The sequence below is a fragment of the Dicentrarchus labrax genome, unplaced genomic scaffold, assembly GCF_905237075.1.
Source record: "Dicentrarchus labrax unplaced genomic scaffold, dlabrax2021, whole genome shotgun sequence".
Taxonomy (NCBI): Eukaryota; Metazoa; Chordata; class Actinopteri; family Moronidae; genus Dicentrarchus; species Dicentrarchus labrax.
Genome location: NW_026136703.1, coordinates 19,645,348 through 19,698,795, shown reverse-complemented (window position 1 = coordinate 19,698,795; position 53,448 = coordinate 19,645,348). Strand labels below are relative to the sequence as shown.

The 53,448-nt window shown below is 40.1% G+C and overlaps 4 protein-coding genes across 8 annotated transcripts; 1 reads left to right on the top strand and 3 right to left on the bottom strand.

The window, feature by feature from the left end:
* Nucleotides 1-392: 392 nt before the first annotated feature.
* Nucleotides 393-15,056, bottom strand: asxl2 (ASXL transcriptional regulator 2). Of its 5 annotated transcripts, XM_051389357.1 has the most exons (13): nucleotides 13,938-14,669; nucleotides 13,643-13,726; nucleotides 13,387-13,469; nucleotides 12,160-12,268; nucleotides 11,697-11,838; nucleotides 10,196-10,314; nucleotides 9,047-9,164; nucleotides 8,658-8,726; nucleotides 7,726-7,886; nucleotides 7,304-7,400; nucleotides 7,079-7,184; nucleotides 5,426-6,170; nucleotides 393-4,952 (listed from the first exon to the last, which is right to left on the bottom strand). In XM_051389357.1, exons 3-13 carry the CDS (start codon nucleotides 13,440-13,442, stop codon nucleotides 3,114-3,116), a joined length of 3,561 nt encoding a protein of 1,186 aa, XP_051245317.1. In that variant the 5' UTR covers nucleotides 13,443-13,469; nucleotides 13,643-13,726; nucleotides 13,938-14,669; the 3' UTR covers nucleotides 393-3,113. The 5 variants fall into 5 exon arrangements, with proteins under 5 accessions (XP_051245317.1, XP_051245299.1, XP_051245308.1 ...); XM_051389339.1 differs by lacking the exons at nucleotides 13,643-13,726; nucleotides 13,938-14,669 and adding an exon at nucleotides 14,882-15,056; XM_051389348.1 differs by having other exon boundaries at nucleotides 13,643-14,669.
* A 148-nt stretch (nucleotides 15,057-15,204) lies between these two features.
* On the bottom strand, nucleotides 15,205-21,823 carry LOC127357197 (kinesin-like protein KIF3B). Its single transcript, XM_051389433.1, has 8 exons — nucleotides 20,095-21,823; nucleotides 19,886-19,987; nucleotides 19,548-19,670; nucleotides 19,103-19,221; nucleotides 18,199-18,312; nucleotides 17,186-17,300; nucleotides 16,608-16,786; nucleotides 15,205-15,998 (listed from the first exon to the last, which is right to left on the bottom strand). Exons 1-8 carry the CDS (start codon nucleotides 21,499-21,501, stop codon nucleotides 15,860-15,862), a joined length of 2,298 nt encoding a protein of 765 aa, XP_051245393.1. The 5' UTR covers nucleotides 21,502-21,823; the 3' UTR covers nucleotides 15,205-15,859.
* Nucleotides 21,824-21,979: 156 nt separating this feature from the next.
* Nucleotides 21,980-31,675, bottom strand: hadhab (hydroxyacyl-CoA dehydrogenase trifunctional multienzyme complex subunit alpha b). Its single transcript, XM_051389434.1, has 20 exons — nucleotides 31,510-31,675; nucleotides 30,757-30,798; nucleotides 30,568-30,638; nucleotides 30,347-30,480; nucleotides 29,969-30,107; nucleotides 29,767-29,886; nucleotides 28,680-28,782; nucleotides 28,473-28,595; nucleotides 28,246-28,364; nucleotides 27,858-27,914; nucleotides 27,658-27,767; nucleotides 26,179-26,313; nucleotides 25,822-25,993; nucleotides 25,576-25,662; nucleotides 25,359-25,499; nucleotides 24,830-24,898; nucleotides 24,459-24,654; nucleotides 24,231-24,345; nucleotides 23,848-23,993; nucleotides 21,980-22,895 (listed from the first exon to the last, which is right to left on the bottom strand). The coding sequence occupies exons 1-20, from the start codon at nucleotides 31,574-31,576 to the stop codon at nucleotides 22,750-22,752; spliced, it is 2,292 nt and encodes a 763-aa protein (XP_051245394.1). The 5' UTR covers nucleotides 31,577-31,675; the 3' UTR covers nucleotides 21,980-22,749.
* A 2,006-nt stretch (nucleotides 31,676-33,681) lies between these two features.
* On the top strand, nucleotides 33,682-53,097 carry rps6ka5 (ribosomal protein S6 kinase, polypeptide 5). Its single transcript, XM_051389432.1, has 17 exons — nucleotides 33,682-34,010; nucleotides 37,406-37,477; nucleotides 37,671-37,889; nucleotides 38,076-38,191; nucleotides 38,300-38,401; nucleotides 39,173-39,256; nucleotides 39,415-39,518; nucleotides 39,616-39,766; nucleotides 39,969-40,130; nucleotides 41,489-41,614; nucleotides 43,071-43,204; nucleotides 44,690-44,783; nucleotides 45,715-45,885; nucleotides 46,213-46,404; nucleotides 48,067-48,226; nucleotides 48,699-48,862; nucleotides 49,575-53,097. The coding sequence occupies exons 1-17, from the start codon at nucleotides 33,830-33,832 to the stop codon at nucleotides 49,866-49,868; spliced, it is 2,526 nt and encodes an 841-aa protein (XP_051245392.1). The 5' UTR covers nucleotides 33,682-33,829; the 3' UTR covers nucleotides 49,869-53,097.
* The last annotated feature ends 351 nt before the right edge of the window (nucleotides 53,098-53,448 follow it).

Below are 53,448 nucleotides of genomic sequence, written 5' to 3'. Positions count from 1 at the left end.
TGCCAAAAAGGCACCTTGGGAGTCATTAAATTCTCCCCAAAAGTTTTTATGTAGACCAGCTTGTACTTTTGAGTTTATACTTTATCAAAGAAACAGATATTCAAACCCACTTTTGTTAATTTTACTTTTACTAATAATTCAACCTGGAGAGTTTTTAGTGAATCTGCGTTTCAACTGTGAGTCATTAAATATTGGAGTTTTACTTGCATAACCAGAGGCAAACTGATATTAGAACAACCCTGCTTCCTGCTTCTTATCCAGTTTGCAATTCATGCTTTCTGCTGTTAAATCTGAAAGCTTTAAGCCAAATCCGAGACACAATCATAGCGACGAGCAATCAGAATTTCCCCTCTGTGTGTGAGATAAGCACCAGTAAACACAAACAAAATCACTTCTCTTTTCATTATTTATTCATAATAGTCTATAACTTTTGATAAAATACACTTTGTTTACAAGTGCTGATTACTATATTACATTCACCCGGAGTTTAAATGGAGACAAAATGACACAGACATATTAAACAAATTCACCTAGTGATAAACGTGACATTTTAAAATGGTGGGGATTGCCCATGACACTTTCCCCTGCACAGTCAATACTATATGAACTGCTATTCTGAATGCACACACAACAGGTAACTTCAATGACAGTGGGGACTGCTGCCTGACTCAGGTTTCAGTCCTTATTAACAAAGATTTCAGCTGCCTTTTGGGATGATTGAATGTTTTTGTTAATTGTTTTGCAGTGCAGTCTAGTCCCCGACTCTACATGAGTAAATACAGCATCCTAACATCACATTCAACCAAATAAGAACTAAATATTTATTGGGGATAAATCAAATTTGTGTTAACAGAATCAAATACTGGTACGCCAGTTTTAGTGAAATGACTATACTAGGTTAGTGGAAACCGCTCCTGACTCTACAATCTTAAAACCAATTTTCCACAAGACACAACCCCCATTTAATAACAAATACATTTAAAAATGGACTTTGATTAATCCACTGATCTAAAAACGGTGCTTTAAAAACATTTCCTTTTCTTTTCATAAGGTAATGACACAAATGTAGACAGCTAACAGGATACATGTATTAGACAACATCTCTATGGAAAAATATAGACCAATAGATCCATTGAAAAAACCTGGGCCATACAGAATATTGATACCTGGGCAATTTGAATTATAAAAAGTCTGTATGGTGGTCTGTCCAGTCTAGACAAAATCATAGGAAAAAACGGACAGCCAATATATTATTATAGTAAATACCCTGTTGATTTTCAAAAACAATTAGCAAATAGATTTTTTTTTATATTAAAATATATTAATTAAAATATATTACTTTGATTAACTAGTCAGACATTAAAAACAAGTTCTGATTATTTTGTTTTCTTTAAGGTGACTTTGGCATATTACCTTGGAAATAATTGCTATAAAACAGGCCTACTTTGCACTTCCAGGAGATTTCAAAATATAGTTGATGCGTCTTAATTTGCAATCAGCATGAACACCCAAAGAACCTGCTGAGGTAACTCTTCACACTGGCCTTTTTTTTTTTGCATGTTAATATGTGGTAAAATAACTATTTTTACTGTGTTAACATCATCATAACGCAGCTACAACACAGTGTTCACATCACAAATGTGCTGGCCCATCCCTGAACATCACACATATACATTATTGTACATTATATAAACATGATACAGTATTATTTTGTGCTCACAATACTTCATACCACATTTAAATGGTGGATAACGCTCTCAATCCTCTGGAAAAAAGGCCATTTAAAAGTGAAGTGTTACGCCCGCCTGTTAATCAGTGTCATATTGTACCTCCAAATCATTTTGTAAAACTGAAGCATACTATGCTGAATCATTCTGAGATAAAGCATTTAGCGTTTTAGCATAACTTACTGTTCTTCTCTGTTTTTCTTTCCACAGTAAAAATAATTAAGTAATAAACAGCTGGATATGCTGAAGCAAGGTGTGCCACATGAATAAAATAAAATACATTTCTACATCTAGGCATATACCGTAAATGAGCATAATATTTACAGTGAAAAAACAAAATTATCTTCATTTTCTCCCCTTGCCTTGAGTGTTTTTTTTACCGTTTGCCACTGCTGATGTATCTATACAGACATACAAGCATGAGAAAATCCACCTCACGGGACACAATATCTACAAACTGGCTTTTCGGGGAGAAAATGCAGGTTCACACAGTAGGAAGTGACTCTAGACCTTGACCTGGAATGGAAAAGATCTCAATTTGTCAAAAGCAACATATAGGCATTTTTTTTATATATATAAATGAATCTTTCTCCATATATTTTGAATGTAAGTGCTGTACACAGTTACTACCATATATCCAGGTGGTTTCAAGTGCTTCGCTCTGTAACTGCTAGTCAAAAAATGATGTGATGTGCAATCAGTATCATTCAAAATTCCTTTTGTATTCTCTTTCTAAAACTATACATGCTCTTTCTAGTTCTTGAATCTGAGTGTGCTCAGTAATAAATGTACAGTTTTTATATAAAATAGTTACTGTAAGTTGCACTTCCCTGCCATGCGTGCATAAATGCCAAATAGGAGGTACTCTACAACCAATGATTATCATTAGCGCCCTTTTTTTTTTTGCCGTTAACCATAACTGATTAGGCCCAATAATAAAAAGTGTCAGTCTAAAACACAACAACAGTCATTATGTTCTACAAAAATAACAACATTCATTTTCCCTCCTTTTTTAAAAACTACACACACACACATATATATATTTAAAAAAATATATCAAACTAATCCTAGGCGAGTGCAAACATTGCCAGATTTTATATTTGTCACACATCTGACAGACTACTGATTGGATTGAAAACTGATTGACATTTCTACCAAAAAATTGCACAAAACAACGTTCCATAGATGTTGGTGAAACAAAGACCATCCAGTGTAAATCCTTGCCTTTCCAACAGCGACCACATGCTGGTTGTTTTGTCTGGAGCACCGCTAATGTGCTTCTCCCGAGCGCTCTGATTCTGTACTGATTCTGTATGACCTGGCTCTGCTTTGTGCCCCGCTTCAATGCAAATCAAACCATATCCTCTAATTATTATTAATTTCATATCATCGTACAACTAAACATGACACACAGAGTTTCGAGGGGCCGATGCAGTCGTCATGGCAGAAGGCGCCACATCCTTTGCACATGATCATAGCCTTCAGTCGGCAGTAGCATTTAGACTGGACGTCCTCCATGTTGGGGCCCTCGATGAACGTCTGTTCAGGTGAGGGCTCGCCCTGGTTGCCGTGTTCTAACGAGTGACCGGCGGGTATGGTGGTGACAGTCACTGAGAAAGACATGACGCTCCCGTGGACGCCGCCGCTGTCAGCCTCCGATGAGACAGTGGAAGAGCCGGTGCCTGCAGTGCTGTGGTTCAAAGTGTGAGGTACAGACATGCTGATAGTGCCACCGTAGCACGATGCTGCCACGGGTTCCTGATTATCGAGTGTTCTCTGGGGTTGAAAGGCAGACGGCCGCTGGTGACTGGGGTCCACTTGGGTAAGATATGGCTCGGAGTTTCCTTGATTACTATTGCAGAGTTCGAGGTGCCTTCGGTGTGACTGTAAAAAAGGGCTGGTGTCTTTGGCTGTCGCGCTGATGCTGTTGTTATCGGCACCAGCTACACTATCCTCTGATCCAGGCTCAGTCTTTACATTGGACCAATGTTGAACGCTTCCTGCTTCATCAGACTTGGTTATTGAGTATACCTGCTGCTCTGTCTTAACCCCAGAAACAGGAGAGAAGACTTTCCTGACTGGTTCTTCTTCCTTAGCCACCTCCTCTCCTTCTGTGCTTTCCCTTTTTAAATTGGACACAGAAGTGTTTGGGATGGCAGACTGGTGCAGTCTCCTGCTCTCTGGTCCTCTGCCGTATGTGGACACATTCAGCAGGTAATGTCCTGTCATGGCAGGCCTGGGCATCCTCTTACGACCAAGAAATCCAACAGAAATCCTGGATTGGTCCTGACGCTCTTCTGCATGCACCAGCTGATGGACCTTATACTGGGGTTGCTGAGGTCCCATACCGCCGTAAGGTTGGCTCTGCTGCACTTTCCTCTGCATAAGAGCCTGTAGGATCTGCTCCTGAGTCTCCTTATCAGGAAGTTCTCTGTGATGTCTTGCGTATTCTGAGAAAACTCCTGCTCGTCCTGCTGTATTGAACTGGTGGGACATCTGCTTATCAACCCTATGCTCAGCAGAGTGTGACGTCTTCCCCTTGCTACCAGAGGGTAAGTTTGACATCTTCACTTCCACCTTGGATAGCGGTTTTGGGAGGATCTGCTCCAATGGAACCTCTTTGCCCTGCAGAAGCTGAGTGACCAGTGGGTTGTTTGCAGGGATACAGGAGATGGTCCTGGTTGATGATCCAGCTGGTGATGGGCTTTCTTGTACCTTCAAAGCGTGCACAGATGAAGGAGTGGGTTGCATTGATGTGTTTGAACTCTTTTGAGCGCTATGGAGTCCTGCACTGACAATACCAGCAGAGGGAGCTTTGTGTTTGTCGTCAGTTATGCTAGAGAAAAATGTTTGTGACCGATTTGGGCTTAGCTGACCAAAAGAGTCCAATGGGCGAGAAGGAGGTGTAGTGGTCTGACCGCTGCTGCTGTCGGAGGCTGGTAACCTGGTTGATGCTTGTGGGGAAGTTGGGCTGGGGCTGGGCGATGGCTGTGTCTGCTCACCACTGCCTCCCCCTGGCCCTGGGCCTGGCACCGATCCCTTTGAAGCAGATGATACTGCGGCAGCTGCTGCTCGCTGCGCTCTGGCAAGCTGGGCTTTGGCTTTGATGTCAGCCAAAGTGCGAGCACCAGTGCGGCCTGGGCTGCTAAGCGGGGCTGGGAGGGGAGTCCTAGGTGAGACTTGGCTAGGTGACAGTGGAACGGGAAGAATTCGTGACACTGAGATCTGCAAAGTGACAAAACAGAGATTTATTTTAAGATATGCATATATATGTAGATGAAAAACATCTATGATACAAGTAAAACATTGTTCACAACTTAGCAAAATACACTACTTCTGTGTCATGTTGTCGCCTCCTCATTGCTACAAAACCCTCAAAAATACTGCTGAAAGTAGCTAATTTACGGATTTACTAGTGAAGATACAGTTTGGAACATACTGAGCATGAAGATCAATGGCAGAAAAATGCAGGAGGGATTTGAGAAATATCAGTGGACATTTTGATCATTTTGGACAATTTTTTCTCATTGCCATTGGAATCTACTCTACTATTAATTCAAGCTGACTACAGCTGCCACCCCTCTGCAAAGAAGCAAGCAACACACTTGTTAGAACCACCTTTAAAGCTTACAAGTGGTGAGTTTTTGATATTCAGTGATAGACAGATCAGAGAAGAGGTTTTACAAACATTTCCCTACCTTGAGAGGAGGAACCCTCTGATTTGTTGTTGGAGATGGTGTAGGAGGGCTGGATGTGGATGATGCTGGAGGAGATACGGAGGAGACTGAAGACACAGAGGAGATTGAGGACATACGGGGCCTTTTCTCTGGTGTCAATTCACCCTCTATCTCACTGACAGATTTCCTTTTCACCGGCTCCAAGGGGCCAGTGGGTTCAGAGATGACCTGTTCACTCTCCTCAGCAGGCTTAAGCACAGATGCTGGCTGATCTTCTTTTAACTCTGAACTAGCCTTTGGTGGATGGCTCTTCTTCACTGGCGGCGGGGGAAGCTCTGTTTTCTCCTCCTTCACTTCCTCTTTATGCTCCTTTTCAGGCAGCGTTCCTACGACGGCCCGTTCGGTCAGTCTCACAACCTCAGGTGTTGTCGCTGCAGGTGTTGTCGCTGCAGGTGTTGGAGCAGACTGCGCTATTGTGTTCAGCTTACGATCCTCAGCGTACTGTGAGCGCCGTGTCTTCATGGGCTCTGTGGTGAAGATGAGCTCTCTCTGAGCAGTCGGTGCCTTCAGAGGCTCCTGTGTTGGCTTCATGTTTTTCACAGCAGTGGCTGCAGCATCAGTCTGGCTGCTGTCCTCGGTGCCCTTGGGATCCTCCGGTGCTTGAGCGGCAGGTCCTGTCTGATGAGTCGGGGGCTGGGGCCTGGCAGACTCCTGATTCAGATCAGCTTTTGTCAGCTCTTTGGATTCCTCAAAGCTGAGCCCAGAACTATACAGGGGAAGAGAGAGAAGAGGAAGGCAGAAAGACAGACAAAGAAATAAATCCATAAATCAATAGCTTTCTTAAAAAGGAAGAGATTTATAAAGGTACTGTTACACACAAAGTTGAACTTTGAACAAAATTTTCCCTGTTAGTATTGTTTGATATATCACAGAAAAAAACATTATGGTGTAGTTTTTGTTTACTTTTTTAAGTCATATTCCCTACATTTCTGTGTACAAAGTTATGTATTTTTTACAACATAAAACATTTTCTACACCCTAGAAGCCTTATAAAGTATGACATATTGCAACAACAAAAAATTGGTAATCATCCATTCAGTCTTTTTGCAAGTCACCCAGCGAGACCCCTTCGATTGGCATCTTGATACACAATCAATGAGCCTCCAAATTAGATACATTTTTAAGCAGCTAACAGGTCGATTCAATTTGATTTAGCCTTGTCTCGAAGCAATCCAATACAATGTTATGAATAGCGTGAACAATTCCACTCTATTTCTACTAATAACATACTTATATGTTTCCAAGAAGAAATCTTACCAGGTATTCATCTACTCCTGTAATGTGAGAGGGAGAGGAGGGTGGTGCTTAGATCCCATTTGGAATCTCATTCAACTCTACATAATCCTTTCAAACACTCCACCGTTTAATAACAATGCATTTCTGAAATTAGATATTCAATCTTGTTAATGATGTGGAGAAACAAAAATTCTTAGAAAAAGTAAGACTGCCATTCTACTGTTTGTATTGTAGGTACTACAGGAGAGGCCTTTTAATTTGAAAGGAACTGTCTTTTGGCATTTGGAAAGAATGAAAAATATGCCAACTTCTGTAAACCTGGATGGGGTTAATGAATAAAGAAACAATAAAAGTTTTCAATCACAAAAAAGAACCTACTTTTCACCATAATAGTTTTCAAAGAAAGCCTCCTTCCAGTGCTCGACTTTCTTTTCCTTCTCAATTTCTTGGCGCATTCGTAACTGCAACTCAGGAGTGAACTCTCCTGTAAAGGAAAAAGTTACGTAATACAAAAAGGGAAAGGTTACATTATACTTGGTGACACAATCATTTTAAGTTTGAATGTTATTGAAGTTATTATCATTTGGGAACGACTGCACTGACCCTCGGCCAGCCTTTCCTTCCAAGACTGTGCTGCTGAAGTGAAGAACTCATTGTTTAAGGCAGAACTAGTGACCTTCAGCAGGCCGTCCATGCAGGCCTGGGGAGAGTAGGCACAATATTATGACTAACATCATCACAATCACAGTCACTGCATCAGTATGTTGACTTACGCTTCCCATATGTGATGTACAGTTAAACATGTAGAATCAGTGAATACAGAAAGCTGTACAGGAGTTAGCTGTGTGTGAAATGTATATCCATGTGCAGAGAGGGTTTCTACATTTAAAAAACATTTCCAAACTATTTTGTGACAGAGAGTGACAGGAAAGATGAGAAATTGCATGCAATAATATTACACACATCACATTTAGTGCTAAATAATGCAACAGAAGCATAAAAAGTATGTATAATCTTAGCGCCACCTGCCGGTCAACTTCAGGCAGAAGTTTGAGCAGCCTCTGTTGGCAATCTGGGGGCAGAACAGAGAAGGTATGCTTGTTGATGATTGCCCGCAGATTGGTGTTAACCAAAATGGAGTCTGGTGTTTCCACATCTATTTTACACTTGGTACGTTTCAGCTGCCCTGCAACACAAAACAGGAAACAGATGTAAGCCAAGACGGATCCAGCAATGCAGAAACATGACAATCTTGCAACTGGCTTCTTGAGTAATTTACTCCGACTTATCATTTCACTTGTTCCTCAGCTTCTTGAAATAATGCAGTTTACTTGATGTAGGATCAAGTGAGCAGGCAAGTTTGCACCTAACTGTCAGATTATTGAAAAGTATTTTAACGGTTGTTCTACATTTTCTTATTGTCAACAAAATCCAAAACAATGCATGCATCCCTCTGTCAATACTTTCCGACTTCTCTACCTGTCTATGGCATAAATCACCAAACACACTGGTTCCTACTGAAAACTCAAACCTTTGAAAAAACATTAGTGTAAAAAAACACAACAGTTTCATTTTTAAAAAGGCAAAATAAATAGGGCATTTGTTGGTGACTATTTCATGCTGATTCATATATTTTCAGTGGACTAGTAAGTATTTACGGCACCAGGACAGTGTAGCTGACTCAAAATAAACTACAGTGTCTTTGTTGATTTTAATGAAAGAACATGTCATCCAGTGCAACAGGGTGGTTTGTAATTGTTTTGGTTTTTGGACAACTACGGAGGTCTATGGCAAAGACGAATAAGCTTTACTAGCCTTTGGCAACACAGATAAATGCACTAAGTCATTATTGGTTTTGGTCTTTTCATGGGATTTGTTGACAGTAAATAACATGCCCTGCCCTTGTCTTTAAGATTTCCAAACTGCTGCTTTACATTTAGGTAGATGTCTGACTTACCTGCACTCAGGCGGCCTGACCTCTGGGAAACCTTCCTTGGGACGACTGGGTGGCATAACTCTGTTTGGACTGAGGGAAAGGAGTAGAAGGAAAAGCTCAGAGAAATTGCAGGCAAGAGATCTAACGTTTCCACACTGCTGATGCCAATTATATATGAGTCATGGTTGGATGACGATAATACTATGCCTATTGTTCTACTACATCAATATCAGTCATTCATATTCAAAACTGTTTGTAATATAAAGCAATGAACATTAGTAAAATGTCCAAACTGACTGCATATCACACCTGATTCCTGTGAGCTGGATCTACATCTATCACACAAGCCCAGTGGGCAACTATTCATTTCATTGGATATTGTATTTGACAACATAATAGCTGCCACCTACCAGTCTTTGTAGTAATGTCAGCCATATCTTTGATGGTTTTCAGAAGCAGTCTGGGACTGGAGGTGGTTGGCATTCCCCCCTGTCTGCGCTGGTTTCTCTGTTGCTGCTGCTTCAAGGCCTGAAAACAAGCAAAACAAGGAAGCAACAAACAGCCAGGAGTATGAGAAATAGAGAGCGTGAATCTGTCTAACACTCTGTTTCCCTGCAACTACCCCCCCCAGGGCCACTTGCCTTGTTGAATAACAGCTAAATAACAGTGCAGCAATGAAACATAGGTTGCATAACACAAGCATAAATCATCTATTTGTTGTAAATCTGTCGAAGAAGTCTGATCACCTCATAAACACAATGTTTAAAGAAGCAATCCAAGACATTCCACAGAGTGCCTTTTTGTTGTTTTAGCTGATTTAAATAAAAAGAAAATCACAAAAGAAATGTACACCATAGGTCTCTCGAGCACTAATATTTTGGCCAAATCGCCATCTTTTAGTGTTGCCTACGCCCTATAAATGAATAGAAATTGGTCTTACAAAGCTGAAATTTCCACACCAGCACAGATGGAGTGAATTACAATCTGTGCAATCAAGTGAAATCTAATTAAATGGAACACAAAAGGCACAAAGCAGCCAATAGGAAAATGTTGAACGGGTGGATTATGAGGACATTAATACTGTAAAACCAGCTATAGGCATTTTTCCCTGACGCCTCATTGTTTTAAAATAATCAGCACAAGATGTTAAACAGACAGGGAATGTGTTTACTGAAAACAGTCAAAAAGTTTAGATAAATGTGGTGAAATCTGGATTCATGGATCATGGATTAGCTTTGATATATGACACAATAATAAATTCAAACATCCAACAGATTGACGGACAGTTAACTCACATTCTGATCAGTACGGTTTTTGGATTTAAGAGAAGGAGTCCTAGTTTAAAAACTCTACACTCCATGAAATCATTACAATGCTTAACATGAATGTATATGTGTGAGTTGCAGAGTGGCCTGACGGGGGATTTACATGAGTGTATGTGAGTACGAGGGTGTGGCAGGAACTCATGTAACATCTGAGACGGGTGTTTTCACAAACAGTCAATGTAGTAAATAATCCGATAAACAATTAAAAATAGAAAACACAGAACCAAAAAGTACCTGTTTCAAAGCTTTCTTGCTGTGTTTCTGCGAGGGAGAGATGAGTTTACTGGTGGGGACAGAAGGCGACGAGCATCGAGGCTGCGGGGAGGACGGCTGTGACTGCAGCTTGGAGGGAACTACGAAATACAAAAGCACGAAACAGATGTTACTAAATACACTTCCTGAGGGTGTTGTACAGACTTTATCACATCACGCTTTTGTTTTGATGAAACTGAAACCGAGAGTGTGCACAAAGGAGCAGATTACGTTACCTTGCTAAACTATCAAATTACATAAAAAAAAGGGCCAACCACTCAACAGGAAGATTATTCACAACAATCTTTCTACTGGATATTTCTGACAAGAGCACCTTTTCTACATACCATAGCAGCTCCACTTGTTTCTTTTTCGATTCCACTTAATTTGCATTTGACTTTGTGGTTCTTTGTATTGATTAGTTCAAAAATATAACGATATCAGAGTCCTCCTACTCAGATGTGAACGAAGGTTATTTGCTTGGCAGTTTCTAACTTGTGCATAATGAGGAAGTGGTCACGGGTCATACTGAGAAAATACCGTTTCCTGTTTTAACAGTCACTTATAATATTCAAGTGGCAGAGAGAAATAACGAGAGTCAGTAAGAGCACAGCCTGAGGAAAACAAAATAATTGGCAATGGAAGGAAAGCTTATTCTCCGAAGCTGCTCTGCAATCAAGCACAATCAGGTGTGCAATTCACAATAAAGCAATGATTTGACCTCACAGACGCACAAAAAAAGCAAAAACTGCTATGATGTGACTGCCACGCTCAGCACGCAGCTTCCCTGCTGACAAATAAGACATTACGGACACAGCGTGTTCGTTTTAAAAATAAAACCCACCTTTCGCTATCATCATGTCTGATGCTCAGTGTATTCCAAGAATCATTTTGTGATGAGATGGTTTATTATTATTATAAAATTTATGTTTTGTCGTGAAAACACTCCCAGTGTGCCTCTTCAAATGCTACTTCAGCTGGTTTCCTGTGTTTCCGCATCGACTTTTAACAACGCCTGAGAAGGGGCGTTAACTCTCAGAGTCATAACAGAGCAATGTAACCAACCAGCGAAAATCAACTAATGAGCAGACCTGCAGTCCTTACTTATTGTGTTATTCTTTATTGATGGATGACAGGGGATCTTTCTCTTCCATTGATTCTGCCAGAATGATTGTTGAACAGCAGCAACAATTGTGCAACAAGAAAGAAACCCTTACTCCTTAATACAGAGCTTACAAATAAAGCACAGAAAAATTTTTAGGGGTATTTATCAGCTATAAAGTAATGAGTTCAGTTTAATGTCCAGCAAATGTTTAAATTAAATAATGTACTATAATCATGGTATTATAAATGTTGTTTGATGATTCCTGAATGACCCAAAAAAGCTTTTGGTGACGTCTGTAAACCCTACTTAAAGAACTGACTTCATGGATGCAGTGATGTACACACTGTTAATAGTGAGCCTGTATAAGGTGCACAATACCTCTTCGCATCCATCTTCCTCTCCTTTCCTCTTGAGTGATGGTACTGCTGTTGTTTTCTGTGCTTTGGGAGTCCGAAAGATTGTCACTGCTCTCCTCAGAGTCCTCCTCAGACAGCTCCTTCACCACGTCTGAGATGTCCTTCTACAGAATAGAGTACATAGAGTGTATTACACCTTTGTGTTATAGATACAGAAAAAGAAGAGTCAAGCAGAAATTCAAAAACATCTTTTGGTGTACGCACTCACACCCTCCTCAACCAGAGCATTCATCATTTCTTGAGTATGAACATATCTATCTTTGGTTAGCGTGTCATGATGCCAACCAAGATTTATGCTTTCTTCCTAAAACAAACTGACAAATGGTTGCAATTACAACAATAAATCACTGTGAATGATCTTTTTCTCAATTCATTTCACGATTTTTGGCCTTACAGGGCACAGTAGTGAAAGCTTGTGTCCTAACCTTCAATGTGTAGACCCCCATTCTGCCTGGAACTTTATAGAAGATCCCCTCCTCACCACGGGAGTTTGTGTGCAGCATTGCATTAAGACATGCCAACGGCGAGGTTCCGCTGGATCATGAGAGAAAAACGCAAATTACACATCCGTTCCCCAATAAATCAGACAGCTGGGAGAAAAACGCAAGACGGGTAAATGCTGGTCTGATATCTGGGGAGGAACTGACATCATGCATCAAGAGAACATGTGTGAGTTCAGGGCAGATTCACACACTATAGCTGTGAGGCAATTTACTGAATATTTAATACAGAATCAGTTGCATAAAACTGGTTCAAGACTAATCTAAACATCGTGAGGAACTGATATTCTCGGAAAAAAATGGTCTGACATAACTATGTCTGTTGCATAAAAATCTGTTCTAGTTAAGTCAAACATTTCCAGAACTAACTTGAGTTAATTAGGAGTGCATAATAATGCCTCAGCAGTCACGCCAGAGATGTATCCAGAGGTATAGTGAGGAAAAAAAAATATTTTTATCAACTTACATTTGTGTTATACAGTGCAACAGATAGTATATAATATAATAAAATGCATTGAGATTAGGGGGAAAAAGCAACATCTGTTATTTATTGGGAAAATTGCACTAGTCAGGCTTACAAATGTTACGGGCTAAAATCTGCCAGATAATTTATGTCATTAAACTTACACCCCCACTAAATTCTTTGGCTCGTGTGCAGCTGTGTTGAACTTCTAGTCAAAGCACTGTCATTAGCGTCCATGCTATATTTTGTTAGAACATCAAGAAATGTACCACACTGGAAAACAGAATCATGTTTTTAATGCAACAGGTTGCTATAGCGAGCCTAGGTGAGGTATGAGCGAGACTAACGCTGTGTCTTTATGCAACTGAACCTAGGACATGTTATTGTTAATAACATGCAAAAGGAAAAACCAAAAATAGTGGCATTACAGTGAGTTTGTTAAGATAAGGGTTTGGGGTTGGGGGCTAGCTTTTTCTTACCTTCTGGATGAGAACAGTGACAATGAAACAAAAAGAAATGAACAACAATTATTAATTTAATAAAATAATTGTTACTATGTGAACAAGAGAAAGGAAAGTACACGATATGGGCTATCAATAACAGAGGGAGAAAGTGTTTTCTCATGAACATGTCTCCTATCTGTACGACATTGACTCTCGTAAGGCTGTCGATGCCACAAAAACATTTACCTTATTTCCTTAAGCCTTTCTCTTTGGATCACCTGCAAGATCTCTTTATGGCTCATGGGCGTATTGGGGTATTTCTCCAAAACCTACAATAATAAAACATCAAAATGCATTATAAGATGAGTCAGATATTCAAGTGAAGAGCGGTTGTCACGAAACATGTGGTCTCAAGGCTACTTTAGGCTGAGATTTCACATTGCTGAAGCTTTTTCTAACTCTTGACTTTGACTGTGTGATAAAAACAATCAGGACCACAAACCTTTCACAAACATTGTGGCTTTTTGCCTAAAACAGATCCGGATCTTCTGCTATGATGTTGGTCCACGCACGTCTACATGTCATACTGATGATAAATACCAAGTGGTTAACTACTGAAAGGACTCATTTTCACATACGGCTGTCATCCTTTTGGAAACACTCCCATCTGCTATTACATGAACTGGGAATGCAGCAAGATCACAACAGCACTTTTGTACAAAACAAACATCTCACAGCAACGTTACAGAAACTTCATGTGGAGAGCAAACAATGTTGCTTTTGATTGTTGCTCCCACCTTGTACATTTCTGTGACAATATCCCGCAGTGCTGTAAGTTAGTATGTTTGGTATCTCAGTGAACCAGGACTTCATGGGTGTTTACAAACTCACGGTGTTACATTTTAAGATCTTTACACGGACAAACTATTCATTTTAAATAAGTCAGTGAAGCTAAAGCACCGCTGAGCAGTAGATGCACACATACAAGCAACGCTGTGACACTTTATTAATGAAACAGTTGTCGGGGAGTTTTTCTATATTTTGTAGCCATTAGCATGCTACGCTACACGGCTAGCTGCAATGCTAGCAACATGCAGTACTGTACTCTTGATGATATCTCGCCGAAAACGCTGCCACGCAAATACAATATAATAACCTGGTCACGTTAAGGTAACGTAGGGGCAGTGAGCTTTAATGCGGACACAACACGCTTCACACACACTGGGTTTTATTTGCAACTGATTTCAGACAAAACTTGTTGACGAACTGAGTTTTAGCGCTAGCGGGAGTTAGCGTGCTAGCCTTGGCTTAGCCGCGCTGATCGCTTCATGCTTTCACTTCACTCGACTTCAAATCGTGACAGACGTTGTCACCCGTGTGTTGTCCCGGGACACAGCACACCGGAGGGTTAATGGACGACGTGTGTGTGTGTGTGTGTGTGTGTGCACAGGGTCGACGCTAATTTCGCTCGGCGGCGACAAGAGGAGCGAAAGCTACGCGGCTAATGACAGCAGGTCTCCCTCTCTCTCTCTCTCTCTCTCTTTCTGTCTCCCTCTCTCTCTCTCTCTCTCTCTCCCCCACAGTATGTCTTAACCGTCAACACAGGCCTTGCGCGGTGTACGCAACATTTCGTCTCCACCAGCAGCAGCAGGTCATGAACTCATAAACACAGTTGTACAAGTGGGAGCGTTCAAGGAAAACAACCACAACAAAACGGCAGATTAAAAAGCACCCTGAGTACCGTTCTGGCGGCTTCCGCCCACGTCCTCCCCTTCTTTTTCTTCTGTCTCTCCCTCATCGTTGATGTCTGGTTGCAGAGTAGTGTTGGCTGTGTCTGTTTCAGTTGAAATGTTGCTTTAGTTACCGCGTAAGATCCACTCCGTCTGCCATGTTGGACTTACTGTAAAGAGTCATGTGACTCCGAAGGAAACGTCATCTTACTGTATGTAGCTGTCAGTGTAAAAGTCTTTCAAGTTTTTAACCCCCCCCCACACACATACACACACATATATATATATATATATATATTTATGTAGCTGTAGTCAGACAGTAGGCAGCTCAAGATCATTTCAATGTTTTGTTTATTTTCATGTGTAAGCAAATGGACTTTGCACGATTTCCCACAACTATGAAAAAATAAGGCAGCTAATCAAGAGGGCATTGCAAGCTTGTCTTCACATTATTATTATTTTTTGGCTCACAATTACATTAGCCATAAACTGAAGCAACAATTCATCAAGCATACAGGTTTAAACCAGGGTGCCCCCCCCCCCTATTTTGGAGGCCCTTAGTCCCTAACCCACCATCACAAAATCACCATTTTAACAGGCTTTCAACTTTTAGAAAATAGGTGATTAAATTGCTGTTAAAAAAATAAAATGAATTCAATTAAAAAAAAAAAAAAAAGGATCCTCCAAATAATCTACTACATTGTCAAACCTGGTTTGATTATGAGAATACGTTTTGGCTGTGCTATTTATTGAGACTTGACGTTAAAGCCACGAGAAACTACATGTGTTTTGTTTTTTTTAGGCAACAGTAGGCAGAAAAATGACATTTGTCTTTCCGGTTAAGCTGAATACATGCTTACTAAAGTTCTACTTTCTCATAAAAGGTGTGAAATCAATTTAAAATCAAGGCATACGATCTCCCTCCTCTCTCTCTCATTTCCTCCCCCACGTCTCCTTTTGTGCCCTGTGCGTTGTTGTGTCGACACATATCAGGGGCTTGTCTGAACCGGACCATAGGCAGCAGAAGATGGTCTTTGTCTCTGAGACGGAGAGAAGCTCTGAGATTCTGACATCAGAGTGGTGGATGATGAGGATGATGTGACAGATGCTGCTTGTGGTGCTTGATACCTGTAGACCATTAAAAAATATATATATATTATTTAAGTTACAATATGTTCCATTTTTACTGTCCAATATCACAGAATTACCAATATATCTACAGGATTTAATGGGGTCGATCAATAGCAATACATATAATTGATAGTATTTCATCAAGTGATGAGACTTGTGGCATTTAAAAGTTTATACGAGTGGATTTACATGTAAAAAAATATATATATATTTTGGGAAAAACTTGTCAGCAGAAATGTAAAGTACATGTGGATTGTAGTTAAAGGGAGAAACATGCAAAGACATGTCTTGTATAGCGCTTTAAAATACTTTCTGCATTGTGATTAAGGCTGCACGATATGGTAAAAACATTATATTGTGTTTAATATCGTATATTTGATTGACGATTATGTGGGAATGATTAAAATCTTAGTGACTTCATTATAATACTGTTTTTGCTCTTTATCAAACCAAACTCTTGCAATTTGCATATTGCACTTGGCCATATTGCAATTTCGATAATATTTCGATGAATTGCGCAGCCCTAAGTGTGATGCATTTTACAAAATTAAGAAACAAACATTGAATTAACGCTTCTACGTCGGCCTTTATCAGCTGTTCTCTCACCAGGATTGGGATTTCCTGACCCGTGACGATGCACCGGTCCTCTCTCTGATGGGGACGTGTGCCAGGAGGTCCCGCATCAGCCTGGGAGAAAACGCTCTCTCCATGTGAGCGCCATTAAGGTTCAAGGTGAACATGGTAGGTGGAGACATGTCTAACTCCAACAGCATTACATTCTCAGCCTGTAAAAACAGAAACAAAAAAATCAATTTGTAGTTATAATGTTATTATGTAGCATGATGACATATGTTAATGCATGTTTAGTAAGAACCTTCCCTGTTCTCTAAATGGATCATCTGTTATGTTGCTTCTTCCACCTGTTTCAAATTAAAATCCTTCTACTGAGTCAGATACATAATCCATTTACTTTCATTGCTATTGTGAAACAGTATTGATGGTTCACTGGCGTTAGATGCAACTGTTTATGCTGTGAATGGTTTCCATGACTACAACCATCTTCACATCCTCAAGCAAAGTAGGAGGCTGTGAACATGGAAATAGGCTGCGTAAGACCACTATTTGACACCTATTCCTGAGCTGTACTTCTGGCCAACTGTTCCTGTGAATGTCCGACCACTGACCTGGTATCTACACGGGGCCCCAGTTGCCGTGGCAACAGCCATCTGTGCATATTGGCTGATTGGCCTCTTGTATCCCACGGCTGAGAGAGGCCTTCTCTTGACCTGAGTGGGTGCACTGGGATAAAGACATGGGAAAAGAAGGATTAAGATTCAGTTTAATACATTCGGTTTAGCAGTTAAGACGCGAGCTTCTGGAACCTCAAGTGCCCCATATATGGTCATCTGATCGACCCCCACCAGACAAATCTGCCCTGTTATCTCCCCTGTGCCATCTTCCACTCAGCTTTCCAAACTGTCTCAGCAGGACAAATACCAATGGTGCTTGGTTCTCCTTTATATAAAGATATCTGTTTCTTGGAAAGGAAGAATGCATAAATTATCTATATCATGTCAGGTTCAGATTGCTATACAGTCCCTCTGTGTTCAATTAAAAAGGTTCTGACTGTGGCGACACCTAGTGGTTGTACCAGAATAGACACTAGGGGCTGACTAAGGCAAACATTTAGGCCAGTAGAGCAATCTCCAACACGCTATAATCACAATTATTAACAAAAGTAAACTGTATCATCAACCTATAACTTTTTTTGAAGGTCATTTGTGTTTAAAATACTGTAGTAGTAGTAGTAGCCTACCTAATACAGTTATACTTCTGTTACTGATTTCCTACATTTCCCAGAATGCTGACTGCCCTTAGAGAAGGAATGTGCAAGTTCATTCAGGTGTAATATATGGTGGTCAAAAGACCCAAAATAGGAGTGGAAGAGTTAATGATTTGCCAGCTTTAAACTTGTCATCTTAGTTAAAAATGTACACAACATATACCTTACTGCTGCATTGCATTATGGTCTAATTAGGTAATGCACTGGCATGTCAGCTGCTTTGGTGACAGATTTCACCCAGTAGTATATCTGTTTACTGACTGTTACTATTTTACAATTTGTTTTGGAGGGTTTTTCTTTCTCTACTGTACCAATTACGGTAGCTTTTGTCAGCAATGAAATGAATCCACTGACCTCTCTGGAAGGACCGGTTGGAGTCTCCATTGATCCTCCTCACTGTCAAAGTGCAGCCTGTTCATGATCTTATTCTTTTCCTCTGGAGGTATAAAATTCTCAATCAAGAGATATCTGAAATATGAAATGTGTCAGTATGTGTCAGCAGGAAGCATTTCACCTACAATCAAATAAATAAACTTCTCTGCGGAGCACAATACACTTTTTGCCCTTTTGATATTATTATACAGAAATAAAGGTACTCCAATATTCCAGTACCAGCTCAGATATTTTGACAATGTCATCCCTTTGCCAACTAAACAAACTGCTTACAAAGCAGCAAAAAGCCTGTTTTCACTGCCCAGTTTACATCCTGACTGACCCCTCTCTAATATCCAGATGGATCTGGAAAAACATCTGATTAAGAACAAAATGCTCTCATTGATTTATCTCTTGACATCATATAGATACGCAGTCTGAGAGCTTCAAGACATGTGAAGTGAAGTGCGTTATTTGCGTATTTTTAATCCTAACATAAAGGAGCATAATTTCAAACTGCGTTATATCCTTTAAGTTTTAGATTTTGATTTGCACAATGAGAATAGTGCCATATTTCACAATAACACAGCAGTTTGCACTAAATGAATATCTCCAATCAGTTTCAAATGTATTATAAACATTTATGCAAATACTCAACACAGCTTTTACTGCATTTCATCAATTAGAAAATTCTAGTAGTAGTAGGAGTCCTGCCATGACAAAACAATGTATTTAGTTAACTCTTCATTCTAAACAGACAACAACAAACATGTGTTTTATGCGTGGCACTGATAGAAAACCATGGTGGAGGTGAGCAACCAAAGACAAATGACATTGCACACAAACTGTATACAGTATGTTCACATTCACTAACGCGGCTACTCACTTGTACTTGAGCTCTCTGGTGAGTTCATTCTGTGTCTGTTCAAGCTCCTGTCTGGTTGTGACGTGTTCAGAAATGACATCTCTCATCTCAGCCTTCACCAACTGTAGTTTGGAATACAACTGAAGAGAGCAGAAACATATCAATTACTGGTGTCACTACAGCTGTACTAGACAAGGTGTTTGTATAAAGTACCCACCAAGGAAAAGCCTTTAATTGGCCCAATTTGCTAACCAAACAAAACAGAGAAACTTAATTATCCCTAAACACCAGGAAGTAAGAGATCTGTCCAGACAAAAAAAAAAAAAACCCAGACTCATCAGTGTTACCTCCCCTAGTGACGTCTCTCTTGAAAAAATAATTATTAATGGCAAATGAGATTTAATTATGATTGCTTGCTTTCGTGATAGTGGCATAATGGGACACATCAGCAGATGAGTCACCTTACCCTCTTCAGCTTCTTTGTCTTAAGTTCCACCTCCTGCTGCAGGGAGGAGAAGGTGTCCCTCATCTCCAAGGTCTCCTCATCCTGCAGCATCATCTGCTGCTGGATCTCTCTCTCCCGCCTTATCTGCCAACCACACCGAACATTAAGCTCCATTAAAGATGAATACAAACAGTACACCCTTAAAAATAAAGGGTTTCAGAACGTGTGTGAGTTCAGACAACCCACAATTATACTTCTATTACCACGGATGGTAAAGTAACACAAAAGTATGTTTTATAAGGAGTAATGCTGGGAAACAAACATCAAAAAGCATGAATTTCATTGTTTTTTTAACATACCTGTTCTGCAATTTCCTGCCTCTTCAGCTCCAGCATTTTCTGCTGTTCATTGGTGTGATCAATTATAGTCTTCCCTCCAACCAACAGTTTGCTCTCCATAGCCTGCGAACAAAGACATACAATTAATTATTTATGTAAATTTCTTTTGTGTCTCATTTACCAGACACTGTACTCTATAATAACAAGGCACGTTGGCCCTTCACAAGTACCTTGTATTTCTCAATGATCTTCTCCAAAGCATCTTGATCCCACTGCATGTCCTCTACGCTTTTTCTGTTTTCACTCAGGTGCTTTAACTTCTCACTGCCTCCCTGGCAGGTCAGAATCTTGGGGATCTCACTTCCCTCTTTCATGTAATGTTTCACCTCTTGTTCCTCCTCGAAAGCCTTCCACATATCTGCATCCTTCTCTCTGAACATCTCCTCCTCCATGCCGACCATACTTTTACTGAGTCTTTTGCTGTTCCTTCTCATCCTCCTCCTCTCCTTTGCGAGCATCCCTCGCTCCTCCAGCTGCGCTTTCAAGCGTGCAATCTCCTGCTGAAACTCCCTCAGCAGGGCATCTTTGGGGTCCTCATTAATCCGAGGTTTGTTCTTTATGTTCTTGGCCCTGCTGGCGTACCTCAGCGTGGCCAGGGATTCATCAAAGTTCTTGTGCGATGGCCCCACCGTTGCAATCATGACAGTCTTTGCATTGCCACCCAGCGAGTCCTGGAGCAGGCGGGTCAGTTTGGAGTCCCTGTACGGGATGTGGGTGCTCTTCCCATCCACAAGAGCTGAAATTACATTCCCCAGTGCCGAGAGGGACAGGTTGATCTTGGCTGCCTCCTTCAGTCGCCTCCCTTTAGCGCCTGTCTTGCTCTGGCGCTCGCTGCCAGCCAGGTCAACCATGTTCAGCTTCCCAACGCGGATGTGGTCCTCGCCATCTGGCCCTACTTCACTACACTCCACGGTTATGAGAAAGATGGCATGAGACCGAGAGCTGCGTTCATTCATGTTGGTGAAGCCCACAGACCTGGATTGGTTTCCTATGTTCATCACATGTTCAATCTCATTGGCGTTCTTTGTGACCACTGAAGACAGGTCTTTCACATAAATACCAAAGTCGGGACTCTCTTTAAGCTCCAGTTTCTTGTTGTTGTCTTTGCACAGCAGATCTCTGATTTCCTCCTGGTAGATCTCAAGGTACGATGACCTCACCAAGTATTTCTGATTCTGAGTCCTGGATATTTGTGTAAAAATGTGCTGAAATGAATTTGGTATAACCCCTCTCATGTCTGGGTCGTTTGTAACCCCTTCCATGGTGTGTGTTTTACCTGTCCCAGTTTGGCCGTAGGCAAATATGGTCCCGTTGAAGCCCTGGAGCACAGACTCCACCAGAGGTCTGACTGCATCGTCATAAATGTCGCTCTGTTTTGAATCCCAGCCATACACAGAATCAAACGTGAATACTTTCATTGGATCATCAGGTGGTGCCTTCGGGTTCCTGATGGTGATCTGCCCCAGTTTGTCATCAATCCCCAAAATGTTTTCACACCCAGCTGTCACCTCTCTCCTGCTGAATGGCCGGCAGCGGACCACCACCCTGATCGCCTCGCAATGTTTGGTTTTGGACATTTTTTTTTTTTTTTTGGTAAAAGATTAAAAACACCACGTTAAAAAAAAAGCCATAATCTCGGGCGGGGTACGCAGTTTTTCCCCCCTTTCTCCGTGCAGGTGCAGCAGCTTCTGTATGGTGATAAAGCGGTCAGACAAGACAGACACACCTCATGTGCGCAGCTTCCATCATCCCAGTGAACGCAGCGTCTCCTCCGCCCTGAGCATCTTTCAGAAAAGGAAGCGATGTCACAAGATATTAAAGGATGCTGCCGGAGAAAAACACACAGCCAGCCCAGCCCAGCCCACACAGCCACCCCGCGGTACACACCCTGCTCTGCGGACAATGGAAATAAGACATGTGACCTGCGCAAAGAACTGGATTGGACCAAATCTTCTCATGGTACACGGCTATGGTCTAATTCTGTAAGAGTGATAAATTACCTTCCAGCCAGTACTTGAACGCACCTTGAGGGAGCAAAACACACACAAAAAAAGGTTTTGATTCAATAACAAAATTTTATTCAGGCTTCACATTTACACCATTGCTCAAACCAGGCCCCACAGTCTTTAATGTACAAAAGAAAAAAAGAAAAGACACAGTGGTAGACATTCATCAGTAATGAAGAATTCATTTGCCAGCTGGAAAATACTTAAATTGTTCTGTCTCTACAGTATCTTTACATCCGCAATGAGTGAATAATTAGCCTCCATCTACCCTTCAATCTATACATTATCAGGTAAATCAATAATGTTAAAGTACAAAAAAACCCAACATCCATTTCTGCTGACCTCATGCACGCAGTTGCTAGGTTATTAGGTGCACCTAGTTATTCAACATTTCTATTTTTCTTTTATTTATGTATTATTTACGTACCAATTTACTGTATGGAAGTGGTATTTCCCTTATGGTTTGTGATGCCTAGCAATAATTTGTTTATCTTATTTTCGTACTATTGTGATTGTATAACATATGTGAAATCAATAGAAATATTTGAATAATTAGGTACACCTCGCTAAAACTAATTCCGTCTAATATAAAAGTTCTCCAATGAGGTTTTGACATAAACTGCATATTATAATCTTTATGAAAGTAGATCACCAATACTGTTGTATTAGACAGCATTAGTTTTAGCACTGTGCACCAAATAAACTGTCAACTGAGCGCATTTTCAGTAGGTTTGCCCTCACTCATGATATAAATGTTAGGCACATTCTTGCGGTAGGCTGGAGTTCTGTTATAAGCTACTGGCACACATGGTGGGTCGGTCACTTGTGAAATTTCTTGCTAGAATCTTTTGCATGATCCAGTAGGAGCTGGCATGGTGTGAACTGATTCCCGTAGACGGCTTCAAACCGCCTCATCTTCTCCACCAGCTTGTCTGCACCGAGGGTGTCCACGAAACGGAAAGGTCCTGAAAGCGGCAAGATATTATGTTAGAAATATTATCATAGGGATAGGTGTTAAATGGATAATATGGATATTGTTCTTGTTGCACTTGTTTTTATTCCTTTATGAAGAGCTATTCTGTAAACACCAGAGGGGTGTTTCATAAAGCCAGATTACAAGTTAAACCAGGTTTGTTTCAGTAAATCAGGCTTACTTTTGATAAGTTACCATGGAAACGTATTCTTCCAGACTAGCCTGTGAGGTTAGTTTTCAGGCTAAGCTTCAGCTCAGGATTAACTGGTGTTACAATAAATCTGGTAGACTGAAACAGCATTTACTGCTGCTCTGTGAACATTAATGTCAAATTTAACACATTGTTGACATAAAAGTTACACTTATAGAGCTCCTTTTTTCAGTCTAAAGTATCTTCACAGTATTTCAGTCAAGGTATGTATTTTATGCACTACAAAAAAGCTAATAAGTAATATAGTAAGAACTTAATTTGTTCAGTTTAAAAGTAACTTTTTTTTCACCCTATGGAGGCTCTTATGTCACATGTACAAACCAAGTAACATAATTCAATTGATATTGGTCAACTTTCATTTTTAGATAAAAATGAAAGTTGACCAATATCAATAATTATTTATAAATTTTATAAATCTAAATGCTAAAATATAAATGATCTGTCTGATGTCATACAGGGTACTTACGGGGTAGATATTTTTTAAGGTAATCTTTTACCACATATGATGCAAAGAAAATTTACATTTTGCACACAGGACCCACACAACTTGTGTAAAAACTTATTTTTGGCTTTCTTAAATGCAATGGTTTTGTTCATTTTCATCTTAAAATTCTGTGTTACTACAATTCCTGATGTGAAACATAGATCAATTCAGGGTGATTTGGCTCTTTTCACTGATACAGCCTCCGAGCACAAGCGGCTCAGATGGCGATGACTAAGGTTGAACTCTGACCTCCAAGGCAGGGAGGGAATCCCAGGCCAAACACAGCCCCAATGTCTCCTTCCAAAGGACCGTTCAAAATGCCCTCTTGCAAACACAGCACAGCCTCATTGACGAATCTGGAAACTAGTCTGTACTGCACATCGGAGTCTGATGAGCTGCAAAAAGATTCATACATGAGTATTTCATTAGTGAAACAAATTAATATTAGTAAAATCTCATGTAATATCAAGACTCCAAAGGTTATTTTTGTCTACAATTAAAGAAAATTAATTCCAGTTCTTTAAGTAATAAATAGCACAATTTGTCCATATCAACAGCATGTAATGTAGTAATTTAGAAAAGACAAGATGCATAGAGTTTGCTGCTTCTGCAATTACCCGACATCGACTTACACGGCAGGATTTGGTGTCATCTTGTATTTCTCAAGGATTTCGCCAATCTCTGGGTTGACCTCTTTAACCTTAAGCCCTGGCTGGTAGACGTAGCAACCCTTTCCTGATTTGCGACCTGGAGAATAATAATAATAATAATAATAATTTATAAAAGGATCAATACATTTTAATAAAGCATATAGGCATAAATTAAAGCTGGACACAATGTTGGTCTCGGTCAACAGGTACCCTTGAATCCCAGGTCCACCATGGTCTTCAGGACCTCCACATTTCCTCCACCAAAGCGGGAGCCGAAAGCCTTGCCAAGGTCCTCTGCGACGTGAGCGGCGACGTCAATTCCAACTTCATCAGCCAGTGTCGCTGCACCCACAGGGAACCCAAAGCCTGTGGTGAGTGCATCTAACTTCTTGGGGTCAGTTCCTTCCTGTAAGTCCAAATGGATAATTTAATAATACTTATAACAGCTCTGCTGGAATAATGAATAGGTTTTGTTCAAGTGAGTTGTCCATTTTAGGTCCTAAATCCTCCACTGACCACTACAGTACATGAATACTGTATGAGTTCATAGCTGCATTTCCTACTGAAGTAATACTGCTAACCTGAAGTACTCGTACTGCTTCAGCCAACATGGGAGCCAGACACCTTGTTGTATAGAATCCAGGTCCATCCTGCAAAGAAATGTGTGTAATATTTCACTGAAGAGTAATAATGTTCTAATTATTAACATCCATCATCATCAGAATAAAAACAAAAACTCCTTAATCTGGCTCACACAGCTACACACAAACAAAAATGTAGAAGTAGCAAACGAATACACACAGTTAAAGAAAAATAAATATATTAAGAGAGTTAAGAGCAGGTTGACTCTTGTGATATGACAAACATATCAGAAAAATTAACCATTGAACATACATCAGCATGATAAGAACTACTTAAAATGACAAAAATAAGGGAAAATGTATTTGACGTGTGCTTTGACTTTTTAGTGTGTCCCATCAGATGACATGTAGGGGGCGAGGTTTATGAGCTACGCACCTTGTGAGGTTTTGTCATGTTAGTCGTCCATCTTTATATACACTCACTGGTCAGTAACCACACAGGGAAAGAGGAAACAAACATGACGCTCACCCCAACGACTATGATGACTTTGCCTTGCTTCAGGCCAACTGCCACAGCAGAGGCTGTAGTGTCCTTTGACGTCTGTTCAGTGGTTATAATCTCAAGGAGCTGCATCTTGTCCACTGGAGAGAAGTAATGCATTCCAATCACCTGAGGATACAGAGAAAATATTCAGCCACATTTTCTTTACAAGCACTTTTAAACTGCAAGGCACCCAAGTACAAACCTTGTCTGGTCTCTTGCTGGCAGCAGCAATATCCTTGATGGGCAGAGCAGATGTGTTGCTGGCAAATATGCAGTGAGGGGAAACCACCTGCAGACAAATGTTTGTTAGATCGTAGCTCAAAGTCACAACATTATTGTCCCAGATTTAGTCCAACAAATGTTAAAACCATGGACTGATATTTACAACAAAGAAAGTACATTCTCTTTGTAATAAAGGCATACTGAGACTCTTTTGAGTTACACTTACAGCCTCCACCTCCTTAATGACTGCATGCTTGATGTTAATGTCTTCAAACACAGCTTCAATAACCATGTCGGCATTTTCAAATCCACTGTAATCCAACTGCCCTGTCAAGTTGGAAAGTATGGAGTCTCTCTGAAATGACGTGATGTTCTTCTTTTTGGTCTTGTCGTTGAGCCTAATTAAAAATAAAGAATGAAATGATTAATCACCAAGCTTTCAGGTTCCAATAGCTGATTTGTAAGTTTAATGTTATTCTTTCTTTTGACTGGAACTGTATCAGCCAAAGGATACTAATTAAATAGTTAACAATACTCCATGACCAAAACAACTAAAATTTAAATTCCTGATATAACAACACACCCTTTGTAAACCTGCTGTTCTCCCCTGCTCAGTCCAGTCAGAGTGGTGTCCTTCAGGACTGTGTGCACACCTTTGTCCACAGTGACCTGGGCGATACCTGCTCCCATCAGACCTGCTCCCAAGATGGCAAGAGTCCTAGTGGTAAACAAAGGTAAAGATAGTAAATGATAGGAGGATTAATTTAAGACTGTAATACGAGAGATATAGATGATGTGCATCGGTGTGTGAGTGTGTATGAATTTTCCGTTTGTGATGCCCTTTGTCATCACTGTATGAATGTCTGTGAAAGGGTAAATGTGGCAAAGTGCTTTGAGTGGTTGGAAGACTAGAGAGGCGCTATACAAGTACAGACCATTAACCATCAGTGTAAATGTGTCAACAAAAGTATCAGACCCGGCTTTGTCGTTAGTGGCAACCAGGTATTTAACCCTGTAACGCATATATATATATATATATATATATATATATATATATATATATATATATATATATATATATATATATATATATATATATATATACACACACACATTTGCCTGTAAAGTAACAAATTTCTGTTCGTAAATTCTGTATCAGATTACAGATCAAAACTAGGGCTCCATGATTAATTGAAATATTATCAACATTGCAACATGGCCAAATGCAGTATCCAAATTTATAAAAAAAAAAAAAAAAAAAAATATATATATATATATATATATTATATAAAAAGGTAAAATAAGAGCGTTATAATGAATTACTGTAGTTCTGATGAGATGCCAAAATCCAAAGCCAAATCCTGTTCTCCAGATTTAAGAGAACACGTTTGCTTGGTACAGACCCCAAAGAATTTCACATCATCATGGTTTTGGTATTGGGATGCAAAACTAATCATGAATCATATCGTAATATCTGTCAAAGTAATTGCAATATGATGTATTTACCACATTGTGCAGCCCTAGATATAACAAATATATTGTTACTTGCGTTACATAAGTTCTTAAATTATCTGCATAATGGGTGGATAGAAAATGTTTATGCACATTTGTGATTTTAAGTTGGGGTCAGAGATGGAGATCCTGAACCATTTCCCTACAATATCCATGAAGTCTGTAGAGAGGTTCTTCAGCCTCGGCAGTCTAGTGCTGACCCGGAGGAGGAACAGGCTGTCGATTTGAGAGAGTCTTCCTCACGAGGAATAATCACTGCTTTATTATTAGACTCGTCAAACAAGCTGAACTAGTCTACTATAAAGCCATTTGGTGAGTGAGTTTGTTTGAGGTTGATATAATAATATAATGAGTGTAATTAATTACTTTCTACAGGGTACCAATGCGTAACATTACTTTTTCGAGTAATGACCACAACACTGACCATGACTCTACAAACTGGTCTGAAATGTCAAATTCTGGTTGAATACATGTTAACACACACACACACACCCACACACACACACACACAACCACACACACACAGAATGTGAAAGTGATAAACACTTACTTCACTTCTCTTTGAGGAGTTCCAAAGCGGTTCTTCTTGCATGCAACTTGACCATGATAGAGACCGATCAGGGCTGCAGACTCTGGGGTTTTTGCCAACTGACCAAAATTCTGTGACAAACGAAATTAAAAATTGTTCACTTGCACAATGAGCTATTATAAATACTGCAACTGCCACGGATGGAGACCAACAAACCTTACCTGAGACTCAGCTAAGTATCCTGCAGTGGGGCCTTGTTCTACTCCAGTCTTCACACACTGAGAAGGGGAAGGATAAAAATGTCAAGTCATGTTAAATATGAGACCAAATTTCGCAATGATTAACAAAGCAGAGAAGACAAGAGAGACCGATAGACTACTGTCCAACCACTTATTCATATTTAATAAGCTGTGGCCAGTTAATGTTTGGTATTTTAATTGACAAATGAATTAAACATTACTTGATTATAAAAAGTTTTCCCCCACTAAATAGATACAGATGCACACTGGTTGGACTCTTAAATCAGGCTAATTTCTGACAATACCATCCAGATTCTTAAAATAGCCATAGTAAATAAATACATTGTTGTTAAAGAGAGTTTTTACTTACTTCAATGATTTTCAGGGGTGCTGGATAAAGTCCCTTGCTCTGCTTCATAACTTTACCATGGACAGTTTTGTAAATTTGATTCCGTACGAGCTCAAAGCTCATAATGTAGTCTTGAATTTCTATGGAGAAAGAACATTAACTCTTTAATGCAGTATTTTTTATTCATGATGAAACAAACTTAAGTAAATACAAAGAGTCAAATGTGCAGGAAATGCAGCACAACTTACTCTGCATTGTGCCTTTCTCTTTGCGGAGAGGGATCTTCTTATTGACGATCCCTTTGGCATATTCGATGGCAACTTCCTCCAGGTAGTCTATTGTTCTTTCTTCTGGACTCTTCAGGCCAGGTCCTACAATATGAGCAGAAGAACTTTAAACTACCCCTTTGAAGAAATTCAACATTTTATTATCATATGTGAGTTGCAATATCTAACCTAGAGGGTCAACAAGTTGGTCGACAAGCCCCATCTTCTTGGCTTTATCTGCTCGGATATTTCTTCCTGTGAGCATCATGTCAAAGGCACTGGGTAAACCAACCTAAAGGTAAAAAAAGAAAACATATGTGAACTGATATATGATCAAATTGAGAGTGTGTTTGTGTACAGAGCATAAAAAGAAAAAAAATCTTTCACATTATGAACAGTAGTTAACAAATCGTAGTTAGTTCTGCACTTGGAATGACATTAGACATGAAGGGCTGGGGGAAGTAATCGGTTTGCAGGGTCTCAAAGGTGCACGTAAACATCTTAAACCAATTATGAGCATTAACCAGATTATTTTGCATGACAGCCTAGCCATTTTAAGTATTGACCTGATGTAAGATACAATGTTATAAACATTATAGGAAACTTTTACATACTATGGTCGCCATCATCCTGCGTTATGTGTGGTTTTTGTGCCATCACAAAGGCGAATCAATGGCACAAGTCTATAAATCTTTGTCTAAACTAACTTAACAGGAGCATTTTACAGTCTAAAGTGAAAGCTAACAGTCTCATTTAAAAGCTTTAATTCTGAACCAGAGCCCACCGGTGACTGAGCTTCCCAATTCCATAGCAGTCGGCTAGTTAGCGCAGCAAGTTTACACTTAAATGTTTGTTTGCTTAAACAAACAGTTCACAAGTTCCACCTTCAACAAATACTATGGTTAAATCTTTAGTGAGACATACGTTTGCTGAGGAAAAAACGATGTGGTTTGAAACACGACGTTATGTTTAAGGGTTACATTCTTTGGAGCTAACAGCTAGTCTAACAAGCTAATTACCCACATTGTCCTTAGCAAATCCGGTGCTTTCTATATCATTCACCGCGCTGGTTTTATTTATGTTTTTTAAATAGTAGACAGGTGATAATTTCAAGTATTTACCTGATGTAAGATACAATGTTATAAACATTAAAGGTAGCTTTAACATACTTTGATCTCCATCATCCTGCGTTATATGTATGTTTTTTGTGTTTAAAGTCCAGCAGTTCAAACAGTGACATCAATGGAAATTTAGAGAATATAATTCCAGTACCAACCATTTTGGGGAGTCTCTGAGTACCACCAGCTCCAGGTAGAAGACCCAGCATTACTTCAGGAGTACCAAGAACAGTTTTCTTGCTCTTTGTTGCAATTCTGTACTGGCAGGCGATGGCAAACTAAAATGCAAAAAGAGCCCATTAGATAACACATCCTAGTCAAATACAGTCGAACATAGTTGCTGTAATAATCTTTGTTTACCTCTAAGCCTCCTCCTAAGCAAGAGCCATTGATAGCAGCAACAATGGGCTTGGGAGATTTTTCAATCTTTTCGAACATCTTTTGCCCCTCCTGAGAAAGTTTGGTGACCTCTTCTGCATTGTTGCAGGCCTGGATCATACTGTAACAGATGTACAGTTTATCAAAAGAACTCCAGGTAATTTGACAATTCGTTCAAATAATATAAAAGACAGTAAAGCTGGGGATGCATAACGCTCATTTGTGTTATATTCCAGCAACTTACAACAAACCTTTTATTTCAACACCACACATAAGAAGACAAAATACACTTTGTAATAATACAGAAGAAGTTACACACACATATTTGATCGCCTGTGGGATTTTAGAGATTTCTCTTACTTAATATCAGCTCCTGCAATGAAGCATCCCGGCTTTGAGGAGATGAGAACAGCACTTTGAACAGCGTTGTTTGCCCACACTTCATTCATGACTTCTGCCATCTCTGTTTGCATCTGGACTGACAGCGTGTTCACCTGGGAGACGAAATGACCGTTAGCTTCACGTCACATCTGCATAATTCATAGTCGAAAACTGTCAGATTAATGTCAGCGAGCTCACACCTTGGAGGTTGGGTCGTTGATCCGCACAACAGCAACATCGCCCTTGACTTCATAGTTCACATGGGTTCGGGCTAAAAATAGAGAAGGAAAGATGAACAGTGAGAGAATAATTGTGTCACTGCCGGACAGGCTGGCCTATATTTGACCCACACACCAAAAAAAAAAAATGTTCAGTGATTTTGATATTACCCAGCATTGCAGGAGCTACTGAGAAAGTGCGGAAAGTACTGCCTGTAAGAAGAAAAAAAAGACAGTAAGCAATTTATTATTATTATTATAACATATTATATAAGACACCAAACGTGCTGCACATTATCTAAATGCTTCACCATTACAGTCCATATTAACTCACATTGAGCCCTGCCTCATATAACACACACATGAAGTGTATATGAGTCGTTCACATAATATATTGCTTTGACCTCAGACAGTGCTGTGTGATCCAGTGGAGACTGACCCTTCACCTAGATTCTCCGCCTACCGTTCAGACAGCAGCCATCACAAAGACGAAGCAATGGCACAAGTCTGTCAAAATCCTCGTCTAAACTAACTTAACAGGAGCATTTTACAGTCCAAAGTGAGCGCTAACAGTCTCATTTAAACACTTTAATTCTGAACCGGAGTCCCACCGGTGACTGAGCTTCCCTGATTCCGTAGCTGCGAGCTAGTTAGCGCAGCACGTTTACACTTAAAAGTTTGTCAGCTTAAACAAACAGTTCACAAGTTCCACCTTCAACAAGTACTATGGTTCAATCTTTAGTGGGATATATGTTTTGTGAGAAATTAAAACGATTTGAAATGGTTACATTCTTCGGAGATAACAGTTGGTCTAACAAGCTAATTACCGACACAGTCCTTAGCAAAGCCGGTGTTTTCTGTTTCATTCACCTGGTTTTACTTTGTTGTTTTTTTTAAAAATATTAACGGTATGTTAGTCTCTACCTGTGAAGAGAGCGTATCTCCTTGATGTAAATTTGGAGAGAACACCAAGGGCTCGAACACCAGCCATCTTGGGAGCGGAGGTCAGTCAGAGCAACGCTGAGAAGTGAAGCTAGCTACCGCGCTGTCAAAAGTACAATCATTGGTGGTTGAGCGGAAAGCAGAAGATTGGCGACTTTGTGTGCCACTTCCTGAAGCCCCCGATCAATCGGACGCGAAGCTGATTGGCTTTCGTCGAAGATGCCCGCACGCCATTGGCTGACTGTGAGGAACTCGCCGCTGATTGGACGTTCCAGGACTACAAACCGCCTCTCGACGCGACTCATCACTTTTCAGTCAAACATCTGAAGGCTGGAATCTGGAACTCTTGTTTTACATTCATGTTGCTGATTTTTTTAAAAATATTTTCCGGACAAATATGAGATAATATAGTCATTACAAATGTACTGCAAACCTGCAATGTAAAATATATAATCACTAAATAGAAGCAATAGCAACATGCTGCCACAAGGCGGAAGCAGAAATCAATTTACTTCAACATAGGCTATTTACATTTGGTAAGTTAAGGTGAAACAATGCTTTTCATCCTTTTTTCTAACTGATTCTTACATTAAGAACTAAGAATTACATGTGAAATTATTGTAATTACAATAGTTAATATAGTAATTATTAATTGTATGAGCAATACATTATTTTATTTCATATATTTATTCAAATTAGTGTTTCTATAATTATGTTTACCTCTGGGTGTGTTTAATTATTGTTTGCTGTGCGTTATATTCTTGAACATTTAACAAAAATGCACAACAAAAATGTTTTGTATATTTGTTGTTAGGTTTTTTTATATATATATAAAATGTGTCTTCTGTTTTAGTTATTCTCGAAACTAAATATTAACTCTGCAACTACACTGTTTGTTTGGATTCTGGGCAATTTCCTTTACATATCGAGCAAAAGGTAAATACAAGCAGACTGAAACTGTTTGCACCTGAGTGAAAGTCTCCCTCTTGTATCCTGTATTGATCACAGCACTAAGGTGACACCCGGTGTACAAATAGGTGAACTACATTAACATCGACTTCTCTTTGGGTCAAAATGGCTCCTACTCATACACAAGTTGCACTGTGGCTGATTTAATGCTAAGTATTAATGAAGTTTACTCCAGGTTTTAGGATGGACAAGGATGGGATAATTATAGATTGACGATAAAGCCCCAGTCCTCTTATCCATGTAGCCATTCATCACCAGAATCACTTTGCATTATTTTGCATGTTCTCTAATAGCAGGTCAAACAGTATGACTCCCTGCAAAATGAGCAGTGATCAGTGTCAAATAAACAGAGGATGAAGAAGAAAATAACAAAATCCACTTACACCTTTATCTCTGGTTCCTTAGATATTTTTACCTCAACTAACAGGAACTGATCTTTTTCGAGATATGCTGTCTGTCTTGCCCAATACCTAAACCACTACTTTCACAAAACAAGATGTTTTCAATTGCTGTTGGAAAATGTAATGACATTTTATAAAAGCCATTACATTTTATTATAGACGTGCTCCCAGGTTAAAGGTATGTCCCCTTAACTGAATAATGCTGGCATGGTGGTGGAGGAAGTACTGAGATCATTAACTTAAGTGAAAGTAGCAAGTTTGGTATTAGTGTTATGTTATTGTATTATTATTACTAAATTACCTAAACTAACACATGTATCATATTTTATGAGATGATTATATGTTATGTTGTTCTTCAAACTATAAACAACTATGGTTTTTCAAATTAATGTGGAATAAAAAAGTGCAGTATGTATATTCTTTTTATTTATGAGTAGAATAATAAAGTCACGTAAAATAGAAATACACAAGTAAAGCCTCTCAAAGTTGTAGCCTACTTGAGAAAAGCACTACTTATTTTCTGAAATAAATAAAACATTCTGCTACATGTACTATTTCTGATCTGAACTTCAAATAATCTTTTAATGCGCAGTCGATTGCACTTTAATGTTTACACTTCTGACCTTTGACATTCGTGTATACGAGGCGCATTTGAAGGCAGCATCTGTCTTTTCGAGAGGGCGGGACCGTGTGTCGCTAACACGAAAACAGCCAATCAGAGATCAGATACCCACATAGCAACACCAATCAGCGACGAGGGACTGTCTGGTTGCGAAGGTAGTGGTAGTGTTGGTGTGCTGGCTGGAGGAAGCAAGTGTTTCCTTCGGGCTCGCTGTCGCTGTTACGCTTAGTAGCAACGGTCTGCCCATACAGTAACGTTATATCTGTTAAGTTAGGCGTCCTGACTATCATGTGTTTAATTCTCCTGCTCAATGATCCAGTTTCTGCATGTTAATGCGGCAAAACGAGCGTGCGAGGTGAACGTAACCTCGTCTGAAAAAAAAAAAAAAAAAAAAAAACATAATTGGAACAAGAAATTTACGATGCCATCCCCGATGGAGGGATCTTCCAGAGAAGGTGACCTCTTTACTGTGAAACATGAGCTTAAAAATGGTAAGTGAAGCTGCGAACTGGTTGAACTTTTTCTTCTAAATGTCTGTTTTATCCGCTGTGTGTATCTTTAGGAGACACGTGTCCCGGAGAAATGTTAGCTGGCTAGCTTGGGAAGAAGCAACTGTCAGTGTCAGTGGGTATTTGTAGTGAGCGCTAACATCAGCGGAACCCTTATTCAAGTCTTTAAATATATATATATATAAAAAAGGAAGGTTAACTAACGTTGCTGAGTGCCTTTATTACCTGTAACGTTAAGGTTTATACGCAAACTAACGTTACCTAACCAAACGTTAGCTAAACTGCTACTTAATAACCGCGGTCAACGCTGGTAATAACATTAGCCAGAAGCTAGTTATTAACGTGTAACAAGGCGACATCAGAGCTCAGCAGACCATCGACGGGAGAGATTTTGAGCAAGTTTGTGTCACTGTCGCCGCCTTAACTTAATCGTTAATTACTAAATCAAATAATTAGTTTGTTTTTTTCCCCCCCTTGTTGTTGTTGCCCTGGATTTGTTAGCGGTCACAGCTAACTTATCTGTAGCCAGCGGAGGGCAGACACCGCTGCAGTGCTGTCACATCACAAGAGCTTGGTTCTTGTCTTGCACGGTGTAGAGGGGTGTGTTAGGCACTGTTGGTTGGTGGAACAGTGGTTTTAAGAGGTAGCATTACTTCCTCTCCTTGCTTAGTGAACAACATCATCATCTTTTTTGCTGCAACAATTGCACTGAAATGACAGTTATAAAGTTATAAAGTAGTGTTGACATACAGTTATATTTACTGTTACGATTCCCAAATGTTTATGATTGAGACTTCAGTGAAGGCGGTTGTTTTGAGTAGAGAGTGGGCACGTCTCCTGATGTTAGTGTAGAGGGGCTGCTGAGTGAAGTTGAACACGGCCTCAGCTACAACTGGTTTATAATGACACAGTGCACTGTTCAGGCTGCAACATGACTATGCTGCACCCCCCCCTATTTACTGCCCTGCCCTAAATATCCAGTCAGTCTAGTTGTCAGTGGCACGTTTTTTTTTTTGGTTTTGTTTCTGGCATTAATTTTCACACAGCAGGTTAACCGCTGTATCAGCAAAAACTTCAGACCACTGCAGAAGCATTTGACTCAGAGGAGACAATAAAGCAAAATGACAAGATAGACCTACTTACCGACTCCATCCGGTCCAGGCCAGACTTTTTTTATTTTACATATTTTTGCAAGTACATTCTTTTCAAGCAGTGTGGTGCAAAATCAATCCATAAATGATCACTGTCTTTCTGTCATAAAGGTCCGGTGTGTAACATTTAGGAGGATCTGTAAGCAGAAAAGGAATTTAACATTAAAGTACATTTTCATTAGTGTACCTATACATCTATAAAATAAGAATCTTTATGTATTTGTTAGATGTTAGATAGCCCATAACGGACAAACCAAACACTGGCTGTAGACGGGGTGTTTCACTGGTTTTGCAGCCTTTGTCTTACGCCCTTGGAAAGCTGAGCTGTATTCAAACGGTTGCAATCTGCAACTTAACTGCTAGATGCCACTAAATCCTACAGCTTCCTGCAAAATAACAAGGATTTTTGCATTAAAGAATTGTAAAAAAATATACTACAGTGGACGTAATTGTTATAGTTATACGTTAGTATAATTAGTGGTAATTAGATGTTGGGTTTTTAAGATTGATCACTTAGGAAACAAACCCAAATACACAATTTAAGAAAAGTGTTTTATTTTGAACGACATGGGCATTTCCCTCCTGTAAGCTGAAGAGGTTCCGCTTGTCTCGCAGCAGGGCATCATCTGGTTGGACTCCTCTATCAGTCTATTAATAAACACTGAAATCAAACTTGGCCTTGGCAGGGTGAGCTTGACAAGGGTGTTATGTAACCTGAACCTCTGACCTCAAATTTGAAGCCAATGTTGTTGTTTGGAAATGACACGGTATACACTCGACCCAGAATGCCTAATAGTTGCAGCATTTCATATCGCGTGTAACAGGAGAAGCAGCGGAAAAGATTCAATCAGCCGTTTTAATTGCTCAGTAGCCTATTTTAAGAGTGTGAGACAGAAGGAATGTGTTCACTACAATGGACATGCATGTCTAAGAGCGTCCTATGCTCAGTCAGCTGTACTGGGACACTGATTTAGAAAGACATGAAGAGTCACTGACAGTGTTCTGAATTCACTGAAGATCTTTTATGCAAGATAATGACCTTTTGCTGGCTAATGTAGCAAGCTCACTTGCAGATTATGTTATACCATTGAGTGAGAGTAAGTCAGTTTTTTTTCTTTTGCACAAAACTGTTGTCATTAGGTCTTTATTTACATGAGGGAAGTTGATTAGGCTTGTGTTATGTCTGTAATATTTGCACATTTTTACAAGTTAACAAATTCACCATTGCAAGTGCTACCACTCTACTGCTGTTGTGCTATGTGTTTATTAAACCACCACGCAGATTTTCTCAACTGGTCCAGTGTTTTAAATCGCTGATCCTCCAAGTTAGAGCCCACTTCTCCAACCTTTTAGACTTCATTATTCATAATTCATTTTTATAACTTGGGCACCAGTTACAAAACTGGTATAGAGGACTGTGAGGTGATGTAGTGGGCCTTCCGATGTCCATGCGAGAGCCTCAGCTTTTGGCAACTACGGTTAAAAACAGCTGGTCAGTTTCAAATGTATTTACAATTTGGCTGTATCAACAGTATCAAATAGATATTAAGAATGCCTTCACTTATTTTGACAAGAGGCGGGTCATTTGATGGCTGAAATGTTAGCTCGTTAACTTGCTGGCTGATTAAGCATCTTTTTACCTTTTTACCATTTAGGAAGAAACAGCTACACTATAGAGAAGGGCCAGGATTAAAGGAGATCTAAGGACGAGTAAAATTGTTTTTAAATCAACCAGAGCCTTTTCTTTACTACAGTCCACAACTTGTACCTATTAATATCTTTAATATCTTAGTATTCTACTTTTATTGGTAAATGTCTTGTACTGTAGGTCATGCTAATTCTTCAGTGAGTCGTCTCCAGTAACGTGCTACCAATCATGGTAGGTGGGAGATTTATAATGCAACTGCAAACAGCAATTTCTGTAGCAAACAGTCAGTGCAGTGAATATAAATGGGAATTTTCCTGTCTTCCAGATAAGCCTCAGTGGAAAAATACCTCATGTGGAAAATATTTTCTGTTTTTGTTAAGGTCTAGCTTAATTAATATTGTGAAAATATACTTTCATGCACAATTTCTGAGGAAGGAATGCACCTTAAGGGAATACATGTACTGGTCTCCTGTTATTTTACTTTGGTATTTTATCATTAAAGCCACATTTGTTTTGTTATATGAAATGAGTGGTTTATCTGATTCTCTTGTAATATTTTATTTCTACTCTGACTTCAGCCAACCTGACGGGCCATGTAGAGAGGGTGGGCATTGAAAACTTTGAGCTATTAAAGGTGCTGGGCACAGGAGGTGAGTAAAACTTAATACCTTTATTCTCTGTGTGTTGAACAGAACATGACATTTAAATGATAGTTTGCATGCCAGTCTGGCATCTGATATAGTGTGTTTTTGAAATGATAAGCATGCCATACCGGTTATTTTTGTTTAAGCCTTTGCCCTGCACTGAACTTTGCTCTCTTCCTTTGTTTATTTTAACCACCAGCATACGGCAAGGTGTTCCTGGTGAGGAAAGTGAGTGGTCATGATGCGGGAAAGCTGTATGCCATGAAGGTTCTGAAAAAGGCCACTATTGTACAAAAGGCAAAGACTGCTGAACACACACGGACGGAGCGGCAAGTGCTGGAGCACATCCGCCAGTCTCCATTCCTCGTAACACTTCACTACGCTTTCCAGACGGATACCAAACTGCACCTCATTCTCGGTTAGAATATTTAATATGAAACATATGTTTATATAAGCAAAAGAAAAGGTTAATCATTGTCTTTAACCCAGGGAAAGATTTTTGAATTAGAAACTTAAAAGAAGTATTTTCCCTTCCCTGTAGAAAAACCAACCAGCTTATATTATTTTGGATGAAACGTGACATGCATGATATCTTCCATTATAGATTATGTAAATGGTGGGGAGCTCTTCACACATTTGGTGCAAAGGGTGCGATTTAAGGAGCAAGAAGTAGCCTTGTACAGTGGAGAGATTGTGTTGGCACTAGAACATCTACACAAGGTAACCATCAGATTCAACATAATCAAGGCCTCTTGTCTGTTCAGAAGTCAGCTATTGCTGCTTACATGCTGTATGTTTAACTTGCCACTTGTCGTTTACTTGTCGCAGCTTGGGATCGTCTACCGGGACCTGAAACTTGAGAATATTCTTCTGGATTCAAGTGGTCATATAGTTCTCACAGACTTTGGCCTCAGTAAAGAATTTGATCAGGTACAGTATGTCTTAACAATATGTGTTACAACCTCTCAGTCCTCCTCAGAAAGGAGTGCAAAAGCTGATGGAAGCCTTGAAATTAGGCTTCCATCAGCTCTTACACTCCTTCTGAAACTGACCTATCTTTCTGTTCTCATAATAGATTTAGAAAGAACCAAAAAAGGCATTTTGCTTTTTCCTTAAAGGCCCTCAAAAAACAATTTTCTCTTTAGCTTTTTCTCTTTCAGCAAAGGGGTCCTACTTGAACACACAATTTTCTCTCAAAATAAAAACAGTATTGGTTCTTTCACGTGAGAGAAATCATCCTATGAGCTCTTGGTTTGAAGTGGACAGGCTTAGTTGAGAAAAAGGTGATGTCACCTACCTCCATACAGATCATCAGTTGTGGTGCTTTTTGCTTATGTTGCCAGGCCACTGTCAGTCAGATCTGAACAAACCTCACCCACACAGTCTCGATGAAGCAGTTAAACTCTTAAAAATGAATAATGCCTAGAGATTGGTGTCCTTTTGCTTTTGATGAGACTAACAAAATGAGGACCCGCTTGAAGAAACTGCTTTATCGGGCTAACAGAGGTTAAAAGGTCCACAGAACCTTTAAATATTACAGAGAAACTTTTAAGATTCCTCAGGTGCTTTAATCATTCTCTTTCAGTCCTGGCCACTTGCAGGCATTTTAAAACACAGAGAAGACTAGGATCCTCTGCATTTTGTGTTGTATTTGGAAATTTAAAATGTGTCAATTGATGATTTTGTGTATTTTAAAAACAGATGGAAAGGGCATTTTCTGTTTGTGGCACCATTGAATATATGGCTCCAGAAATTGTGGAAGGCGGAGAGTCTGGACATGACAAGGTAATTTATAGTTTTTATCTTTTATGCTGTCTCCTGTTCGATCAAATCAAGCAGCCCAGACTCTCGCCCCGTATTTCTGAATGTGTGTGCTCTCTACTGAGATTTGTCTTTTAGTCTGTTAAGCCAAAGTCATGAGTGGGTGCTTTCATGCATTCCAGGCAGTGGACTGGTGGAGCCTTGGCGTGCTGATGTACGAGCTTCTGACTGGCGGATCACCCTTCACCGTTGATGGAGATGAGAACTCACACACAGACATTGCCAAGTATGGATTTCTCCCTGATCGTCAGCCACAGTTTTTCAGCTATCCTTCAGTTATAATCTCTCTACAGCACTGACCATATCTGTCTTACACATCACAGGAGGATTTCAAAAAAGGACCCTCCTTTCCCCAAAGACATGGGACCACTGGCCAAAGATGTCATCCAGCGACTCCTCATCAAAGATCCAAAGAAGAGATTGGGTTCGGGGCCTAGTGGAGCAGAGAATGTAAAAAAACAGCCGTTTTACCAGGTGGATCTCATTGCCTGTCTCAACTATTTCACAATATTTAGAAAAACTAAATAGCAGGATGGGCTGTTACTATACATAATGGGGCTGCTTTGAGTGAATAGCATTTAGGAAAACTGAGTGTCTGTATAAGCTGTGTTAATAAGGATGGGGATTAACCAAAATGTTTGTCTTTTTTTTTTTTTTTTTTTTAAACTCACTTTAGAAAATTAACTGGGAGGACCTGGCAGCTAAGAAGGTTCCTGCCCCATTTAAGCCAGTGATTCGGGATGAGCTGGATGTCAGCAACTTTGCTGAAGAGTTCACAGAGATGGACCCCACCTACTCTCCTGCAGCCCTTCCTCAGAACTGTGACCGCATCTTCCAGGTGGGAGGGTGTTAAGGAATGTTAGACAACCAGACTATTTTTTGTTGTGACTCATGGTTTTGTTGTTTAGAGACAGGAACATTTCTTTGTGCGCCTTGCAGGTCATTGCGCAGGACAACATTTATATTTGCATCTGCTTTGTGCTGATGTTTGTCTGGGCTTTAGTTGCAGGCAGTGTGAAATGTTGACACGGATGAAAAATCGCATTATACATTATCCGTTTTTTGTCTGTGACTATATTTGACATACTCCACAGCAATTGAAGTAATCAAGTGAAGTTTTGAATGTCCTCAAAAGGTTGCTGTAAGTCAACATGAGTCTGTCTGTGTGCACTGGTATTCAAATTGACTAAAGGGTCTTTTATTGAAGTAATTGCTGCCATATGCAGCTCTTATTGAAGTAACAGATGTGAATGACTATTTTTGATGTAGCTTTGAACCATAATATGGCCCACAACTCCGTGCCAGCTGATGGCTGTCTGATGTATTGCATGAAATTTCAACTCTGATTGCCTTCTGGATCCTTGAGCTTGGTAGATCAATAGATCCATTAACGGGCTTCTCTCATGGAATAAAAGGTTACACTTTGAGAGCATCACCACGTCTGTCTCGGTTACGCCTTCAGTCTTTGATTGCCAACTTCATCTTGGCTTTTTTCGCTCTCAGCTGCCATTCATATAGTCTGAAATTTTGTGGTCTTTATAATTTGCAAGCCTAGCAATCTCTGAGATAACGACAGCAATCCCAATTTTAAACCGTGCACTTGCTCCCCCACCGTGCCTCACAAAACAAAATTAAAATTGCATTAAGTGTGCCAAGATGTAATTTCACAGCAGAGCAATCAAATATTCAAGCCCGGCAATTTAGGGCATCTCATTCATTCAACATCCATCCTTCCGTCCATCCATGGCTGTCACTACATACCACACAGCTGTGTGTGTGTCGGTGAAAAAGGGAAAGAGAGATTAATGCCAGCTCAAAGCTTTGGGCTCCCCACAGCTGGAATTAAGCAGGCAGCGCTTCACAATGACAGGTCTAACAATAGGAACAGCTGGACAGCCACTGTCACTCACGAATGAACAGAACTGAGTTTATTGTGGAGCTGTCAGGCTGGTGTGGCATTTGAAGAAAATGCACAACAATTTGAAGTTTTATAGTTAATATTGAAACATATAAAATACAGTAAGTGTCTATATATTTATGTTATATATAAAATAAAGTATTATCTGGGATTTTAATGCTGTAGTCTTTTGAACTGCAGCAATGGATGTTTCCTCTTCCTCTGTTCATATAGTCCAGCCCTGGCTTTATGTCTTTGTAAAATGTAAACACTTAGAGTTGATGTGTTTCTGTGCGCAGGGCTACTCTTTCATGGCCCCATCCATCCTGTTTAAGAGGAATGTGGTGATGGACGACCCTGTCCAGCTGTGTGGGGGCTCTGAGAGGCCAGGCTCTGCAGCGGTGGCCCGCAGCGCCATGATGAAGGTAAGATGAATGGACTTGGATCCCCCTGTACAAACACACTTAAGCTAATGGCTGCTGTCACAGACAGATGAGACTTTTCCCTCCTCTTCATTCCACTAGAACTTTTTTCTACTGTACTTGTTTCACTGCAGTCAGATTCAGTTTCCAAACATGATCCTGTTTATTTGAGGCTGTTTGTTCATGGATGCACTTGTGTATCTGTGCAAGAAAATGCCCTTTAAGAAGGTAGCAGTGCAATGCTTTTTGTGGCTCATCGGGTTTCAAGTTTTCTCATCAACATCCTGGGTACGTGTTGGTGTAGAAATTTTGTGTTGATTTAAGTGATATGAAATTGAGCAGTTTCATATCACTTTTTTTTTTTTCATATGAATTGAGCTAATTTTTTTTTATTGGTATTTGTTATATTGGTCGCAAATTATTTTAATATTAGCAGTTTTTTATCAATAAACCAAATGCTGGATTATGGAATTGAAGTAAAATTAGCATTTTGGCTTGTAACCTTGGTCATAGCCTTGTTGTACCCTTTAGTGCTTTCACATTAGAAAGGGGAAGTTTCAGGCAGCAGTCAGGCAACTATGTGCTCAGAATTCCATTAAAGCCTCAGCTCACTGTGCTGTCACAAACTGGAAGCTAGTTAACATGTCTTGTCTTATCTTGTAGTCATCTTCAGTATGTAGTTTCAGATCTGGAGAATATAGTTTTTTCACAGCGTGACTGCTTTGTACATATGTAGCTTACATCTTGTATGCAAATGAATTTGACAAAATTGCACAACAAGAGAAGTTTACTGGGTTCCTTCCTCAAACAGTGTTCATGGATTGCTGCAGGTCACTGTGTGGTGATATATGTAATAAAGCAAATAAAGTTTTATGATCACAAAAACAGCAACAAGCTTTAATTTGATAATCACATAGAATAAGTAATATTTATAAAAAGCAAAGGCTGCAGTCAAGGGACTTGGGGAAAGGGTGAAAAGTGGGACATGGGGTTGTGAGATGGGTTGTTGCCAGTGGTTATGGAAAATGCTGTATATACATGACCTCTAGATTATTATTAAATTTAAGAACACATAAAAGACTGCTTATTCCTCACCTACGTGAATTGTGTCTGTGTGGAGAACGAGACATAACATGGAATGTAAATAAAAGTGTACCAAGGACATGACTGTGTAATATAAGCCAAGTAGCAGTAGTTACAGCATTCTCTATAGAAGAGATAAAAGCAGCCGTAGAGCTGAGATAAATATCACAGTGAAGAGTTTAGTGTAATGTATTTTCATATACGAAATAATTGTATGACGATTTTATTGAAGTACAACAACAATGTAACAACAATGAGGTCATTCTTTAATTGAGGTCACTTGCAATCGTTGGACATATTGGTGATGCCTCTCAGTTAAATTTTATATTTGACCAAACAGCTTGTTTTGGCTCACAATTCCCCCCTCCCCCTGCAGGACTCACCTTTCTATATGAGTTATGAGATGGACCTGAGGGACAGTGTTCTGGGAGAGGGAAGCTTCTCCATCTGCAGACGCTGCACACACAAGAAGACTGGACAGAAATACGCAGTCAAGATTGTCAGCAAGAGGTAAAAGCCCCCAGCCTGCTAGCTCAGATGTGTTTGTCAACCCAGTTGCCTTTGGCAGCGTGAGATATTTATAGTTTGACTGGATAACTCTTCTCCCTGGCAGAAATTGGACTGTTGTCAACCAACTCTAAATACAGTCTTAGAAAACAAATGAGGTTAGACTTAGATTAATTGATGAATAGAAAATAATGTCATAATTTGACTTGATTACATAATATCTCAGATTCTTTTTGCCCCATTACTCTGTTTAAGGTTAACAGATGTAGGTTAAATTAATGTAAATATATCTCTGCTCACCAGCCTACTTGTTTTTGCTGGCAACTGCTACAAAATAAGCTTTGATCGTGTGTGTGTTGACTGCAGTCCTACACTACACTCCTAAACTGACAGTGTAGCACCACATTTTATGGCTCTAATAAAAGCAAGCCTCACTGGGGTTTCTAATACAAGCTCACCCTGATACAGCGCATGTTTCTACAGCACGTTCAGAAAGTAAATCACACTTTGCTCACAGCACCACATTGTGTTATAACCGTGCATTAGTTGGAATTTGCCCATATCAGGTTAAAGAAATCTTTAAAAGAAAGAGTTGCAGAGCAAAACAGCCCTTAAAACCTGATAGAAATGCCTCCTAATTTGACAGTGAGAGAACTTTTGAGAACTGAACGTTGTGGGCTACCAAATGTGCTTTGTGCGAAATAACCAAGCACAGGAATATGCTAACCTCACAGAAGCCACAAAATTATGCTGTAGAAATGTCATGCAAAGAGTTGAGTTAATGGGTGATAGATACGCTGACTCAGGATATTCTGTCTTCTTTCTAAAGCGTGGTTTTGCTTCTCTTGGTACTTTATACAGTATGTTTATTATTATTATTATTATTATAAGTTATTTGGTGGATGTTTTAGAAGCACGCAGCAGGTAAATCAGCAGTTTAGTTTCAGATAGGCGACGTCATTAACAAGCCTCCTCTGCTCGCGGTTCAGTTGCTGTTGTGAAAACGTAATTGTGAGTGACAAAAACCCAGAATGTGAGCAACTTCACAAAACTCAGTGCTGACCAACAAAGTAACAGAGCACGTACAGCCTGTATGATGTAGAGTGGCGTGGCAGACAGTGTGTGACAGAGATGAGGAAAACAAAGCATTTTGTCAGCAAACAATAAAACACCAAAAGTAAAGTGGAGAATTAAGTTAAATTAAAAAGGTGAAATAAGAAATGACCTATAGAAATAGAAATATATCCTCCGCAGTCATTCTGTGGAAAACACTGTAAAGCTCTAAGCTGAACCCAATAACCAAGAAAAGGCTGCGGTTTAAGTTGTGTCATGTTGAACATGTTGGCTGCCAATGAATACACAGTTGTCAATTCATAATTTAATAATTAATTTGAATAATTGTAATTCATTTCTCACTCTACTGTGTATGTGTGTATTTATGTTGTATTTTGTGACAGTTATCTGGCTTCCTGCTTGTGTTTGCTGTAGGATGGAGGCACAGACTCAGCGGGAAATAGCTGCTCTGAAGCTCTGCGATGGCCACCCTAACATTGTCAAGTTACATGAAATTTACCACGACCAGGTAAGGTTTATTGCGGCGGCTACGTTGGCCACCATAAATTCTGTTTTGCATGGCTCTCTGTGGAGCCTGTGGGGACTGCAGCCTTATTAAGTCCTGGAACTGGAACAAGGCAGATTAATGGGGAAGCTTGAAGCCCTCGAGGTCTGTCTCCGTCTCTTCATGTATTGTCCCATAAACATCTCTCCGTGTGCTCGATATTTCACACCAAACGTATTTTTAACTGCAGCTGTAGAAACATCCATTGAGCACCACTGAATAGAAACAACCTAGATTTACTTGTGTTGCTAATCGAGCTGCACACTCAAACCAAACTAAGTGTGGATGCGTTCCAACTGAAGCTTACCTCGGTTATTGGGAAGGTGTGTCCGTGTGGCTGACTGTGTACAGGTTCATTAGCCCCGGTCCTTCAAGCCTAGGAGCACCACTCTAGACCTGATGAGCTCAGTGGGGTTATTACTGTACCTCAGAGGCCTGTGACCCAGATCAAAGCAGCGCTGCCTCGCCTCGCCTCAACCGAGTCCTGCCTTTGTTCCACAGACCCAGCACTAATGAGAAACTCTACCCTGCTGCCCAGACACATTATTCCCTTCCCACTTTGTTTGGACCCTTTCAGTTTTCCTCAGTACCATTATGGTTTGATCTTACCATCATGGGATCAAGGATGGGCTGTTTTTGCTAAATTTATTATGCAACAAAAAAAAATCCCCGTCCTCCATTTCACACATTAACATTCTGCTGTGTTAAACTGGCAGTGCAAGCTGTAAAAAGCAAGATTTATTATACATCAGAAAACTTTTTATTATTGCAAAACCTATAGGAATGTTTGCACCTACTGTAATATTTCAGAGCGTGGCAGAGAATTAAGGTTGAAATGGGTGCAACAGAGGTTGGTGAGAAGTGTAAATATATTCTGTGTTTGTGTTTGCTGCAGCTCCACACATATCTGGTCCTGGAGCTGCTCGGTGGAGGGGAGCTGCTGGAGAGGATCCGTAGAAAGCAACATTTCAGTGAAACAGAGGCCAGCCGCATCATGCGAAAACTGGTGTCAGCTGTCAGTCATATGCACGACGTAGGAGTGGTGCACAGGGACCTTAAACCGGAGGTATTGGACATAGACTCCGCAAGACTACTGCTATAAATGATTTTCTCTCTGAACAGAGTTTGTGCCTTTATGATGAATACAGACACACTGGATCATACGCTTTAAAAACAGAATTACTGTGTTTTTCTGAACTTTGTATGATTTGTGGTATCGTCATTCTGACTCTGCAATCTTTTACACAACAGGAGTAAAATTGTTTGACCCTAACATGGGTCAAAAGTACCTGGTCAGACAAGTCTTGATGTCCAATTTAGTAAGCTCTTGAGTGGACCAGTTCTGCAGAGCAGAAAGAAATGATTGCTGTCCGTGTCTTGAATTGCTTCGTAGAACCTGCTCTTCACAGACGAGAGTGAGAACTCCGAGATAAAAATCATAGACTTTGGCTTTGCTCGCCTCAAACCACCAGACAATCAGCTCCTGAAGACTCCGTGCTTCACGCTGCAGTACGCAGCGCCAGAGATACTCAAATATGACGGCTACGATGAGTCCTGTGACCTGTGGAGTCTGGGGGTCATTCTGGTAAGTGTGTGTGGGACGGCAGAGCCATGCTCGGGTTAAAACAAAATACTGGTAGTTAAACTGATAGAAAATCATTCATTATATGACTTAACATTATCCTCTGGAGAAAGACCCATCAGCAGCCCATTATTTCAGTATTTTATTCTACAGCAATTTGAACAGCAATTGTAAACACAACAGGGAAGAAAACTTATGTTCACGTTCAATTCTTGTTTTTATTTATTAGAATTATGCCCCACATCAAGATCAAGCTTTCAGTTTGATAACAATAATTCTGCTCAGTCAGGAATAGGACTAAATAACAGATCATTAATTGGCCCTATTCAGGAGCATCATTTTACAGTCACATAACAAATACATCCCTCACTTTCCACAATGCAACAGGAAAGTGACCTGATTATAAAACTTATAATGTATAAAACTCTTTTCAAAATCCACAGCTCCAAGCTCCACTTTAAAGTAGTTTTTTGTAATAATGTTAACTGAAGCATTTCTAAAACTAAATTAATGTTTAATCATGAGCCCCACACAGTGTTGATTTGTTGATGTTATCCAGTTTATGGATTCAACATTTGCTGCAGGCCATTTTGATGAAGCAATCAGCTGTTATTTAACTGATTTTGGCTGATTTTGTGGTTTAGGCTTTCAGTGATTGTGTATATGTAAGGGGGGTGTTTTGCGTGTCAATACTCACATGTATGTATGCATGTGTGTGCATGTTCTGTTTCTAATCTGTTTTGCATGATATTCAGCTCCCTCTCTTGTTCAGCGCTACTGCCCTCAGCATCCTGTGGTGAGCTGACACAGTTTAAGGCTCACCACAGAGTGAAGAGCAACCAGCCCGACTCTCAGAGCTGTTAAGGCTGCGCTCATTTGAAACGGTGCTTCCCGGTAGCGGAAATGTCATCCTAATTCAACCTTTTTCTGCATAGAGGAGGAAAATTAAAATGAGAGGTAGAGATGAGACGGAGAAGGCACACGAGTGGGGGGCAGAGAGTTGAGAGAAAGGTTTCTGTACTTGGCCAGTCATCCATACAGACTCTGTGCTCTCTGTGCAAGTGCTATTTCGCACCGTCGCCCCCTAGGGGGGATATAGGAGTAGTGTGCCTTGTGGAGCTTTGATGAAATGGCTACTGACAAGCTGTGTGCACAATGCCCTGGAAGCAAATTGAGCCAACCCAGAGAGGGAGAGAGAGAGAGAGATCAGGGCACGACAGATCTTCCACCGCCAAAAGGGCTGTTCCCAACTACTGTCATTTTAATGAGAAATCCGAGGGCAGACGTAAGCAGGCCAAGGTGAGAGTATCCTGTTCACTCCGCTGAGCACAGACCACTCTTCTGTTTAGTGCTGGTTCAGCCATGGTCAACAACATTGCAGCATAACAATGGAAAAATGTGGACAGTCGTGATCGGTTAAGAGCTCCTCTCATGTTGTTATTTGAACAGCAGATATGTTTTAACACTAATGCTTCGTTAGTTTCCCAGCTCATCGTAGGCAACGTGATTAACAAAAACATGTAGCATTTTCATGTGCCACGCTGACCATACAAGATGTTTAGATTAGATTTATATATAGAAATACAGATGTTTTATATTCAACATTTAACCTAGTAATTGTATTCATGATGCTTTGACAGCAGTTTGTGTGTTTGTTTTTTGCAGTACACCATGCTGTCTGGCCAGGTGCCTTTTCAGTGTCAGGAGAAGAGCCTGACCCACACCAGTGCTGAGGAAATCATGAAGAAAATCAAACAGGGGGACTTCTCGTTTGAAGGCGAAGCCTGGAGAAATGTGTCCCAGCAGGCCAAGGACCTTATACAAGGTGAGGATGGGCACTGGTGGCTTGTAGTTAAATCCGGTGAAAACTATGCTAGAACTTTTATTTCACAAGATGAGCCATCAGACGTTTTATCATCTTTAGACTGTGGTTTGGAGAATTTTTTGTGACAAATTTAGAGGAAATGGGTTCACTATAGTGTGTTAAATTGGCAAAAATGCTGTAATTGCCATTGTGTCATGCAATGTCAAGTATTTATTTAGACCACACATGTTACAGGTGTAATCACACTAAAAAATAAGATTGTATAAAATTGTGTAACTAAATATAAGCATTTTGCATTATTGTTGGAAATACAGGACTATTTTACTCCATTTGTATATTTATAATTTAAATGTAAACTAATGCCACCCAAAGTAGCCCACAGTGACTTCCTGAAGTGGCTCACCTCCTCACTCACGTATTAAGAGTGCTAAAAGTAATTATCTCATTAATTATCCATGTCTTGTTCGTGTAGAGCTGCTGACGGTGGACCCAAATAAGAGGATTAAGATGTGCGGCCTACGTTACAATGCCTGGCTCCAGGATGACAGCCAGCTGTCCTCCAACCCACTCATGACCCCAGACATTCTTGGCTCCTCCACTGCCTCCGTCCACACCTACGTCAAAGCTACCTTTAATGTACGTAATGACACACAATTCATGCTCATTTTAGATGTAGGTCAGGAATTCCCTCCGTTCAGGCTTCCTGTAGTAAGATTTGGGTTGTATTAAACGATTGCTTTTCAAACTGCTCATGGACTGTACAGAATTACTCTCAAACCCATAGCAATTGACTTGAAAGCCAAAATATTGAAATTAACAATATAAGTGTGTAATTAGCTAAATTGTCCAGACTACCATTGAAACAGCAAAATTATTATTATTTTTTTTTATCGGTAATAACACAAAATGTTAGCAATGCAAGTTAAGCTTAGAGCAGAAAATGCAGGGATACACCAATCTGATATGCTAGAATTGGTATTAGCCCTTATACTGACCCTGTTTAAGTTGATTGGGTATGCACCAGACGTGCCTGATCCACATATTCCACATATATAATTTAGTTCCTTTGAAAAATGTTGTGTTTCCTCCTTCAGTTACTTTCATTCAGTCATGGCGGGTCACCTACTGCTACAGCAGTCTGGTCTCGTGTTGCCTTACATAAACATAATAATAAGTAGCACACTTTAAATTTGGATAAAAGACAGCACCACTACAGGTAGAGTGGAGTATTCAAAATCAGCAGAAACCCTGAGTTGAGGAATGGGTATCGGAAGAGAAAGAGCTAGGTCACTGCATCCCTTTGAAAATAATTCAAAAGACTCACCAATCCCCTCTTTGTTTGTCCCAGGCATTTAACAAATGTAAGCGGGAAGGTTTCCGCCTGCAGACAGTGGACAAGGCACCACTAGCCAAGAGGAGGAAGATGAAAAAGACAAGTACCAGCACAGAAACTCGCAGCAGTTCCAGCGAGAGCACCCACTCTTCGTCCTCCTCCTCCCAGTCTCAGGAGAAGACTTTTCCAGGGGGCGACACCAACCCGCAGCCCTGCAACAGCACACCCGTAAACACACCTGTGGCACTGGGAACGGACTCTGAGCACCAACCAGCGCATCCAGCCTTTCACTTCTCAGAAGAACAGTGAAACAGCGAGACAACAAGGGAGATTCAGTTAGCTTCATGAACTGCAGGATGGCTTGGACCAGTGTAGAGACAGCTCTCTTCTCTTTCTCTCTGTCCCTGGCAGCTCTCTGCCTCTGGCTCAATTGCATGGACGTCCGCACGTCTCCAAAATCAAGCATGCAGCAGGAGCAGCAACCGTCACCTCAATATCAATCAACCAATCATCACTAGCAATAGCCTATCCCTTTTTTTTTTTTCTCTCTCTCCCACTTTCACACACAGACTGTATCAATCAGGGACTGGACCAGGAAGAAGTTGTCACCAGTGTCCAACATGAAAAGGGCTGTCCTACTGCCCCAGGTCCAGACAGACAATGGAGAGACATCTTCAAACTCGTCACAGCTCCACCTGTCCGCTCTATTTACCTGTCTTTGTCAATGCCTCCAGAGGTTTTAAAGGGAAAGTCGTAGTGTTTACACCATGGATGCTTTGTATTTTTTGTCAAAGAGAGAGAAGGAATGCAACGTGCTGCAGCGTAATGTAATTTGGGTCCACTTCTCTTTTCTGGGAAGTCTCTGCAAGATGGAGCAGGGTATTTATATGTGAATTTTACAGACTGAAATTTATTTATGATAAGCTATATTGTTAACTTATTTATGGTTCAGACTGATCTGAAAAGAAATAATGGATACAGTGAGTCTTTTAAAAAAAAAAATTGTGTATGTGTGTATTTTTCCTTATCAGCTCAAAAGACTGTTTCAATGTTGTCTGATGGTTGTTCATACATCTTTGTACTCATCATAGACATCAATGCTTCAAGTAGGATACTGAGACACACTTATGTAGATATTGTAACATTATGGGCTAGAAGAGATTAATACCATTAGCTATTGGTTAATGGTTGAGAAGCAGTCAGATTTATGTTACCAAAGTCTTTTGGACTCATAACATTATTTATGGAGGCTTGTGGGAATGAAATGCAGCTTTGTCCAGTGGTCAAAAAAAAAATCAATTTCCTTGTTCATAAGGATTAAAAAAAGCAAAAGTGTAAACTTCTTTTTGTAGGAACAACCAAATGTAGATGTAGTATGTTCAGCCAAATCTGTGGTTTTATTGTTGTTTAGGGAGTACTGCTGCCTGAGGGGATGTGACCCCACAAGAAGAGCTATATTTAGACTTATTTTTGCCTCTGATGTGGGAGTATGACTACTTAAAGTCTCAGCATTACTGCTGTTCCACATTGTCTGATCCTCAAGTCGGTATATTTATCCCAGCAGCGGATTTGCCTTGTGTGGTATATAACTTAATTGTCTCATTCTCACTCAACCAATTGGATTGAGCAGAATGCCCCTAATGGAAAATTCAGATCAGCTTAGTGCTAAATCCGTCCAGAAGTTTGTGGTCAAGTTTTCCAAGATCCAAAATGCCAAAGGGCAGCTTCAAGTGGCTTCCTTTTTCAGATACAGTTCATTTTAAAATGGAAAGGGTTATGTGCCAAAAAAATTCAGTAAAATCAGGTAATGGACAGGTTTGAGTCTTTGAGTTAAGGGTTGTGAGACATTAACACTATTTTAATGCAATATAGTAAAACAAAGTTGCCCCTTGTGCCACTGCCCTAAGTCATCTACAACCTAAGCCTACTACAGCAAATTATTTAAAAACTTCAGTTCCAGAGGACAGACCTCAAACAAACACTCCTTTTACGTTTGACACCATCCCTTGCTCTATTTACCATGTTGTACTGCATGACTGAAATGGTGATCTTTGCACTGTGTGACAGCTCTCACTTTGAGGCGGATATCTGGTTAATATTAAGTCCCCAGTGCATGATTTAAACTGAAACACCAACCTCTTCTTTTTCTTTGTTTTTATGGGCTTTTTTATGGGCTTTTTTTTTTGGGTGGGGGGGGAGGGCAGATTCTTACTTGATTTAATGTGAGTTTGTTTACTTGCACATTTGAATATCCCTGATTTAATTTGGGACTTGGGAGTTTTGCTGTTAGAGGTGTGATGGATGTAAACACCAAACCCCTTTTACAATAGCCTGAATATTGTAATGCTCCAATGTTACAATACTGTGTTTAGCCAGGGTAGTTAGGCAAGTAAAATGCCATGCTCTGAATTGTTTTTTGCAAGTATGTGTTAGTCTGTTTCTATGGTAATAGTTGAAATACTGTATTCTGTTAATATGTACAGGGGTATTTGTGTTCAGTATGTGAAGCTGCCTAGAAACAGTTTCTCCTGCTTAATCAGGATAGAAATTCTTAGTTGGACTACTGTGAGCGTTTAAATACACTCCCTCATCTTCTTCCATTTTAATGCACTCTGAATCTGAACCAAAGCATTAACTTCAAGGTAGCTGCTCTACGCTGCATGAGATATTTTCTTTCATGCAAATATGCAAAGAAATGCTTCATATATCACAGTTTCTGTATGTTTTGTCCAAACTGGTGAAATATGTTAGATGTTTCTAGTGCAGATCATTTTGTAACAGCGTACAGTGTTTTTCTTCAGAGATCCTTTTATAGGATCTATATCCATATCCAGCACATTATCATGCTTTTAAACTATGCATCTCTTTTTGCTGTTGTGTTGCTTTTACCATTTCAAAAAGACTTAACCAAATGGGTCCAAATGTAATGCTTAAAAGGACGTATTACGATTTACATATACTGTACTTTTACTCTGATGGCATCAGCCACAATAGAAATAGCAATGTAGGATCCATTGGTGTATGAAAAGCTGGAATCCTTAGAGCTAAACACTACAAAGCTCTTGTCTAACGTAGTTCGCATGAGTTCCCCGTTGCTGCCTCATTAAGCCTCTTTTCTTTTGTTTGGGTGTATTAATAGCTCAAGTGGAGGAAGAGGAAAAGTGTCCTATATTGAGCTCCCCTCTGGGAGCCAGGCTCTATTAGCTGATGTACTGCAGTGCTGTTTGTTCCAAAGAAAATACCATACTCTACTCACTGCCTCTGTGGGACCCAGCTCACTTTTCTTTGTAGGGAAAATAACTATCCCAGGAAAGGGTTGCTTTAGTACCAACGTCTCTCGGGGCGGATTTTGAAACTAGGTTCTCCCCCCCTTTTATGAACAACTTGTTCAGTGTGCCACTATGAGTGAGAGAGAGAGAGAGACAGAGAGAGGGAGGGAAAGAGAGAGGGAGGCCAGCTTTGATTTGATGTCCTGTTGTCTTTGATACATTTTTTTGTAGGTTCCCTGGTATTTGAATGAAAGTTCCTTTTCTGCCTACAGTGCTTCCTCTTTTTTGCTTCTCTCTGAATGAAGGTTGGAAACCTGACAGCCTAAACCTTTGTACCTTTCTGCCGCATTAATTAGAGGGCTTGGTACTGTTTGTCGGCTGCCGTGAGTTTTAGAGTCAAGGGATTGGGATGTTCATGTGTGCTTCTGTACTTCTGTCAGTGGTGTCGTGCTGTATGAGCTTAAGAGACAGATGAGGGTGCCAAAGCTGAAAGTGACATTGAACATCTTGCAGTGAAAGCTCAGCTTCTCAGTCAGGTGCTTTTGTGCATACAATGTCTATGAATGTGATACTGTTTTGGAAAGATACTGTGGCTAGTGTGGCTCTTATTTGGCCAGCTT

Bases quoted from the DNA above. Each gene is read 5' to 3' on its own strand.
- asxl2 (XM_051389339.1), bottom strand. From the start codon at position 14,938: ATGAGGGAGAGACAGAAGAAAAAGAAGGGGAGGACGTGGGCGGAAGCC. The intron at 10,315-11,696 runs GTATTGTGCACC...TGTATTTCGTAG, and splicing joins AGGAAGATGGATGCGAAGAG to TTCCCTCCAAGCTGCAGTCA. The intron at 8,727-9,046 runs GTAGGTGGCAGC...CCTTTCCCTCAG, and splicing joins TGACATTACTACAAAGACTG to TCCAAACAGAGTTATGCCAC.
- LOC127357197 (XM_051389433.1), bottom strand. From the start codon at position 21,501: ATGTCCAAAACCAAACATTGCGAGGCGATCAGGGTGGTGGTCCGCTGC. The intron at 19,671-19,885 runs GTATGTTAAAAA...TGTGGTTGGCAG, and splicing joins GGCAGGAAATTGCAGAACAG to ATAAGGCGGGAGAGAGAGAT. The intron at 16,787-17,185 runs GTCAGTGGTCGG...CTGTTTTTACAG, and splicing joins GGGCCCCGTGTAGATACCAG to GCTGAGAATGTAATGCTGTT.
- hadhab (XM_051389434.1), bottom strand. From the start codon at position 31,576: ATGGCTGGTGTTCGAGCCCTTGGTGTTCTCTCCAAATTTACATCAAGG. The intron at 29,887-29,968 runs GTAAACAAAGAT...TTTGCATTTTAG, and splicing joins GCTTAGGAGGAGGCTTAGAG to TTTGCCATCGCCTGCCAGTA. The intron at 25,994-26,178 runs GTGTGTTGTTAT...ATTTTTAATTAG, and splicing joins GAACAGCAGGTTTACAAAGG to GCTCAACGACAAGACCAAAA.
- rps6ka5 (XM_051389432.1), top strand. From the start codon at position 33,830: ATGATCCAGTTTCTGCATGTTAATGCGGCAAAACGAGCGTGCGAGGTG. The intron at 38,402-39,172 runs GTACAGTATGTC...TTTTAAAAACAG, and splicing joins TCAGTAAAGAATTTGATCAG to ATGGAAAGGGCATTTTCTGT. The intron at 43,205-44,689 runs GTAAAAGCCCCC...TGTTTGCTGTAG, and splicing joins GTCAAGATTGTCAGCAAGAG to GATGGAGGCACAGACTCAGC.